The following is a 70776-nucleotide window of genomic DNA, read 5'->3' as shown; positions in this document are numbered from 1 at the left end:
GGTGGACGTGGAGAGGGGACGCACGGTGAAGGGCTGGCGACCACGCAGACTCGGTAAGCTGATCTTTCTGTGATGGGTTTGAACGGTCAGATAAGACCAAGGACTGTCCTGTCCGGAACAAAACAGGTGGGCCACCCAGAGTTATCACGCCTCGTCAGGATTAGTAAAAATAGTTTCTAGATCATTGTATAGTGAGCTAACAATCCCTTTACGGTCCGTCCACCCGATTACCTTCTTACCATAAACTTAAGAAAATAAAGCTTCAGGTTTCTTTCCACGGGAAGGAGTTCCATTTTGTTTCTATACTTTACGTAACTTTTTTTTTAATTATTCCTCCAAGTTTGATCTAACGAGATTCTCCCTTACGTTGCCTCTAGGTGGTGGTCTGGGTGGCACGCGGCGAGGTGGAGCAGATGTCAATATCAGGCACTCCGGGAGAGACGATACATCGAGATATGATGAGAGGTGAGTCACGTGTTTTCGTATCGGTGAAATGTATGGGAAAACATTTTATTCAGACTGTAGAGGTGAAATGCATCGGGTAACTGGATCCTCATGCATAGCTTTCTAAATTAGGGAGAAGGGGGCTTAATACATCTGACCTATTTGTTAAACCTCTTTAATATTAAGCGTTTTTGGGTGGTCATTTAAATGGAGTTGGTGTAGCCCCTGACCTGAAACACTGGGAGCCATCCACTTAATGTTTTTTTTTGTTTTGTTTTGTTTTTTTATAAATCAGGGATCGTGACCGAGAGAGGCAACGGGACCCCACGGAACGAAGCCGAGAGCGCGATAAGGACCGCGAGAGACGCCGGACTCGTTCCAGAGAGCGCAGGAGAAGAACCAGGAGTCGGGAAAAGGAAGAGAGAAAGCGTAGCAGGGAACGAAGCAGGGACAAGGATAAAGATAAGGACAAAGATAAAGACAAGGACAGGGAACGCAAACGTAGGAGTCGTAGTAGAGATCGCAAACGTGACCGTGATCGCGACAGAGAGAAAAAGGAGGAAAGGGTAGATGGGGAGGTTCCGGAGGCCGAAGCACCTACCGAGGATCTCCAGGCTGGCGACGCGGGTATAGATGGCATTGAAATAAAACAGGAGCCAGAAGAGAAGGGCAGAGATCGGGATAGAGAGAGGGACAGAGAAAAGGACCGGGATAAGGACAGAGATCGCGATAGGGACAGGAGGCGAAGTCACAGAGACCGGGACAGGGACAAGGACAAAGATAAGGACCGGGATAGAGAGAGGGGTGATAGAAGAAGAGACAGAGACCGGGATAGAGAGAGGGACAGGGATCACAAAAGAGATAGGGACAGAGGTGACCGCAGTGAAAAGCGAGGTGAGGAGCGGGTTCCGGATAACGGTATGGCCCCGGAGCCGGCCGAGGAGACCAGCCAGGACATGTACTTGGACCAAGAATCGATGCAGTCCGGAGATGGCTACCTATCCACGGAGAATGGCTACATGATGGAACCTCCTATGGAGTGATGATCTTGTTTATCCCGAGGAACAATCCTTCCTCATGGACTTTATCTTCCACGGCCAGACTTGTGTGTGTTCGGGAGCCACCATTCGCAAGCTCTGCTTTCATTCACGGCGTACAACTGGACATTTTTGGGGATATTTTATTTCAAACTGTCGCGTAACCAAACCAAGTTATCTCAGTTTTTTTTTTGTAGGTGGGTATATTTCCAATTTGTGTATCCATTGTCCTCTTTGAACTTGTGTAAAGTTGATTTATTTTTTTTTTTTAATCCACAAGAATAAAAAAAAATCAATGTTTCGTTTTTCCCTTAATTTTCTTAGTTTTGTCTTAAACGTAATCTTTATTTCTGTGAATTTAATTCTTACGCGTTAGTTCCAGGGGCTTTAAGATGATAGTATGCATAAGAAGACAGCGGCCAGGGAATAAAATCTTGGTCCGATACTTTGCGTCCACGTTAACAACGCAGCGCCTCACAAAAAGATTGATTTAAATATAGCTGCCGTTAGGCCAAGGAGCTTACGCTTCGCTCAAGCGCCCCTCCTCTAAAACGCAATCCGCTCGGTGACCGATTCATCTGTATGTGACAAACGGGACCCTCCAGGCCTTGTGTGTCGGAAATGGTAGGATTTTAACTCGCTTGAAACCAGGTTCTCGGGGTCGGGAGCTTAGACCTGGAATTTATTACGAACAAAACCCGTAATCGGAACATTAAAGATCGTTTCTCAAACTTTCATTCCGTTCCGTTGCATTTATATAGCGGACTCCGTCGCGCTGCTACGTGGAGGGGAATAAATAACTGGCGTTAAGGCTCACATGTTATCAGACATGGCGTACACGCGTGTGAAGGCCCTGTAACTTTAACACGCCAGCTGCATTGGGTACAAGTAGAGGCCGTGTTCTCAATCATTCACCGCTCGCCGTGCCGTTCCAACAAGAAAAGGGCGAGGATGGGGAGCGTTTTGGCGTTTGGAACACGTAGGCAGAAGAAAATGTAACCAAAGCGAGGAAAGGAGACACAATAATCCTCACCGGAGAACGCGGACTACGCCTTATTGGGACTTCTAGGGCTCGATGGAAATGACGCCTTTCGGTCCCTCCGACGCGTTAAAATTATATATTAGATGATAAATACGCAGGATTATAGCGGATGTAGTTTTCTGTGTTACAGCGACGTTCAGAAGGCGAAGCACAAAGATCCGTTTTAGTATCGGAGATAATACAAAGAAGTAAGCGGTTATCCAATGAGATACTTTGTGAGGTTTTGTTTGGCTCTTATTTGGTTTTGCTAACTTTGTTACTCTTTATGCTCCGAATTGGTGGATTATTAGGATTTTAATGTATTAAATATAAAGATGTTACTGAATGTCTTTTGGGGCAAAGCTGATGTTACTGTTACTGTCAGCTTTTGGTTTCTAAAACAGGCAACAGAAGAAATCAATGCAGGAACAGAACTCGGTTTATGTGCTGTGATAAAATCCGCAGTCCAGCAGAAGTGGTAGAGGGTAATACAGTGAGGGTATTAAACATGCATGGGATAGACATACGGCTGCTGAATCAAAGACGGGAGTGACGGCTGATTAAGGTTTAAGTCATTACAGCGGGAGAAACGGGCGACTAGACGGGGGCCGATGTGCCAGCGGATGCAGGAGGCGTATGGGGGATTCACGCAGCATCATCCCTGCATCTCCGCCGAGCGGGGGCCGAGTCCTACACTCCACCTTCTCCTGCACAGCTGGGGGGGACTCCTGGTCACATGACTGCTGCTATTAAGATGGCAGCTCTATCCGAGCCCTTAGGTCTGGAGAGAGGTAAGTGATATGATGCATGTTGCAGGGAGTGCGTCTCGTGCGATGGATCCCCGGAGTGCGGCCGGCAGGAGAAATGGTATCCCGACGCCTTTCCTTTCATGCTGATGTCCCTTCTTCCTCTCTGGCCAGCGACCACCACCCATCCATCACTTATTCATGGTCCCTCTTTTCATGGATATACCCCACTCCCACCCTTTAATCCCACTCGGCAGCCCCGGTCCTTTCACGTTCCATTTGCCCCCTCCATCCCAGACTCCCATTCATCCTGATCGTTCCTTCATTCCCTCACAGTCATTGTTCTCCATTCCCTGGCTTCATTTTGCGTGTATTTAACGTTCTGCGCCTTTTTTTCTACCCGTTAAAACGTCTTTGGCTTTTTATTCCGCAGCCGGTAGCGTTAACTCTTTCCTGGCCGTGCTATTTCACGGATGCTTTTTCTACAGAATCAGCTTTTCTTCCATTATCCTCGTCCAGCTGAGCTAGAAATGGCAATTTGTTGCATCATTAAGCCTTTTTACCTGGGGGGACGGGGGGGGGGGGGGGACCGAATGTGTTGAATGCACCAAATGTCTGTCTGGTGGAGGGGTACTTTAACCCTTCGAGAACAGAAGATTGAATAATGTCACAGTCTAGATAGAAAAGGCTCAAAAACCTTGGCGGCTAGAAAAAAAAAACATGGAATGCGAATTTGATTTAGAATTGATTATTATTATTATTATTATTAAATTGTATTTATAGAATATATATATTATAGAATATAGAATATATATATATATATATATATATATATATATATATATATAAATAAATAAAAAAACTGTAACATGAACAGACGTTAATGGAATACTGCTATAGAAAGAGAAAAGGACCCTGGTCTTGTGAGCTTACAATCTATTAGGGGGTTAAGAAGGGCTGAGAGTGAAGGGGTGGGGGCCTGTATATCGCAAGAGGTTACGTAAGTATTAAGGTGTTGGTCAAGAAAATCATTTTTTTCCACTTATTCCTGTTATACACTGTTCCTTAACATATTTAGGGCTTTATTCACTAAACCACGAGCCACGCAGTGGGCTGATGACATCACTCAGGACGTCACCATTCATTATAAAGGGTCAAGCGCAGAGAGAGCATGTCCCCAGATGAAAGGTCGTTCATTTTCTCAAGGTGAAATGATATATATATTTTTTTTTGGTGTGGCCCCGGGCCCTTTAGATGTGTCCCGCGCCATCGAGCTGCTGGAGAGGCTGCAGCGCAGCGGAGAGGTGCCACCACAGAAGCTGCAAGCTCTGCAGCGCGTCCTACAAAGCAAGTTCTGCTCGGCCATCCGAGAGGTCAGTTCCCGTTCGCAAGATACGTATGTCACCTATGCCGATGCCTGTTTTTTAGCATATATATATATATATATATAATACATTTCACTAATTTGCCAAAAATAATGTTAGATCCTCTGTTAACGCATTTCGCTTTCCAGAATAAGGCGTTTTTAGTCCTTTTTTTCCCTTTATTTTTGTTTTCTCCCCAGGTTTACGAGCAGCTGTACGATACTTTGGACATCTCAGGGAGTGCGGAAATAAGAGCTCACGCCACTGCCAGGGTAAGGCGAATGTTTCTCGCCGGCGGAATGCGTCGGCTGGCAGGTTTTGTGAGTGGCGGATCAGTAATGTTTTAAAAACGATGAAACCCCCCCAGAGGACGGAAGGATATGACGGATCTGCTAAGGTTTATCCGTTTAACACGCTAGGTAGCCGAGTTACAAACTGCATGGTGATTGGCTGGTGTAAGTCAAGAATGAAGAATTATTGCAAACCCGCAATATATAAAACAATAATAAATAAATAATAATAATAATATTGTATTTTCTGTTCAGGCTACTGTTGCTGCGTTTGCGGCCAGTGAAGGACACGCTCACCCGAGGGTCGTGGAGCTCCCGAAAACCGACGAGGGCCTGGGATTTAACATCATGGGGGGCAAAGAGCAGAACTCCCCCATTTACATTTCACGGATCATTCCGGGGGGAGTCGCGGACCGCCACGGGGGGCTGAAGCGGGGAGATCAGCTGCTCTCCGTGAACGGTGTGGTACGTCCCTTCGCTCTCGTACACGGGTCCGACGGCAAGCTGCCAATGGCGGAGCATTAAGACTTTAACCCTTAAAGGAACTAAAACGCTTATTCCGTGACGTAAGAATTCTAGTAGAGTGATGTCATGTCAAATATTAACTCTGTAGTGTCTGCAGAGCCCCCCGTAACCTTTCCAGTATATGCCTCATTTTAAACTTCAATGATACATGTATGATCTAGATTTACACGTATGATCTAGAGATTAATGTACCGCTGCTTTAGAAAGGCGAAGATCAGAAAGACCTCCGCCATAAGCCGAGACCCCCTGACGTAGGATTGCCCGGAGTGCTCGGAGTTAGCAGGCTTTCCGTTTCTCTCTCGTTCCGCAGAGCGTGGAGGGCGAGCAGCACGAGAAAGCGGTGGAGCTGCTGAAAGCCGCGCAGGGGACGGTGAAGCTGGTCGTGCGTTACACCCCCAAAGTGCTGGAGGAAATGGAAGCCAGGTTCGAGAAGATGAGGACAGCCCGCCGCCGGCAGCAGCAGAACAGCTACACGTAAGGGAGAAGAGCTTGCACTCTTTGCCGCGTCACATTGACAGACGTATACATGACTTCGATGGGTCTGACATAACTAGAACCGATACATTAGGTGAAGAGGGCTTGGTTTGCAAGCTGACAATCTAGAGACATGCTGAACATGTTTTACTTTTACGGTAAATGTTACTTTACTGAGAGGGTGGTAGATAAGAGGAACAGCCTCCCAGCAGAGGTGGTAGAGGGTAATACAGTGAGGGGACTTAAACATGCATGGGAATCTAAGACGAGACCAACGACTGATTAAGGTTCGAGTCAGCAGGAGATAACGGGGCCGACGGATTCTATGTCTCAATGTAACAAATTCTAATATAATAATAATTAACAATATTTATTATTATGATTATTATTTGTATTATTACTATTATTATGATTATTATTTTTATTATAATTATTATTATTTTTATTACAATTATTATTATGATTATTATTATTACTATTATTATGATATTTATTTTATTATAATTATTATTATAATTATTATGATTATTATTTTATGATTATTATTATGATTATTATTATGATTATTATTATTATCTTTTGGGCTAAAACAGAAAACTCTTTATGTTTGGAAACATTTTACAAATTATTAAGATGATAAAACGTTGTTACGAGGGCCCTAAAATGTTGCGTTAATCGGTTGATCACGAAAAGCTGCGCATGGATCTCAATAAATTTTTAAGAATCCATTTCTGTGAACAGACACGGATACTCGTTACCGTCTAACTTGTGCTGTTTTTGATCCGCAGATCCCTGGAGTCTCGAGGGTAAAGGATTTTCGGAAGAAGTCTAATGTTCTCCAGGCGCCTCTCTATTTATTCATACAGATCCCCCCCCCCCATCTCCTATGTACAGTATTTATTTCGTGTTCATATAGGAGTGTCTTGACGTGTGTGAACGTGCAGATCACGGTGGACTAGTCCTACGGTCATTAAGCCCAAGGGTTTCCGTCAGCCTCTAACATTCGAGCCCGAGAACGTAGAATTCCAGATGTTTGTAGACACGCCGGGCTTTTGGAATCGATGCTAAGTAGTAGTAGCTCTGGGAGGGCTACAGCTAGTGACAGCTCTCCCTGATACCCCCGTTATTGATGTTCTGGGCAGAGACAGGGTGGTAAGGGGCATGAGAGGGTATTTGGGGGTGAGTTGATGGGACAAAGGTGTCCTAGACATGCGGTCCAAAATACTGATCAGCGAAGAAATGCATTCTAAGGGTTTAATATTCAAATATAAGCAGCTAAAAGGAGTAAAGGATCCGTATCGTGCTCCGCAATCAGATAATTCCTCCCCGAAGACATAGAACTGATAATTGGTAGAATGGAGCGGTGAAACGCGTTGGGCGAGGAAGACTCAATACGGAGAGGATTACGTTCTGATACGTCTGATACGTTCGGGGAATAGGCTGAAGAGCTCACATTTCTTCCTTTATTATCATTATTCGGGATCGCTTTACTGATGTTTGGCCCTTAGAGGACTCTGTAGTTCTGGGTAGTCTTCCTTTCACATGTTTGGCCTCCTTGCGTGTATTTTGTGTCTCAGGCGTGTATCGGTTTCGCTGTGTGTTACCGACTCTGTGCCACTTACTGCCACCCTAGGCCCTGCAGCACAAGATGAGGTCCCCTAAGGGTCTTATTCTCTAAGCACAGCCGACTGTTGGTAGTAGTGATTCCAGGGATTCCTCGCCCAACTTACTCCTGGTACAAAGTTATACCGGCACCACCTGATGTCCCCTTTACACGGTGACACGTATGAAATCTACACATTCCGGGGCTGCGTTTAAATTGTTGCTGCTCTGCATGGCGTATTATAAGTGATTAAACCCCTCGATCTCCAGTTTATTAACCCACTGTGCACCATAGAGTTGAGTGATGCCCTCAAACTATACCAATAATTGAAACCGTTTAATTACTTATCTTAAAGGGACCCTGTTACCTAAACGGCGTTTCTTAGGGCATAAAAAAAATATAAATTGAGTTGACTAGCAGGCCAGGAATAAATCGGAGCTCCGTGCGTAACATACGTGAATCTACATCGCGTAAAAAAAAGTGGATAAAGAGCCGTTTGGTTAAAAATGTGAAATGTTTTGTTATTGGCGGTTTCTGAATAATTCTACTTGAAAAATATACAGAGCTTCCACTTTATTATCCAACGGGGTTCCTTTAAGAGATCAAATGCTTTCTAGGATTGAAAAGGTTAAAAGCTATGAGTGCCTCCAGCACCCAAATAGTTAAAGCACTCGTTTTCTGTATTCTGCACTGTATATGGCGATAAAGAAATAAAACGTTACCGTCCTGTAACTGAGGTCTGCGTCATCGACTGTGTATGAGAGTAATAAGAGTCCTGATCCCCGAATCGGGTGAAAAAAAAGCTGTTTTAATATCATTGCTTTTCAGCTTTATGCAGACAGATGTAATCAGTGATTTTCTAATCGCCGGCTTTAAAGGGAACAATAATAATAAATAATAAGCCATCAGGGACGCTCAGAGGCTCCTATTAACATATTATTACCGGGATCTGTAGGAAGCCATTGAACGATCAGCAGAGGGCTGGTGGCTCCGCGGCGTGGGGGGGGATACCTGCGGGATGTGGGGGATGCTGATAAACACCGAATACCTGCGGAGCGTGGGGGGACGCTGATAAACGCCGGGATAGATGAAGTGTGCCAGATTTCTCCACGGAGGAAGAATGTTCTACTACGTTACCGGAAACTCAATGGTTAAAGTGTTGAGAATCCTCATCATTGGTCTTTCGAGATGTTCTAGATCAAAAAAACCTGCCCAATAGGCCTTGCGTTCTAGAGCTTTACAGCCCTTACTGCGAGGACCGTGTCTGCGATGTGATGGGTCATACGGATTTTCGGTACATGTACGCGCAGAACGTTTCTCGTATAGTTCTACAGAGTATCTTGACAATTACTAGTTCGCCTGTAGATGGTGTCCTTCAACAGCTGTTTCGAGGACCCGTTCCCAAAGCTACTGTTTAGATAAGCTGAAGCTGAATGGAACCATCATGAGAAATACCTTCTAGATGCCCCGGAAACACACGGACTGCTGCCCCTGAATCTCTGTAGAGTTTATTTTGAAAGCCGTACCAGATGCCTACAGAAGATCCCAGAGAAATGCTATGATCGGTTCCCGAGCCCCACGGGGCAGCTCCGTCACCCCTACATTGTTTCGTTATGGGGTCTCATGGGTGAGGATAGAGCATCGGTCCCGAAGCCCCCTTACCCAGGGCCGGCCCGACAATGGAGCCGAGTGGGGCAACCGCTCCAGGCAGCACTTTTGAAGGGGGTGGCACTTCGCTGCCCCAAGCCCTTTTTTTTTTCCTTCTTAAAGCGAAAGAGAGAGAAAGGGGCGCCGAGTGGTTTTTAGCTTACCAAGCTGTCAGTACCCGCTCGGCGCCCCTCTCTCTCTCCTCTGCGGCGAGTCTCCCTGTTCGGTCTCGGTGCCGGCTTCTAATGCTGAGTGCCGGAAGATTTCCGACAGGGAGACTCGCCGCAGGAAAGTCTCTCTTACTGCTGAAAGGTAAGTACAAGGGGGGGGGGGAAGGGTAGGTAATGGGGGGGGCAGGGACAGAGGGAGAGGAAGGGTAGATAAGGGGGGGGGCGGCATTTTAAAATTCGCCCCAGGCGGCATTTTGCCTTGGGCCGGCCCTGCCCTTACCTCACATGGAACACATGGAGCCCTGGCCTCCGCTCCTTGGTGACCAGCGAGACTAGTGGTTCCGATTCCAAATTAGAACCCAGGACTCTTGCTACATTGTTGCTATGAGAGGAAAAATAGCCACCGGAACAATTCCACAGAGAACTAGATATGAAGAGGAATGATTTACTTACTTTATTTACTTAAATTTTACATTAAAATTAATGAGCACAGAATCGTGGCGTAGTCGCCACTTTGGGTCATTGAGTCATTAGAGGATTTGCAGGATCAAGCTGGGTTCTAGATCATGGCTGTCTAATGTTTCATGGGAGAACGCCGCATAGCACTCGGAACCATAGGCTGCTTACGTTATGGACCATACCATCTCATTTAGGGCTAGGGGTGGTCCTCCACACAGACAGCATTGTCTTAGAACATCCTTAAAAGGAAAGACTCGGCTCATATTCACCAAGGCGTCTCGAGTTTACGATTCGAGGTATTAAATAACATCCTCGTTCGCTTTAAAACCGAAATGGGTGTTTTGTATTTCTTGGAACCCGGCCATGCATTGTAAAACAGGGTGGAGAGGCATGTCTCCTCGTCGGCTGAACGATGGACTTAAAATTGGAGAGACGTAAACTGGTTTGGTTTGAGAACTGGGTGAACCTGATGTCAGGTGGAAGATGCCTCAGATGCCAACGGGAGATTATCTCCACCAATTACTCCAACGACTCTTCTTCGAGTTATTCCACGCTGCGGCGTCTTTGGTGTGGTCGGCTACTTAAACATCACTTGACCAAAGAATCGGCACATGTCTTGGCTAAATATTCGTCCTCAGTAACAGTGATAAACAAGAATTGTTCATCAGCACCGGGCACAGAGGTGGTACTACCCCAAAAGCAGTTCCTATGGGGGCCTCATGGATCTAGGTACCCCACCTGTGAAAATACGGGGAGCACAAACAAGCCACGTAACGTGGCAAAGCTCATGTATGGAACGTTGTTATCGGTAACGTAGCCGCCATATGCAAGGTGGCAGAAACAGGCAACAGAAGTATTGATGACGTGTCCTTCATAGATACTCAAGAGTTTCAACCCCCCCAACTTTTTTTAGATATGTAAGTTGACTTTGAAATGTGATTAAGAAAGAAAAAAGGAGTTAATCAGACATCAGACTTATTATTTTCAGAGAGAAGGTAGAGGTGGGGGCTGGGGGAACAAGACGCGGCTCTTACCTGCCAAAAGGAATATACCCTCCGGCTTCAAAAGGGGTTTGATAAATAATCCTCACATTCTTCTCGCTTTATAGAGAACAAATATTTGATTGCTGAGAATGCAGAGAGTCGTTTAAGATGAGCGGCTTAAAGACTCGAATGTTAGGGATTCCATTGTGGTGAGCGAGGCAGGAGTTATAGCTGATGTATTAATGTTTACGAGACACGCAGGGCCTGAGTAATGCGGTAAAAGCCATGTGACATTTCTATACATATATATATATATATACATATATACATATATATCATAACATAACGTATATCCCTGATTATCAAGCAAAAAAATAAACAGTAACCATCCCTTGGTGTGGCCGTTGTTGTGTTTATATGTAAGGCGATCGAGGCTCGGACTAAAACTATAGCATGCGGCGGCGCATATCCGGCCGTCAGTCACACTTACACCTTGGAGTAGCCGCTGGAATTAGAGCGCCAGGGCCTCTCCATCATCACCGGTCCGGCCCCGAGGTGATCGGCCCCCACAACACAAATGCATGGAAATGCTTCGCGGTTGAAGTGGGAAGGGACCTTTTTCGGCAACAGAGACCTCGCCCTTAATCTCTACAAAGAATGAACCAGCTTATACCAGACGGGCATTTCACGCGGGATAAGTAATGGTATAATATAAAATATAGAGAGAGAGTATTTTGGGGAGAATATTCTTTTCGACGATTACAATCATCATTATTGCTGGGAACGCTTAATTGTCTCGTGACTCGAAAGCAAATATTCAATAGGTTATTGCCATAAAACCTAGAAAAAATGCTTCTTCGACGTTTCTATGTTGTTTTTCTGCGATTAAACACTTTCTGGGGAGGGAATAAATCGACAGAGCTGCTAAGGGGTTTCTGCTTAACATACTAAAGGGTATGCGAAGGGTACATACGCCAGAAAAACGGGGGGGGGGGCATTATAAAGTTGTGTAAATATGTGCGGGGCCGATATAAAGTGCTCTCCAGGGGCCGGTTCATTAACAGAAAAGTACAAAGAACTTTCATGGACGACAAAGGAAGGGATTCTTTACAGCAAGGGCAGTAAAGGTACGGAATCCACCGCCGAGAGCGGAGGTTCTATCAGATACACCGGATGCCTCCAAAAAAAGGGTAAAAGCAGATCATACAGGGGTATAAATCATAGAATAAACAGTCAGTCATATTTTAGAGCTTCTCGATCCGAGGAGAAATCCTTTTGGAGTCAAGTATCAAAAAACCAAAAAAATAGCTTAATTGTTAAGGGGGTTTTGCCTTTTTTTTTGGATCAAAAGCAGTAAGGATCGGTAGACGGGGGGGGGATTGTGATGGACTTTGGTATTTTTTTCCACCTAAATTACTATGTTACTATGTGTGATGAATGTTTTCTCTCAGTGGAACCGCAGTTTTAAGGGTAAAAAGCTGAAGCCCCCCCCCAAAGTGGACCTCGGGAGGTTGTCATGGCGATCAGGTCCGATACTGTTGTTTCTGCTTCCCTTTGTGTTCCTTCCACGCATCCATCCTGTACCTCAGACGCTTCCTACCCACGGCCCTTATCTACACCGGCCACGGCCCGCCGCTTCCCTTCAGCGTTCGTTGTCTTCATCCGCCTTCCTCTCTCGCGCCGCTCGCTGATGGATCCCGCGATCAGAAAAAAATCGACTTCCGCTGGAATATTTTATTATTGGCCCAAGGCAAACGATCCGAAATATAAGCGGGAACCATTAAACGCCAGGCGGCAACGCTCCGGTGACCGTAAATTCTATCAATGCAGCCAAACCCGGCTTCATCGAGATATTTATCACAAGAAAGGATAATAACTTGACTTTGGTAGAAACTGCAGCTGTGGAGTCTCCTCCGTCGTCCGGCCATTCTGATTGGCAGCCTGAAGCAGCCAATCAGTGACAGGAAAGAACTCCCGTTGCAATCAATGGCAGTGCTTTCCAGGTACGCGCCCGATGGGTTCTCGGCCGAGGCGTCCGCCAGCGCTGGAGCTGACTGGTAAATCTGTTTACCCCAAATCCGGGCAAATATAATAAGGTGGGGTGTGCTATGAAACGAGAGGAGCTACAATAACAAACAAATGCCCTGGAGTTGGTGGGGAATGTAACGTTAAGGACTACTCTTACAGAATGATTTGTAGATGCATGGTAGAGCCCTCCAGCTGAGGTGGTAGGGTTTAGTACAGTGAATGAGTGAAGAGGAGAAAATCCAATCTGTCCAGCATATACTGTACACCAACGGCCCATTAATCCACATTAAAATGATTAACCGCGCTAACGCACGACGCAGCGTCACGTCTCTGATCCGTGATAATAATCTCCCTCGCTTTCAATCCAAGAATTTAATGGGAAAGACCTGCTTAACATTCTAATAGCTCATAATAACGAGCAGTATTATGATTATTAATTAATACTATTGCTTTATTTTCTTTTTTTACCCCAGTTTGTAGTTTTTCCCCCATAATATAATATTTTCAGGCAGCTGCATATCAGCCATTTGTATGATTCTCGCTCTGTTATCTGATCCCCGATCTACTAAACCCCCCGACTCCTTATCATACTGCCTGTGGGGAACAATAGAATGGCTCAGTCTTAATCACCCAGCTGGACTCTTTGACTAATAAAAGTCTATGGAGGGACGGACTTCATTAGCATTGCCATAAAGCATCAGCTCAGTGTGGTGTTTGAACCGGGAAACTAACCTAAAATATCACATGACTGACAGCACTGGGGGGGTTATTATTACTGTATACAGCGCTGGGGGGTTATATTACTGTATACAGCGCTGGGGGTTATTACTGTATACAGTGCTGGGGGGGTTATATTACTGTATACAGCACTGGGGGTTATATTATTGTATACAGTGCTGGGGGTTATATTACTGTATACAGTGCTGGGGGATATATTACTGTATACAGCGCTGGGGGTTATATTACTGTATACAGTGCTGGGGGTTATATTACTGTATACAGTGCTGGGGGTTATATTACTGTATACAGTGCTGGGGGTATATTACTGTATATAGCGCTGGGGGTTATTACTGTATACAGCGGTGGGGGTTATATTACTGTATACAGTGCTGGGGGTTATATTACTGTATACAGCGCTGGGGGGTTATATTACTGTATACAGCGCTGGGGGGTTATATTACTGTATACAGCACTGGGGGTTATATTACTGCATACAGCGCTGGGGGTTATATTACTGTATACAGTGCTGGGGGTTATATTACTGTATACAGCGCTGGGGGAGTTATATTACTGTATACAGCGCTGGGGGGTTATATTACTGTATACAGCGCTGGGGGTTATATTACTGTATACAGCGCTGGGGGGTTATATTACTGTATACAGCGCTGGGGGGTTATATTACTGTATACAGCGCTGGGGGATATTACTGTAGGGATATCACTGTTGATATAGTGAATAAATACACCTCTCTTTCCCTCTCTCTTAGCTTCTTTTCTTGTCTTCTCTCTTACTCTTCCCTCCTTTCCAGTACCCTCTCCGCTCCCCCCTCTCTCCCCGCCTCGCGCATGCACTTGCTGTTGTGTGGGAGGATTACAGACAGGTGTGACTTCGTGTCGCTGCACGCCGCCTCCCCCATCACCTTGAGAAACTTGTAAAAGCTCGAGGGTCCAGGTGGAGACGAGACGCGTGAACGCACACCCATCAACCAGCAGAACTGATCCGCCGACCAGTCAATCCGAGCAAATGACACAAATTCAGTTATAAATAGAATTTTACAATTTATGACGCTTGCCGAGGTCACTGTGAAAAAGAGTACGTTTCCATACCTTCTTCTTCAAGCTAAATGATGTCATTAGGCGTTTTTCTTAAAATACAAAATAAAAAAATGACAATACGGACACCAGGTGCTCAAATGAGAAATTTGACATTTGCTATAAAAAAAAATAAAAATGCGTAATTCCCCCAAATTTAAAATAAAAGAAAGCGAAATATCCTATATTTGGAAATACAAACCAAATTCTACATTTTTTGCCAAAAAATAATTAAGTAACTAAGGTCCATCACACATTGTACAGCTCTACAGAATATGATAAAAAACAGATTAAATTATAATAAAGTTATTAAAAAAATAAATAAAATAAATAAATAAATAATAAAAATAAATAATAAAAACAATAACAATAATATATAAAAAATATAATATTTTCCCTTATATTTTTAGGAATAAAAGTTCAATGATCCTTCTGTACCCGGCGTATAAATTTCGAAATGTTCCTAAATTTAGGGGATTTGTTCTGGAATTCTTCTGTATGTTGGGTTGAAGGTTGAAGTCATTCTACTTTTCTCACTAAAATAAAATATCTGAGGAATTGACTGTTTTTTGAAAATCAGACTCTTGAAGAGAAATATATATATATTCTGAAAAGGTGAGGAGAATGGCCAACCTCGAAACTCTCAACAAATCGCGGGAAGTAGAAAGGAAGTGGAAAAATCAGCTTGTTTTTGGAACAAAGTGAAACTTTATGAAAAGTTAGAAAAAAAAAATGAACGGAAAATTGATTACAGGAATCACGAAATACAGGAAAATATATAATTTAATGTTTGAAACCACATACTAGAGACCTGGGAGAAGAAAAAATGTATCTCCCCAACCCACTTTTAACCCCTTAATGACAAAGCCCGTACTAGACTGTAAGCTCTTTTGAGCAGGGCCCTCCTCACCTGTTGTCTCTGTAAGTCAATTTGTTATGTTACATACTACTTGTTATGTCCTGTCTAGAGCCCTGCGCGGGACTACTTTTTTAATCCCGCTCCCGCGGTTTTTAATCCCGCTCCCGCAATGTGGGTGTGCCGCTCCCGCCCGCTCCCGCCACATTTGTGGCCAATCCCGCCCGCTCCCGCCACATTTGTGGCCAATCACGCCCGCCTCCTTACCTGATTTCCCGCACAGTCCCGCACGGCTGCCCTCGAGTTGTTCCCTCACGGCGTCTCTTCTCTTGCTCCGCCCAGGAACAAGGCAGTGAAAGTGATGTCACATCACGTGACTCCGTTATGTTCCTGGGCGGAGCAAGATAGGAGACACTGTAAGGGAGCAGCAAGAAGGCAGCCTTGCGGGACTGCGCGGGATTACCGGGACCCGCAGGTACAGTGCCTGACCGCCCGCTCCCGCCCGCAGCCCCAGCAAGACCACCCGCGCCCGCAAGTTTTTTGGCGGGTCCCGCAGGACCCACGGGACCCGCCTCCCAGTGCAGTCCTCTAGTCCTGTCTACCCACTGTACAGCGCTATGGAATTTGATGGCGCTATATAAAACAATAAATAATAAGAATAATAATAATAAAATGCATTGTTTTTAATGGGCTTTAGGTACCGCCCATTGTCCTTAAGGGGTTAAAGATTCCTCGGTGGAACCGGAGCCATCAGAGTTGTAAATAAAGCTGTTTTCACCGTTGCCGAAGCGTTTCGCCACTTAACTTTTCCAGGTTACGGTATACAAGCAGAGGCTCCAGTACCGGGCTATTATTTGAGTTTTGTGGGCTTTTGACATTTTTAACAATTTACTTTTTTTATTATATTACAAAAAAATGTTTTATTATATTTCTTGGTAGAAGTTTACTTTTTTTTGGCTCTTTACTATTTAACAAGTATTCTAAATAAACTCTATGTGTGAAAACAGACATTTTATGGATTTTGTGGACTTTAATTCTTTTTAATGACAGCGAGCATACGTTTTGTTTTCTTGTCTTTGGCCTCCAAGATATTTTTTTTCTTAAATTTTCTTTTAAAAATCTTCAAAATGAGATCTAAGACTGTTGGTAGCTTTGAGAGGAGAAAGTCCGCGTAGTAAAAAGGTTGATGAGATTTCTCGCCGTCCGTCCGCATTCCATGCGCTGAGTGGCAGGAGTTCCGTGCCGTACGGCAGGTGTCTTCACGCGTTCTTTTATTGCGAAAGCTGTAAGGTTTTTATGTAGATAACAAGTCGTCGGTGGTTAAGGGGAGGAAGCAGAACCCCCTCTTCTCACTGGTCGCATCATCGCGTGTGTTCAATCACATTAAGCCGGGACGGAAGCTATCAAACGAAGAAGCAGTCACTTGGGGCATTTAGTTGCCATTGGGTCCTACGGTGAGGTTGACCAAAAAGATCTTTCATAGATAACACAATAGAGCCTTGAGGTGCTAGAATTCCGAGAAGAATAAAGATAATACACAAATAAATATAAATATTCATACTTCTGTATCTTTATGAGGCTCACTTGAATTTCACGAAAAGGCGCACCAATGATTTTCACAATGATTGTTAGATAAAACAAAACAAAGGAGCTCTGCGAAGAATAATAGCCATGGTGGAGGAAAGGTGACAGCGGAACGTGGGGTTCCTTTAGGTTTTGGTTGATGTTTTGCAAGTCCTATGACGGTAGAGATCACATTGTCACCATTTATCCAGAAGAAAGATAGCTCACAGGCACATAGAATATGGAGGCAGATGAGAACCATTTGTTCATCTAGAGAGTACAGGTTGGATCCGGAAAACCAGGTCTACTGTTTTGAAGAAGCGCCAAGAGTTGTGAAAGAGGCTTCGTAGCCTCAGCCTTCAGAGAGCAAAGGACCGCAAACAAAAAAAAAAGGTCCAGTTTCCAAGGTCATCGAACTCCTGGTGGAGCGCAAACCGCTGCTTCCCCGTCCATGTTCACCGAGGTCCTTCTTGACATTGCGCAATATCCATGATTAGTACTTGCTTGCTGTATTGTGACACCGAGCAGATTTAATTTACTGCAGGGTCAACACTACAATAACAAATTATACAGGTCATATCCGCGTGGAGGTGAACGTGAATAGAGGCCGGCCTCCGAAAGGGCCTGAAGTGGGTGGGATTGGGATGGTTTCTCAGTTTGGATTGGCTGAGCCCAAATGCCATTTCCCCACCCAGATCCTCAACACCAGCCTGATTTTGAACAGAATAAAAAAATTCAGAGCCTTACTATTTATAATTAACTGCTTTTTATTTATCTGAAGAATGAAGGTGAAGAATTGAGTTTTTTTACACAATAAACTCATATCAGGTCATTGCCTGCTATAAAATTATAGCGCTAAAATCATCCAAGCACTACCCAGAAATGATTCTATAAGGCGAGGTGCCGTCGTCAAGGCTTTGCTGTCCCTTTAAAGACGCCACGGATCCGCTTGCTTCCATATTTATGTATTCGCGGGAAGGATCGCACCCCATGGCTTTCCTCTTTTTGTTAAATCTAATTGGTTATTCAGCAGAGATGAGAAAAATAAATATTTAATGATCTGAACGTTAAATTAAATCCGTGGAAGTGTTAGCGCTTAATGAGCCGGAAAAAGACGCAGCACCGGAGAGTTTGTTCGTAACGGTTACCTTATTCCCCCGAGCAGGGGCCACAACGCGAAGAAAAAAAACCTAGAAAAAAATAGAAACTGACTCAATGTTTAGTAAAGTGGAAGCAGACAGGTCCCCTAGATTGACTTGGGGGGAACTACCACCCCTGCGGTGCAGCTGCTCAACCCAGGTAGGTACAAAGTAGATCTCTGCACCCCCCAGGCCAGTCCATATATACCATAGAGGCTCCACAGACCACTCTACCCGGCGAATCGGGATGGCAGGGGGCGGAGCTTGGGAGTAGCGTGTCAGCGCGTGCGCAATATCCTGCGCATGCGAATCCCACTGTCCTGCCGAGCTCTACCTCGGTGCGGACTCGTCGGGACAGCGGAATAAAGTGGGTAAACATACGACAACGTCAGGGCCAGGACCCATGAATTAAAAGCATATGGAGGGAGTTTCTTGGTAGTAAATGAGGGTCCGTCCATCATGTTCCCAACCAGCAAGCACTCGTGGATAATATTTAACACTCCCTTGTTTAATTCGGTCAGAATGCGAGCCAAATGCGTTTATCCTCCGCGGGAGTTCCACGTGTATAAACAAACGCGATCATTTCGTTTATTCTCCACGTAGGAGGTTTCCTGCGGTTAGACACTTATCACAAACAAGGGAGGATTGTCACGTTCTATCCTAATCCTTAAAGTGCTGGAATTGGGTTTTATGTTACTGTGTGACAATTTTACAGGCATGGATCGAGAAGATGGTTTGGTTTTACCGTGTTCTGGACTGCCGGAGATGTGGACAGCCCGGAGTTAAAAGTCCTACAACCTGAAGACAAGATGGAAACCCACCATGAGTTGGTATCTAGGAAACCTTCCCTATCTGAAAAGAGGGGGGGTCTAGAAAAATCTAGTCCCATTCAGGAAGGTATAAGCCTCAGGGGCATCGCTCAGACCTCAGGTGCTGAAGAAGTTAATATCGTTTCTTAATTCTCTCCTGGCGATGACATAGACAACACCCAAGAGCAGATACCGAGGCGTTTCTCCATCACAGATGGAGCAATTCTGAATTGTTTAATAGAGATAAATTCAATCCGGACGTATTGGGAAATTCCTTATAGTCAGCTGTATATTTTCGCCCCAGTGACACAGTCAGATACCACCAGTTACTCCGACACTCTTCCTTTTTAGACAAAAAAGGATTAAAATTTATTCAAAAACACCGTATGCTTGTGCGCCAGAAAAACCCCAAAGTTTGTAGAAGTTTTGGAGGACGCAAAGGTTTAGCTGCTGACTTTCACCAATTTACGTGCGATTATGTCTGAATTTAAACACAGAGGACGCTGATAATCCCAGGACCTTCACTACTGGTGATGATGATGCTCTGAAGGCATCACAATAACCTTTAAGCCCACTTGAGAACATACTAAAACGTTCTCCATCTCCCCAATGGTACATCTAATAATTATTCTACTGCAGGAGTAAATCATTCCTAACATATATATTTTGTAGGATTATTGCACGCCCTATGCAATTTACAAGTACATTTTGACCAAATGCGTAGGTTCCTGCAAGGTAAGTCCAATGGGTAATCTGGTTTTTGGAGAAAAGGTAGCCATTATACGAAGGCTTTAATTCCGTACATTAAAAACATTCTCTGATTCCTCAGCGGGAGACAAAAACATGCTAAATAAACACAGAAACTCAAGAAAATGTAAATCTAAATATATTCTTTTTTTATGACGAGACATCGACCAGCTCGTTGGTTTGGTGGCCATTGTGATACAAAGTATTGGAGGTAAAAGAGTTGGGATTTCATGAGACAAGCCAAGTTCCTGCGTTATTATGAGGATTGGTTTCTTGAAACAGGTCAAGGTTAAGTTTGGAACCAAGGCGAACCAAGGAACGATGGGCGAACCAAGGAACGGGGGGGTGAACCAAGGAACGGTGGGCGAACCAAGGAACGATGGGCGAACCAAGGAACAGTGGGCGAACTTAGGAACGGTGGGAGAACCAAGGAACGATGGGCGAACCAAGGAACGGTGGGCGAACCAAGGAACGATGGGCGAACCAAGGAACGGTGGGCGAACCAAGGAACGGTGGGCGAACCAAGGAACGGTGGGCGAACCAAAGAACGGTGGGCGAACCAAGGAACGGTGGGCGAACCAAGGAACGGTGGGCGAACCAAGGAACGGTGGGCGAACCTAGGAACGGTGGGCGAACCAAGGAACGGTGGGCGAACCAAAGAACGGTGGGCGAACCAAGGAACGATGAGCGAACCAAGGAACGGTGAGCGAACCAAAGAACGGTGGGTCAACCAAGGAACAAGGGGGTGAACCAAGGAACGGTGGGCGAACCAAGGAATAGTGGGCGAACCTAGGAACTGTGGGCAAACCAAGGAACGGTGGGTGAACCAAGGAACGGCGGGTATGGCTTGACTCTCTGTGGAGGATTTCTAACCAAGACTCTGCCGATGAGACAGCTTTGAGGTCATAAGGTTGGGCAGGCAGTAGAACTTTGATTATATCCAATATTTACTTAGATTATAGATAGGTGGGAGTGGAGCTATTGTGCCCCAGGTGCCCCGAGGTCTCCGCCAGAGTGTCCATTTTGCCCTAAATGCTACATGCACCAAAATGGAACTTGGGAGGCTTAGTAATGAAGACATTTGTTCAGAATTTAGAATTTCCACAGATATAATCATGGTGTTAAAATCTAATACCCCCTTCCAAGCTGATGGGGCAATATCACGGCGAGAAGCGAGATCTGTCACACACACCGGAATTCATTGCGCAATCGATATTTCTTCCTTTAAGAGGCGCATTTATTTATCAATTTTATCTCTATCATAAACTTTGCTGTCAAACTTTAAACTTCAGATAAATATTGGTATAAAACGGAGACACTTTAAAGTACATTCCTTCCTCGTTTCAAAGTGATCTAGGAGCGGGGACGTGTTTATGGCGTCTTATCACGATGATTGACGGCTTTTTAGAACCGATCTGATTGTATAAATCATTTATAGCAACGTTGTCTCTTTTTTTGTTGTTGTTGAAGATTTTTTATTTTAAGATGACATCATCAGTGGGGATTGCCTAAAATAAAAGGTACCAGCCATGTCCCCCCCCGAGGAGACCTTGTTGAGACGATGGACTAGCCGAATGCCGGAGCCTGATTCATAATTCTTACTGGCAACGCTTTATTGTCATGTGACACAAAATCAGACGCTGATAAGCTGTTGCCATATAATATGAAAAATAACTCTTCAATGTTTCTGGGTTTATTTGCTTCGATACTGTAATTAATGTTGTGTTTAAGCGGGACCGAAGATTTAAATGAGTAATGAAGGACAGGAATTTCCAGGTATGTTCCCCATGGGCTCTCGGAACTAGGTCAGGAGTGGTGGGGCCAACTAGGTAATGAGAAGGTAGACACAGGTGGAGTGTGGGTCCTCGTAAAAGTTACCCTCCTCATCCATGATATGAAGATACTGCCCTGAGCAGTCGTACCGACACCACCAGGGCAAGAGAGGTTCAACGTATGACCATCAGGCTGATGGATGGGGAAGGACCACCCTAAATGGGTAGGGAATGGGGGCATGACTGCTGGTCTACACCAGGTCAATTACGGTGATGGGGCACCATCGGTCTTTGGGTCTACAACTTTGTGGCAGCTGGTTGTGTGCAGCTACAGGTGAGAGGGACAGGGTTCTCCAGTTTTGCCCCCCACCCCATTCGTCATCATTTGCTGTTCCTGAAGTCCCAGTGAGAAGCTTCTGGCAAGCGCTCCTCAATGAGACATCGCTTGAAGGTTCAGCAAGAAGATGACTTCGGGAACCAAGTTCTGGTGACGTCTGAAGGCATCTCAAGATGTGGGCACCTCACAAATGCTGGTTGAGTTTAAATGGCTAAATGAAAGGTTTGGGTTCTGTTCTGTTAAATCTCCGTGTAGCCTCTTTTTTTATAACCCCCCCTCCCCCCAGGGCTTGCCTAATGACGAAGTCTGAGCACTTTGTGGACTCATTGAATATTCTGGTGATTCAGTGTGATTCTGATGCTATGTCTCAGTCACACGCTTTCCATTTTACAGTCTGTTACTTCGGACTAAATAAAGAAAAAGTCACACGGCACGTTAACACGTTCCTCGCCGTGCGGCTACCACGCTAGACTACAGACACGGGGGCAGAGAGGGGGTCCGTACCTCCATCACAGCAATCCCCACCACTCAGACTCATCAGAGCTAATCTGAGATCCAGAGGGTGCGACTTACTGTATGTTACTGTATGTGCGACCCCACTTATTGGTAAATGCATTGTGGTGACGTATAGTAATATCCCCCCCCCCCGCATGCTGCATACAGTAATACCACCCTCCGCGCTGTATACAGTAATAACCCCAGTGCTGTATACAGTAATAACCCCCAGCGCTGTATACAGTAATATAACCTCCAGCGCTGTATACAATAAACTCCCTTTATCTGCAGACCTGGAGCCGCCGTTGCTGTCAGTCATGTGATATTTTGGGTGACTTTCCTGCTCAAACCCCACACTGAGCTGATGCTTTATGGCGATGCTAAAGAAGTCCATTTCTCCATCGACCTTCATTCGTCAGAGAGTCCAACTGGGTAATTAAGATTGAGCCATTCTATTGTTTATCACAGGCCATATGATAAGGATTCGGGGTGTTTACGATCAAGTATTAAAAGGGACTTGCAGTTTTATTCTCTCGCTGGTAAAATGCGGAAGACGTCAAATGCTGTATTTTGAGTATCTTCTGGCTTTATTTTCCTTTCCCCGGAGTTTGTAAAACGTGGCATTAGAGTCGTTCTTTTTAATATGTTATAAAGTAGCTGTAAAAATAAAAACATAGCATTATGGTCTTATGGAAAAACATTATATGTTTATTGCGCCCATAGAGAAGACGCTAAAACGCGTCGCCATCATCAACAGCGCTAATGTAACTCTAACGTCTGCAGCCGGAGAAAGAGGGTCCATGGGAAAGATTTCCGGCTGATTTACTCTTCTGCAAGCCGCGCTTCCAAGGAACGTTAAACCGGCAGGGGTATAACTTCCTCATGACTCCCCGATCGCTATAGACTACGATTCCCAGCATCCCCGGCTAGTCCGCGGCATCCCAGAGTTTATGAGGCCGGCCTGCGGAAGATACCGGTGATGATATGCGGTTATTATAGGGTTATTATCGGCCATGACTACAAGGCATATCATATGGACTCCAATACATCCTATTGGCTGTTAATGGTGCATGTATCTTTTTTCTATAATTGAGGTTTATTTCTCATCGTTTTCTCCGCCTCCTGGCTTCTTCTACTAAAAACAGGAAGCATACTTCAGTACACTTCCTGCACGTGTGCCAGCTGGGCATAAATATATAATGGGCCCCCACAGAGTTCAATTTATTTGCGGGCAGCGTTGTGACCTCACTAGACGCGGCTGTCCCGGTTTCACAGGCCCTCGCATGTACGGTCTGTTCTGCTGAGGTCGAGGACAAATTCTGGTGGACCTGGAAGGTCGAGCTAGACCACCATAAAAAGAGGCAGCCCCCCCTTTGACCCTCGTGGTTACCCCACCGCTTTTACATTCAATTCGGTGTAAATAGGGCGGCAGAAGACGAGTCGGCATGGTGGGAACGCGTCTTCGGTTTCATCGCGCGAGCCGTGCCAGGGTAGCACACCGTGCCAAGATAAGTACACATTGTTATAGAGACTCATTCCCTCACCCACGCCGCCGCGCCAACATCTACTACATACCCCCGAAGAACCCCCCCCACGGTCACAACGCCAGAGCAGAGCTTATTAACCTTCACTCCTGAAAGCAAATATACTTTTGTTTCTTTCATTAAAGGCCAATATTTTGTTTATCCGATTATATTAGATGTCTACATACTCTTCAGATACTTCCGAGCGCATTAACAGAGACTGTTACAGGTGCAGCCTCATAACCCCCGCACTGTATACAGTAATATAACCCCCAGCGCTGTATACAGTAATATTACCCCCAGCACTGTATACAGTAAGGTTGGTCAGTGTCAAAAACCTGGTTTTATCCCATTTTGTTCCAATAAACTCCCTTTATCTGCAGACCTAGAGCCGCCGTTGCTGTCAGTCATGTGATATTTTGGGTGAGTTTCCCGGCTCAAACACCACACTGAGCTGATGCTTTATGGCGATGCTAATGAAGTCTGCACCTTTCTAGACTCTAATTAGTCAGATAGTCCAACTGACTGAATAAGACTGAGCCATTCTATTGTCCCCCACAGGCAGTATGATAAGGAGTCAGGGGGTTTAGTAGATCGGGGATCAGATAACAGAGTGAGAATCATACAAACGGCTGATATGCAGCTGCCTGAAAATATTATATTATGGGGCAATTACTACGACTGGTTTAAAAACCGTCGTTTTTTTCTCCGTACACTTTATATTTTTGTTGTCGGTCCATCTGGCGGGGAAGATATTAAGGATAATCAGTCCTTGAGAAAAAACTAAGAATTACACTGTTATTCAGTGGTTTGTTGCCATGGAAACCAAGAAACGATTGTGATACATTAAAAGCATTTAAATTAAGTGAAGAATAGTTGAATGACAGCGTCCGTGATAATAAAAAATAATGTCATCGATTTGCATGTGTTTACAGCTTCAAACTAATTTGGGCTAAACCCATTGAAAACAATGCATTATGAGCCCGTACATGTACGGGCTTTGTCATTAAGGGGTTAATGGCCAGAGAAGACCCATATTTCCTGCTTCAAAACTGACTTACTTAACGCATATTTAGATACAAAGAATGTAATCGGCATGTCGAGGGTGCAGAAAAATCCCAGAACCACTTATGTTCTAGATTATGAAATAACTTATCCTCTAGATTGTAAGCTCACGCGACGGGCCTTCTTCACCTATTATATCGTCATATATCCATACACGATAATACAAATAATATTAAAATACCCTTACAGCTGTGCGCAGTGGAAGCCCACATAGCCAGCCTCACATCTTGAATATTTCATAATAATAATAATAATAATAATATTAATAATAATAATAAATAACAATAGTAATAATACATCTCCAGTGGCTGAGCAACTTGGCCTGGAGAACCCGGAGCAACTTGGCCTGAGAGACATGCGTGGGGAAGGGAATATAATAATAATAATAATAATAATAAATCTGAATATCTGCGAATTTTGCGATCATTTTTCTAACATTTTTTTGACTCCAGTACCGGTTTTTCCATCCAGCCCCATCATGCATGAACTCCTAACAAAAAGCCTGCCAGCCAATCAACACCAAGAGCTGGGGAATTCTGCAGCTGGTGGATCCTTATCATATGATATACCCCCCAAGGGGGCTTTTACTAAAAACCTGCCCTCAAACCACCCTAGGGTTGGTTTTAAAGAACCAATTATTTTTCTTGCACTTAACACTCACCTGCTGGGCTGTCCAGTGCAATAACTGCCACCTGCCACTGACCGGGGCAAACTCTGCCCCCGTCTAGGGCAATCCCTGCCCACTGTCTCCGGCAGTCCCTGCCCACTGCCACTCTCCATCTCCATCCCTTTAAACATCCTCACCATACGAAGGATGACATCACCCCTTCCATTCAAGCCCGCCCTCCTCGGGCACTGATTGGCAGAATGACACTCCCTGCAAGCCTGCTTTGTTAATGGCTGGAGTGAACGCCGCTCAAGCTAAGAAGCCACACCTCTAAAGGTACCCAAGTAGGCGTTGGATTGTGTTATAGGCTGGCTAAGATGTCTGTCTGTCTTTCTGTAGGCGGGGTTAGAGGAAATGGGTGGTGCTGACTCCGGGTTGGCTTTATGGGTTTTTTTTGTTTTTTTTTTGCGCTGGCACTGGCAGGAGCTGGGGTCCGGGTGCTGGGATGCTGAGGGGATGATGGGGATCACGGGCACCGGCTTTCCTTCCCCAATCACCGACTGCGGAAAGGCGGCAACATCCCCGGCCTACAGTCTGCAGCTCTGAGGCAGAAGAGAGAAACAGGCAGGCAGACAGAGGAGAAAAGAGACAGCTAGGATCTGAGGTGAGGGCGCGACTACCAGGGGCTGAGGGAGAGCGCTGAGGGAAAGAAGAGACAGGAGGTGAGGCGAAGGAGAGACAGCTAGGGGCTGAGGTGGAGGAGAGACAGCTAAAAGCTCGGGTGGGGGAGACAGGTACTAGGGTGGGGAGAGAGAAGAGACAGCTAGAGACTGGGGTACTTGGGTATGAGTGAGGAGAGACAGCTGGTACTGGGTTAGGGGAGAGGGGCAGCTGGGTACTGTGGGAGAGACAGCTGGCACTGGATTGGGAGGAAGGAGACAGATGGGTACAGAGGTGGGAGAGAAAAGAGACAGCTAAATGCTACAGAGAGGGAGAGGCAGGAAAAGAGATTACTGAGGAGCTGAGATAAGGGTAGGGAGAGAAAAGAGACAGACACTAGAGAAGGGGTGAAAGGAGACAGCAGGGATTGGGGGTACACGAGACAGTCAGCAGGGGACGGAGGGCTGCTGAATGACGAGACATTAGGACTGTCAAGTTCAAGGGGAGCAGAGACCGGCGGGAGTGGGGAGGGAGAGAGACGTCCATCCGAGGGGGTTTGATATGGATGGCTGACGGGTGACAGCACAGACTGCTCGAGACTGCTCAGGGAGAGAAGGGAGGTACCAAGGAATAAATACCCCGATACCCTCCACCGCAACCCTGCCAGGGGTGTCACGAGACGTCTACAGAGCCAGAACCCCACTGTCACCAGAGGCCCCCCCCCCGAGCAGGTAAGGGGCATTATTGACATTAGGGGGGTTTTTCATCCTTATCCCCCCCCCCCATGCCCCAGCGCGTGGAGACGGTTACTTCACCTTATGGCCGTATTAACCCACTATTTCCTCTTAACCTTTTCAGTGCCAGAGGTGTTAACCAATACCTTGCCCCCCCCCTCACCCGTGTTGATGATCAGGTGTACACTACCTCGTTTAATTCTATAACCCGATGAGAATCCTGCGTTCCCGTCTGGCTTCCAGCGCACGCTCACCGTGGAGGGGGTCTGGCTTCATTTTTTGGGGTATCTTTCTATTGCTTGGCTCTATAACCCCGGCATAGCTACATGCTGTCCTGTTTTATTAACCCCGTCCGTGCCCCGTCTGCATTGTGTCCTCTCCACTGGGGGAGATTAATGGAAAATCATCGCCCTTTGCTGGCCACACCGCATGCTTTCCTTCTCCGCTTTCCCACCATCCCCCCCATTTATGCCTCCATCGTCTCCGGCTCCTCGCTATCCTTCAGCCAATTCCATCCTATTACGACCTTCCTAATCACTAGTGGAGCCTTGAGTGTGTGTGAGGCCTGTCACCATCATCTCATCTGCAATACATGATCTATATGGGTACATAATATATATGTACATAATATATACCATATATATATATATATACTGTACTATAGTGTGTGTATGTACTGTATTATAGTGTGTGTGTGTGTGTGTATATATATATGTACATTAATGCTTTTGTTTAGAAATGTACACATGTATAATTTTGTGTCATATATGTATATATTGATATCATTCATTTGACATGCACATTCACACACATGTACATGTATTCGTAATGTAAGCGTGTGAGCATGAACGTATCGGCCTCTCTACCCCTGTGTACTGTATTTTCTCAGTTTTGCTGTTTTTTGGCCCGTTTTCCTGCCTTGATACGCTTTATAGCGCCCACATCCCATGATTCCAGGCACCGGAGCCAAGAGACCCTCCCTTCTCTCCCCGCTCCGCCACGGCCGCTGCTTCTCTCCCCGCTCCGCCACGGCCGCTGCTTCTCTCCCCGCTCCGCCACGGCCGCTGCTTCTCCCCCTGATGTCACCCAAGGCCCTGCTGTGATATATATAATATATAATATAAATGATATATGTCTGGCACTCAGAGGGTTAAAGAGGCATAATGCCATTTCCGGTCCGGTGTTCCGGTACTTTACCGCTCGTATATCCTGGTAACCAACCGGCCACGTGCGAGCCCCGCTTCCCTGCCTGTGCATTATATATTATATATGTAATGTGATAATGTATACGTGTATATGTTGGCGATACCTGCGCAGGAGCCTCCCGGACTGTGACCGCCCATCGTCCCCGCGCGCTCGGCGGCGGCCGCTCCTTTCAGCGTGTAAGATACACTACACCGCATTTCCAAATTAATAGTGCCGAGTGGTTTATGCAGGTTACCGGGTTGCGTTCGATGCATGCGCTTTAAATCCCGTTCATGACTTCACGCCGAAGCCCCGATACTTTGTGTCTCTAAAATGCTTGAACTGATACAGTGTGTCAAACCGGGCAAGTGTCCGGTGGGCCGGGGGAGACGGCGCCCCCCCATCTACCTTTATTACCACTTGTGGGGCAGACGCTGTAGTGTGTGCAAGAGCGTAACGCGTGGCCGCGTGTATCCAGCAGGTCGCCGCACCTACGTCATGTGATCGCCCGCTGGCCTTAAAGTGACAGGACCGATGTCCCCACACTGGTGTACCCCCCAACCTTAAAGACCGACACGTTTTTGGGACGTGGGGTCCGCGGTAGGGCTTACATGCCGGGGATCTGGGGGAAGAGGAGGGGGCTTTTTTAAACATGGACGTCACCTTGGGAGGGGGGTTAATATGATGGGCTGTGAGGGTGGAGGGGCCCTAAGATGATACAGGACCCAAAGGTGTCCGAGGAAGGCCCCGAGTGCCGAACAATTTACTGCCTGTCTCTCAATACATTTGGTACCCTAACCAAGACTGCCGGTAACTGTCAGCGGCCTCTTTTGCGCAGGTGTTATCCGGTAGGGTGGGTCGAACGTAGGGTTGGGGTACGTGATCCGATGGTCTCCAGAACATATGGCTTTTAGGTCAAGCTGTTTAGAAGATGTGACCCTCCGTGCTCTGCGCCACGGGGGAGGGGGGGTTTAAAGCGATGAAGCGGCTGCCTCGTACCTCTTTCCGTGATTTCAGCGCAGTGTGCATTACTGGCAATTCCCACAAGGTCTCCCCCACCCCCACCGGAGACCCTGGTGAAGCGCCGCTCCTCGCTGATCTATGGGTGGAAACGGAGGGGGGATGGGAGAGAAACCGCTTCCCTTTATAGTGCATCACACTTCAGATGCTCAGGAGGGTCCGGGGCCCCTGGCTCCGCGTACGCGTCTCCGCCTGGGGGGCATCGCCTTACCCCCTGCCGCAACGCAACGTCGGGTTTGCTCGATGCGTTTAACCCCTCGCCTGCTGGTGGCTCTCCGCAGCCTGCGTCTGATCGTTCATGGAAGGGCTATTCTTACATAAACGCGATGCTGTGATGTCATCGTTAGAGTCGTATCGGGGAATTCTGGTGAGCGGCCAAGAACTCATCATATCTGCAGGTTGAATATTAATGACATATATGTTTATAGGTCTATACATACATATACACACCGTGCTAACGCCCGTATACGTTCTCGGGGGGGCCGTAGGCACGAAACCAAATGTGAGACCCTCCTGTGTGCCTGTTATACTTGGCCCGAAGCCCAAACCTCTGTCTGCCCAGGCTTAATTGCCCCCAGCAGCACGCTATAGCGCCTCGTGGATAATCTGCACGCGGTGACGTATACGCTCTCTATATGTGTATCTATACGTCACGGAGATGTACGAGTGTCGGCAGTGTAAACATTGCAGTGACGCTCGGCGCTTTCTAAGCTGTGTATTAACGCTTTGATGTGTTTACGGGCAGAAGCCACGTATTTCACTATTTATACGCTTGTTGGGTGTTTTATAGACACCCTCGTATACGTTTACTGGCCGGACGCTTCCTCCTATATATATTCTAATGTTTTCTTATAGTATTTGCCCAGCCCGGGTTTTTCCTGTAAAAAAAAATAAAAAAAAATACATTCTGGGCGACGTTAAAATAATGAAGAATGTTAGCTATATGAACAACAACGGGGTGGGGTGGGGGGGCTATAATCCCAGGGCCCGTATAATAGTTGCATAGGGAGCCTTTTGATGAGAGTCAGGATTGGCGTGGCCCATATCGGTCGCGCATGTCTGCCTCGCATATATATATATTTATTTCTATAGCACCTCTTCTGCTGTATGGATGATCATTATGGAAGCCGTAGGAAGGTCTACAAGAGAATTGTAGTATAATTATAATAAAAAGAGAATTCCTCTGTAAGAATCACCAAGCCGGTCCTGCATAATGTATAGTTCAAACAGCGATGTGACTTCCGAGAAACCTCTGTGATTTAAATATGCTTTATACAGGGCCGTCCAAGCTCCTCTACGGTGAGGATGGCCCCTTGTAATGTAAAGCGAAGCCAGGGAGATGAAACTTCAGCTCTCCCGCCAACTCCTCCTTTAGTGAATAAGTCGGGCACACCCGCAAGCATCCAAAGTGACGATAATGTATCTACGACGAGAACATGGCTAAACCAACTGGCCCCGGGCTAATGCCCAGTGGGCCGCTGGCTGATGGCACCCCATACCCACGCGATAGGCTGCGCCGGTGCTGTGCCGTGTGTATGTCCGGCTGCACGCTACATGAGCATAAAAGTGTGCCGCGCGTGTCCAGCTGCGTATCGCATCATGTGATAGGTGAGAGGTCCCTTTTAAATGTCCGTGGTGTCTCTCTTGCAAGAGGGTGATTCTGCAGGATTCCCCCACTTGTATTTGCCCCTTTGCCCCCCGCCCGCTACCTGGCGTGCAGTCGTGTTGTAGGTTAGACGCTATAGCAGCGCAGAAAAATATCCGCAATAATAGAAACCCCGGGAAACCCAAAATCCCCAGACATTTCCTGGCGTTTTTCCTCGAGGACGCGGGCACCTTTAATACCAGATAAACAGGTGTAGGTGCTGCATTGGGCACCCTATAGAATGCTGTCTGTAGGTGCTGTATTGGATATCCTATAGAGTGTTGGATTGGGTATACTAAAGATTGCTGTATGTAGGCGCTGTGTTGGGTATCGTATAGAATGCTGTATGTAGGTGTTGGGCATCGTATAGATTGCTGTGTGTAGGTGCTGTGTTTGGTATCGTATAGATTGCTGTATGTAGGTGCTGTGTTTGGTATCGTATAGAATGCTGTATGTAGGTGTTGGGCATCGTATAGATTGCTGTGTGTAGGCGCTGTGTTGGGCATCGTATAGATTGCTGTATGTAGGTGCTGTGTTGGGTATCGTATAGATTGCTGTGTGTAGGTGCTGTGTTGGGTATCGTATAGATTGCTGTCTGTAGGGGCTGTGTTGGGTATCGTATAGAATGCTGTATGTAGGTGTTGGGCATCGTATAGATTGCTGTATGTAGGTGCTGTGTTGGGTATCGTATAGATTGCTGTCTGTAGGGGCTGTGTTGGGTATCGTATAGATTGCTGTCTGTAGGTGTTGGGTATCGTATAGATTGCTGTCTGTAGGTGTTGGGCATCGTATAGATTGCTGTATGTAGGTGCTGTGTTGGGCATCGTATAGATTGCTGTCTGTAGGTGCTGTGTTGGGCATCGTATAGATTGCTGTATGTAGGCGCTGTGTTGGGTATCGTATAGATTGCTGTATGTAGGTGCTGTGTTGGGCATCGTATAGATTGCTGTATGTAGGTGTTGGGCATCGTATAGATTGCTGTATGTAGGTGCTGTGTTGGGTATCGTATAGATTGCTGTCTGTAGGGGCTGTGTTGGGTATCGTATAGATTGCTGTCTGTAGGTGTTGGGCATCGTATAGATTGCTGTATGTAGGTGCTGTGTTGGGCATCGTATAGATTGCTGTCTGTAGGTGCTGTGTTGGGCATCGTATAGATTGCTGTATGTAGGCGCTGTGTTGGGTATCGTATAGATTGCTGTATGTAGGTGCTGTGTTGGGCATCGTATAGATTGCTGTCTGTAGGTGTTGGGCATCGTATAGATTGCTGTATGTAGGTGCTGTGTTGGGTATCGTATAGATTGCTGTATTGGGCATCATATAGAATGCTGTATGTAGGTGCTGTGTTGGGTATCGTATAGAATGCTGTATGTAGGGGCTGTGTTGGGTATCGTATAGATTGCTGTATGTAGGTGCTGTGTTGGGTATCGTATAGATTGCTGTATTGGGCATCGTATAGAATGCTGTATGTAGGGGCTGTGTTGGGCATCGTATAGATTGCTGTCTGTAGGCGTTGTGTTTGGTATCGTATAGAATGCTGTATGTAGGAGCTGTGTTGGGTATCGTATAGATTGCTGTATGTAGGAGCTGTGTTGGGTATCGTATAGATTGCTGTATGTAGGTGCTGTGTTTGGTATCGTATAGAATGCTGTATGTAGGGGCTGTGTTGGGTATCGTATAGATTGCTGTATGTAGGTGCTGTGTTGGGTATCGTATAGAATGCTGTATGTAGGTGCTGTATTGGGCATCGTATAGATTGCTGTCTGTAGGTGTTGGGCATCGTATAGATTGCTGTATGTAGGTGCTGTGTTGGGCATCGTATAGAATGCTGTATGTAGGTGCTGTGTTGGGTATCGTATAGAATGCTGTATGTAGGGGCTGTGTTGGGTATCGTATAGAATGCTGTATGTAGGTGTTGGGTATCGTATAGATTGCTGTATGTAGGTGCTGTGTTGGGTATCGTATAGATTGCTGTATGTAGGTGCTGTGTTGGGTATCGTATAGAATGCTGTATGTAGGGGCTGTGTTGGGTATCGTATAGATTGCTGTATGTAGGCGCTGTGTTGGGTATCGTATAGATTGCTGTATGTAGGTGCTGTGTTGGGCATCGTATAGATTGCTGTATGTAGGTGCTGTGTTGGGTATCGTATAGATTGCTGTCTGTAGGGGCTGTGTTGGGTATCGTATAGAATGCTATATGTAGGTGTTGGGCATCGTATAGATTGCTGTATGTAGGTGCTCTGTTTGGTATCGTATAGATTGCTGTGTGTAGGTGCTGTGTTGGTTATCGTATAGATTGCTGTCTGTAGGTGCTGTGTTGGGCATCGTATAGATTGCTGTATGTAGGTGTTGGGTATCGTATAGATTGCTGTATGTAGGTGCTGTGTTGGGTATCGTATAGAATGCTGTATGTAGGTGTTGGGCATCGTATAGATTGCTGTATGTAGGTGCTGTGTTTGGTATCGTATAGATTGCTGTCTGTAGGTGCTGTGTTGGGCATCGTATAGATTGCTGTATGTAGGTGTTGGGTATCGTATAGATTGCTGTATGTAGGTGCTGTATTGGGCATCGTATAGATTGCTGTATGTAGGTGTTGGGCATCGTATAGATTGCTGTGTGTAGGTGCTGTGTTGGTTATCGTATAGATTGCTGTCTGTAGGGGCTGTGTTGGGTATCGTATAGAATGCTATATGTAGGTGTTGGGCATCGTATAGATTGCTGTATGTAGGTGCTCTGTTTGGTATCGTATAGATTGCTGTATGTAGGTGCTGTGTTGGGCATCGTATAGATTGCTGTATGTAGGTGCTGTGTTTGGTATCGTATAGATTGCTGTGTGTAGGTGCTGTGTTGGGTATCGTATAGATTGCTGTATGTAGGTGCTGTATTGGGCATCGTATAGATTGCTGTATGTAGGTGTTGGGCATCGTATAGATTGCTGTGTGTAGGTGCTGTGTTGGTTATCGTATAGATTGCTGTCTGTAGGTGCTGTGTTGGGTATCGTATAGATTGCTGTATGTAGGTGCTGTGTTGGGCATCGTATAGATTGCTGTATGTAGGTGCTGTGTTGGGTATCGTATAGATTGCTGTATGTAGGTGCTGTGTTGGGCATCGTATAGATTGCTGTATGTAGGTGCTGTGTTTGGTATCGTATAGATTGCTGTGTGTAGGTGCTGTGTTGGTTATCGTATAGATTGCTGTATGTAGGTGCTGTGTTTGGTATCGTATAGATTGCTGTATGTAGGTGCTGTGTTGGGCATCGTATAGATTGCTGTGTGTAGGTGCTGTGTTTGGTATCGTATAGAATGCTGTGTGTAGGTGCTGTGTTGGGTATCGTATAGATTGCTGTATGTAGGTGCTGTGTTGGGCATCGTATAGATTGCTGTATGTAGGTGCTGTGTTTGGTATCGTATAGATTGCTGTGTGTAGGTGCTGTGTTGGTTATCGTATAGATTGCTGTCTGTAGGTGCTGTGTTGGGCATCGTATAGATTGCTGTATGTAGGTGCTGTGTTGGGTATCGTATAGATTGCTGTATGTAGGTGCTGTGTTGGGCATCGTATAGATTGCTGTATGTAGGTGCTGTGTTGGTTATCGTATAGATTGCTGTATGTAGGCGCTGTGTTGGGTATCGTATAGATTGCTGTATGTAGGTGCTGTGTTGGGCATCGTATAGATTGCTGTATGTAGGTGCTGTGTTTGGTATCGTATAGATTGCTGTGTGTAGGTGCTGTGTTGGTTATCGTATAGATTGCTGTATGTAGGTGCTGTGTTGGGTATCGTATAGATTGCTGTATGTAGGTGCTGTGTTGGGTATCGTATAGATTGCTGTGTGTAGGTGCTGTGTTTGGTATCGTATAGAATGCTGTGTGTAGGTGCTGTGTTGGGTATCGTATAGATTGCTGTATGTAGGTGCTGTGTTGGGCATCGTATAGATTGCTGTATGTAGGTGCTGTGTTTGGTATCGTATAGATTGCTGTGTGTAGGTGCTGTGTTGGTTATCGTATAGATTGCTGTCTGTAGGTGCTGTGTTGGGCATCGTATAGATTGCTGTATGTAGGTGCTGTGTTGGGTATCGTATAGATTGCTGTATGTAGGTGCTGTGTTGGGCATCGTATAGATTGCTGTATGTAGGTGCTGTGTTGGGTATCGTATAGATTGCTGTATGTAGGTGCTGTGTTGGGCATCGTATAGATTGCTGTGTGTAGGTGCTGTGTTGGTTATCGTATAGATTGCTGTCTGTAGGTGCTGTGTTGGGCATCGTATAGATTGCTGTATGTAGGTGCTGTGTTGGGTATCGTATAGATTGCTGTATGTAGGTGCTGTGTTGGGTATCGTATAGATTGCTGTATGTAGGTGCTGTGTTGGGCATCGTATAGATTGCTGTATGTAGGTGCTGTGTTGGGTATCGTATAGATTGCTGTATGTAGGTGCTGTGTTGGGCATCGTATAGATTGCTGTATGTAGGTGCTGTGTTGGGTATCGTATAGATTGCTGTATGTAGGTGCTGTGTTTGGTATCGTATAGATTGCTGTATGTAGGTGCTGTGTTTGGTATCGTATAGAATGCTGTCTGTAGGTGCTGTGTTGGGTATCGTATAGAATGCTGTCTGTAGGCGCTGGCTGCGTTGGGGATTCTATAGAATGTGGAGTTCCGATGCAGTTTTTAGAGCTCCTATGGATTGTTTAGTTTCCCGTGTTCTCTTTTCGCGTACAGGTGAGGCAGGTGCAGGGACGGGGCTGATATCACCGGGAGTTTCCTGCGCGTGAAATTCATTCCGTCACACCGAGAGCTTTCTATATAAACTCCGAGAATATATATATATATTCCGAGAATATCCAGATAACTAACGGCGCGGCCCGCCAGGCTCTGCGCTCTTTTAACGCAACCCAGATATCCCCCCGCTGCCGTTCTTGCGAATCCCCCCGCTGCCGTTCTTGCGAATCCCCCCGCTGCCGTTCTTGCGAATCCCCCCGCTGCCGTTCTTGCGACGTACTGCCGGCCCTGTTAATGGTCCGAGAAAATTCCGACCTTAAGGGCAAAAAGGCAACTCTGCATCGATACGGCCCCCCATGGACATTTCACAAGAGCCTCTGTAGAAGCTACGGACATGACGGCCTCCGACGCTTCCAACGAGCGTTAGGGAGTAGTGGATACAGGCGCCGTACCTCCGGACTCTGCAGTTTCCATTCTTTCGAGGTAACGCCATCGTTTTTTTCTTTTCTGGTGAGACGTGGCAGGTGGGATCTTCTTCCCGGCCAGGAAGACACGAAGAAGAGGTTGACTTCCGGCAGCTTTCTCCGAGGGCGTTTAACAATCCTGCCCCGATTCCCTCTGTGGAAGATCTCTAATGAGTAATTACAGTAATTAGCGGGGCTGCAGCGGTGGGGAGTTAATTATATCGCGTTACCATTATTATTATTATTATTATTATTATTTTTTGTATGGAAAAGCCGATCTGTCCCGATTTGTACTCTGATATCAGCCACAGTCACAATGTTTTGACATAAAGGGCAAGTTTGGTTTAATCGAGCCGGGGGGGAACGCCTTGCTGGCAGCTTACGGGGGGGCCCGGGATTCGTTCGGAAGACTAATGAGGTCTGTTCGCTGCCGCCGCTATAAAGTCATATCCTATACGCAGAACGTAAATATGCAGGTCCTTCCAGGGTGCGTCCGGACTTCTCGGTAGAAAGGGTTAATGATTGACCCGGCTGCCGTTAATATTTGGACTCGTATTCACATTACTAAGGTATCGGGTAAGAGGAAACCCTTTAGAACCTAGAAACATAGAATCTGCCGGCAGATCGGCCCCATTCGGCCCGTCTAGTCTGCCCATCAGAGCTTAATCAGCCGTTGGTCTCGTCTTAGATTCAGGAGCCGGATGTCTACCCCATGCGTGTTTAAATCCCCTCGCTGTATTGCCCTCTACCGCTTCTGCTGGGGGACTGTTCTGCTTAACAACCACCCCCACTGGGCCATCATGTTTGCATAAATTCTCTTAGAAGCCAGGAAGGGATCTAGTCTTACAGATGTAAAAACTACACAAAAAGTTTGTTTAGTCCATCATGTATGACATCACTGTTGTTGTTATTATAACTAATAATATAATAATATTAAATATTTTATTTTTTTTATATAAATAATATAATATTTTGCCAACAATCTCCGCAGCGCTTCTTACCCTCCGCACAGTCAAAGGGTCTGACAAAACTAGAAGTGACCGACTAAGACGAAACGGTACAGAGGGCTCGGCTCGCAGGCTTACAATCTAGAGGATGTAAATAAATTTCCTTAGACGTTGCTAATTTGCATATGATGCAGTTGCGATCAAATCAATTTTTTTTTTTTTTTTCTGTTAATATTTCATTTTAATTTTCTACTCCCTAAGTAAGACTTTTTCTTTTCTCAATACATAATTCTTAAAATTCATCAAAATTCCAAAATTGCTGTATCTGGATTTTCTGATTTTACGATTGCTTTCCGTTCGAAGCGGCTGATCCTGTCTCGCTGCTTTTTCTGCCAAAACCAAACCTATACAACGTTTCAATCGTTTAAACCCACCGGGTGAGTATTAAGGGAACCAAAGTTGTGAAATTCTTTCTATATTATATACAGGGAGACAAATTGGGGTGAGGCAAGGAGGATCCCGCTCCGCAGCCTTCCGAACGGCATCTGGGTGAGGCCCCGGCTGTAAAAGTTCCCAGGCCGGGCTGTCACGCTGACTCTCGTGTTGAAATACACGCCAAAAAAATAATTTCTGCCAAAAATGAATCTCTTGTCGCACCGGAAAGTTGTTTTTTTTTGTTTTTTGTTTTTTCCTTCAATTCTTTGTATCTACCACATGATTTTGGAACATGAGTGGAATCTCTAGAGAATCTTCTCACAGTCCTTCAAAAGAAAAGCCTTATTTCTTGGTTTTTTTTTTATTTTTTTTTCTTATTTTATGCATTTTAATGGGGAAAAAATAAAGTTTTTAGAAATAGAATGTTTGGTATTCTGTTCTCCGATGGTAATATTTGTTCCTTTTTTAATCTCTTTTAGGTGGAATTTAGTTCTTGATGGTTCTTGGCTGCCAAGTCTGGAGTATCGTTCTGAGGTCCTCACCAAGTCCTAGTTCTTCGTGGTTGGGGACTCGATTAGCGCCGAGGACATGCACAGCACTGGACATTACGCTCGGCTCTCGTATCATTGATTGGCTCAGAATTTTCATCTTGTTGACCTAAGCGAGTAGATCAGCCCCTTAGAGAACTCAAACTCCCCACTTCTCGTTTTCCTTGGGTGGATATCTGGTGGGTTTCTCTCTTCGCTGCCCCTGGTGCCTTCTCTTCTGGTGAACTTGCCCCTGGAACGCAGCCGTCAAGATGATGTGCGAAGTGATGCCGACCATCAACGAGGACAACCGCCGGGGCTCCACCTACAGCTCCGACGATGCGAACTTTGAACAGCTGATGGTGAACATGCTCAACGAGCGGGAAAGATTGTTAGAGACGCTCAGAGAGACGCAGGAGAGCCTTGCAACGGCCCAACTGCGCTTGCGGGAGCTCGGACACGAGAAAGAATCCCTTCAGAGGCAGCTGAACATCGCGCTTCCACAGGTGAGAAACACGTAACCGACAACCCTGATATAACCTCATAACACTGTGCTGTGTAGTATCCCCCCCAACACCACCTTCCTTGGTTTTGGGAGAGACGTCATTGGCGATGATGTCATCTGTTCCAGAGTAACTGGAATATGATGTCATAGTGATCTTCCCAATACCCCAGTGTGTTCCTGGAGCCTCTGAGTAAGTGTGAAAAGCATAAGGGGGTCTTTAATCTATTCTATTGAGCCTGAAAAAACATGGGGCCCCTAGGCAGATTGCCCTCCTTATCCGTAATCCGACTCTGATTACAGCCCATACTCTGCCCCCAAGCAAACGCCTTTAGATGCATTTATGAAGCCCTCGTGCGTTTCTTGACTCATTATCACCCTTTCCATGACGTCTTCCTCGCCTCTCTCTCTCGGCTGTGAGTGGTGCCTGTGCCGGCACGTGATCCCCATCATCTGTCTTGTTGGATCCTCTGACGCTCTATTGCAAGGGAGGATTTTTATCTAAAGACATCTGACTGGCATCTCTTCCATTCCCAAGTCAAGGGTCCCTTAAAAGGGGGCTCTAGGAAACAAAGCCAATTCAAAAATAAATATATTTGGCAATAAAACTGTTGATTTCAATGTTTTTTGGACTTTCTGCTTACCCTTTTTTGCGCATTTTATTCATAATCACATTTTTATTTATTCATAATTAAATGGTAAATTGTACAGAAAAAAAAAAAAAAGACTCATTACCGGTACATTTACTCGTTTCTTCAAAGCTTATGTATAAATACTGACGCACACGGTATACGATTATGCTATTATAGAAAATACGCCATGGGGCTCCGCGGGACTGAGACTACTCAGGGGTGGGGTTTTAAAATGTGACATCATCAAGGTGAAGGAGGCATTTTTTTCTGTCATAGCCAGAAAAAGCCATTAAGTGATACCGTAGAACCACTCGGTGCGTCGGATGTTGGGATAACCTCTTTAACAGGTGGGATTTGCCCCTTTTGGTTAGCGTCGCCGCGCACGTCCGGCCGAATCCTGATATTTAGTATCTGCAGCTTGCCGACGGAGACCCGATTGGCCTCAGGGTTCTAGAACGCGGCTTTAATCTTCGGCACGGATGCGTTTGGCCGTCGGCCACTCGTTGGGTTCTCTGCATCCCAGGTACGCGGCCGACTAAAAATAGCAGTCAAGGCGCGCGCTCGCTTCTGTATCCTCGCCGGACCCGATTGTGGAGTACGTGGGTAGATTAGATTAGCCGAATGTGCGCTGAATAGTAATCGGCTCGCTTTTCCATCCCCGGCAGGAGTCTGAAATGCCCCGTGCAAAAAAAAAAAAAAGATTTATTCCATTGGCTGCTGGGAGAAGGGTTTCAGGCTCAACTCGCTCTCCAGGACTTAAGGGGTTAAAATAAATAAAGGAATAAATGAGACAAAATGTAACAAGAAGGCTCTTTTATGTTAGTTTTTTTTTTAGGTAGATTACACATTTTGCAACATTTTTAGATCTTGCTACATTCTATATCTTCTATAGAGAGGCTTCGTTTAAAGGGAAACCGTCCTCGAATGTTTAAAAAGGGTTAAAAGAGAAATTATACGTATTTCGGTGTGAAAAGGGACATGCGCAGGTGACTTCCGCTGTGTGAAACCCCCCCCGGAGGTCTCAATGAGAAACCTTTTCGTACAATTGTTTAGAATATCGCATTTTGTGCGGGCAGCCTGCTAATATTTTTATTATTAATATTTATTTCATTATATTTCTTGGCTTAATTTTGGTCCCAATAATGTTGGTTTTAATAAAATACAAAGTTTTTGGCTTTTATATATTTTATGTTGATGCCTTTTGGTAAATAATATATAATTATTGGGTATAAAAGTGTAAAGATACCAGTTTATGGCACGTCTGAGCTTTTTCACAGAGATTTTGCCTATGTACAATATATACATATATATATATTTAGGGGTCTCGGATATTAAATGTGTTGTTAAAGAGAGATTTGTGATGTCATGATTTTCTTTTTGCAGCGTGATAGAAGGTGAGAAGCGTAAGTATAACGCAGGCAGGATAGACAAGCGGTTGAGGCTCATACGGTTAGGGAATTTAAGAATTCCCGGGTTGGACCCCCAACACTATGAATTGCCAAAAGGGATGGTTTTGTTTTATGGCATTTAGTTAGAGGTGTAACTAAGGAGCTTTGCTAACACCTTTATGTCTTTATGAAAAATAATGTATTTTATTTACACATTTTCGTTATTAAACCCATTCCTAATGTTTCTAAGCTTATAATTGTAGCTTTTAGGGCAGTAGAACCCTGCGATACCCTCATACCCAGCAAAGAGGGGGCATCAGGGGTTTGGGTCCAACAAAGGACTGCCTCTCCTTACCAGGGACACATAGGAGGTATGACCTCATAAAGTTTAGTCGAGTTGATTACCCCGTGACATCACATGGACATCGGGCCTTGAGCTGCGGGATACGACAAGGTTTTGGACGATATTTTCACCTGTTACTACCTTAAGCCGGTCCCTGCTGGGTTACTTACCCTCTGGCGCTCAAACAGTTAACCTGTCACTGCTGAAACAAATGAGTTAATGGGCAGTAGGGGTAGTCTGGTCCCCCCCCCCCAAACTCACACACATTGCATGCAAAGAAAACACGGCATTAACATGAAGTCTCGGCGAGGTCCCAGGTTATACAAAGCAGGCAGTGTGCTCGTAGGGGTCTGCGTAAAGCCTTTCACACAGTCCCCCGGGGGGCTGCGGGGACCCGGACCATACACAATGCAGGCAGTGTGCTCAGCACCGCGCAACGCTTCCTCTCCTTTCAATGGACAGAAAATCCACTTTTTCCCCCCTCTCTTGACGCCTTTTTTTTTCAGTCTGGGGTAAACCACTTTTTTATACACTTTTAATTGGAAATATAACGGGGCTTGCTTGTATATCGTTAGTTCTGGAGGAGACGGTGTCCAGGTGGGAGTAAGATGGGGGTCCCTGACATCTATACCTGTGTAAGCCCTTTTTGTCATTAGATCTTCTCTTGATAATTGTTCTTGTTCCGTCGCTTGCAATCTGACACTTTATTTTTTTTTCTTTTTTCACTTTTCAGGAGTTTGCGGCGCTCACCAAGGAATTAAATCTTTGTCGGGAACAGTTATTGGAGAGGGAAGAAGAAATTGCCGAGCTCAAAGCAGAACGGAACAACACTCGGGTGAGTAGAGGGATTGCAGTAGGATCTCCGTCCAGAGATGGTGGTCCTTTCTTATCTTCCTCTCTCGGCCAAAGATAAGTGAACTCTGCCAAGCTCGCTGCTGCTGATGACCGCATAGTGGGAGTTGTAGTTAAAGCACCCAGATTGCCAAAGGAAGGCGTCCATTGTCTAGATTTATAAAGATCCGCGTGATATTCATCTTTAACACACGGTTCTCTGTTGTTTTACTGATAAATTTACAATGAAACATCCTCCAAACTGGTTAACAAAACCATAAAATTCAGCGCTGTTAATGCTGCTGTACAGTAAATCTTGTTTCTAACTTTTTTTTTTGATGACTTCACTCTCATCGAGCTGCCAGTGGAACTCTGATACATAGCTTTAACTCTGCCTAAATTATTTGAGCTGCCGCGCTGCCCCATCCTTAGTCTCTCTCAAGGTCAGTTCTCAAATACCCCAGACAGGGCATATTTTCCCTTTTTTTTTTTTTTGCTTTTTTTTTTCCTCCTATGAGCACAGATCAGGAACACAAACCTGGATTGGTCCACCTCGGCTTGTCTGAGATGATCCTGAACATGCACTGCTAGTGGGTCCTTGAGGACGAAGGTTAAAAGACCCTGGTGTTAGCATATTCCGTCAATAAAATATCTTCCATGTTGTTTTTCCTTGGGAGCTCCCCCCCCCGTTCCCCCGTGGTAGACGTAAAATAGTTAAGATACAGCCGCTGTAGGACGTAAGGTTTCTGTTCTTGTCAGAAGAACCAGATCCTGAATGATGGGAGAAGATTAGCGAAGAATTCCAAACAATGTCAGCGGCATTCCTTTTTCTACGCTTAGTGGAACTTCGCAAATTCTTTTCAAGGCAGCAAAGGGATTTATTTCCAGTCTAAGACCTTATAGGAGAAATTCCAGCTTTGGAGCCACAAGCAGATCTGTCACCAAAATCTCACCGGAAGTTCTCTATCGATCTGATACCGGTCGGTTTGAAGTCTATCGGTTGTCTACAAATTATCGACGTTTTTTATTGCTGTTTAATTTCATCTTAACTTTAGTAAGGCATGTCAATATAAAATAGGGGTTCTGTAGACTGGTGAATCTTCTGTAAAGTAGGGGTTCTGTAGACTGGCGGATCTTCTGTAAAGTAGGGGTTCTGTAGACTGGTGCATCTTCTGTAAAGTAGGGGTTCTGTAGACTGGTGGATCTTCTGTAAAGTAGGGGTTCTGTAGACTGGCGGATCTTCTGTAAAGTAGGGGTTCTGTAGACCGGTGAATCTTCTGTAAAGTAGGGGTTCTGTAGACTGGCGGATCTTCTGTAAAGTAGGGGTTCTGTAGACTGGGGGATCTTCTGTAAAGTAGAGGTTCTGTAGACTGGTGAATCTTCTGTAAAGTAGAGGTTCTGTAGACTGGTGCATCTTCTGTAAAGTAGAGGTTCTGTAGACTGGGGGATCTTCTGTAAAGTAGAGGTTCTGTAGACTGGTGAATCTTCTGTAAAGTAGGGGTTCTGTAGACTGGTGCATCTTCTGTAAAGTAGGGGTTCTGTAGACCGGTGCATCTTCTGTAAAGTAGAGGTTCTGTAGACCGGCGGATCTTCTGTAAAGTAGGGGTTTTGTAGACTGGCGAATCTTCTGTAAAGTAGGGGTTCTGTAGACTGGCGGATCTTCTGTAAAGTAGGGGTTCTGTAGACCGGTGCATCTTCTGTAAAGTAGGGGTTCTGTAGACTGGCGGATCTTCTGTAAAGTAGGGGTTCTGTAGACTGGCGGATCTTCTGTAAAGTAGGGGTTCTGTAGACTGGCGGATCTTCTGTAAAGTAGGGGTTCTGTAGACCGGCGGATCTTCTGTAAAGTAGGGGTTCTGTAGACCGGTGCATCTTCTGTAAAGTAGGGGTTCTGTAGACTGGTGAATCTTCTGTAAAGTAGGGGTTCTGTAGACCGGTGAATCTTCTGTAAAGTAGGGGTTCTGTAGACTGGTGAATCTTCTGTAAAGTAGGGGTTCTGTAGACTGGCGGATCTTCTGTAAAGTAGGGGTTCTGTAGACCGGCGGATCTTCTGTAAAGTAGGGGTTCTGTAGACCGGCGGATCTTCTGTAAAGTAGGGGTTCTGTAGACTGGTGGATCTTCTGTAAAGTAGGGGTTCTGTAGACTGGCGCATCTTCTGTCCAGTCAACAGAAAATGGATTCTACATCCATTTGATCTCATGTGTATGAAGGATTCCATCTGAGGTCCTGAATATGACCTTTAAACACCTTTTGGCTATATTTTTGAAACATGATGGTGTAACCTGTGCTTTCTGGCTCTGACGCTGCCGGCGTACGCCTCACCTGGTCAGCTAATGGAGTGAGGAACTTGATCTTCTCCCACCGCCATTGTATTTCCATGCTTCAGATCATCTTCTCTCACTGTTCCTGCGGTTTAAAAAAATTGATTATATGCCAACTGGGTACAGAGCGTGTGGCTAGGATTCCCTCTTGGCTAAGATCTAGGTTTAAAATCGAGGTGCGACATTGACAGTCAGTGACCGCATCGTTGTCTGCAAGCAAGCGGTGTTGGTCGCGTAGAGGAAGCAGCCCGCACCCTTTAATGCACGCGCTGCTTTTCAAAATCCATTGATCACACTTGAATTTATGAAGCCATTTTTGATTCTTTAATCCTTCTTTTGGTAAACTGGTCATTATGTTAGAACGAGGAGGGTTTTCACCTGTTGTGTAAATCTTAATGAATGTAAAAAACTTGTATGGCTGGTTCGTTTTTGAGATTTAGTTGAATAACGATGATTCCGTCGATCCTGTCACTGTAACGAAACCTGTCATTTTTAATCACATTACGCGGGGGCGCAACCTCAAGGCAGAGAGGTGCCCCATGTTATCTGTATAACGCACCCTGCTTCGTTTCTTCTATAAACGAGCAGGCATGGAGCTTTTACTCATTCCGCGATGTAGCACAACATCGGAGTTACATGCGTGTAGGGCGTGCTCGTCATGGTTAACGTGGCAAAATGAGGGACCTGGATGTGCTGTGTGCGTTGTCACCGTAAGATTACCTTGGTGAAGACCGATCGGGGAACTAGATGGGAGATTATTCTGAATTATAAAAAAAAAAAGGAACGCCAGAGGTGACAAATGTTAATGTATAGGGGTCCTGCTGTCTGAACGCTTTAACCGGGAGATCCTGCTTTTATTGTCCGCCCTTTGTCTGAAGGAGCATTGTAAGGGTTAACCCTTGGAAGCTTCCCCCCGTCTGACATTCAGTTTCGTGGCTCTTGGTATGTGTGGCCCTTAGGGCGTTAGCAAAGTTTGTGGGCGTTAAAAGCATAGGAACGTCTTTAGTCACAACCCACCGGCATGAAAGCCTGTAAAGTGGGCTCAGGTAGAGGGGGATCATTGATGAGAGGAGGAAACGGAGCGGGGCACCTTTTTAAAGGGTCAGAGACCCTACGCGAGTTCCCAGCTGTTTCCGCTTCAATCGGTCGGTGACCTGAGAGTCCCCATTGGCTGCTCCTGATGCTCCTCTTGGAAGCAGCCAATCGGAACGTCTTTTTCCCGTCTCGAGTGAGAGAGAAGATTGGAGTTTTTCCTACAGCTGCTTCTCCCAGAGGAACGCGGAGCGGCACTCCGCTCGTAGAATAATTCACACTAAAACATAATAATAATGATTTTTAAGAATGACTATTTTTTCCGTTTACCTATCGGTTCTACTGACATTATTCCCCCCCCCCCCCAATCAAACCCAAATATTTAGCGTGAACAATGTTGACTACGACGTGTTATTATAGGCAGCCGTCAGAACGTTCATTTCATACCAGGGCCGTGGCAGGATATATTCGACACGGCAACACCTTTCCGTGCCCCCCCCCCCCCCCCCCGTTTCTCTTTTTTTAACTCTCGCTCCCCCCCCCCTCCATCTAGCTGCTGTTGGAGCACTTGGAGTGTTTGGTGTCCCGGCACGAGAGATCACTGAGGATGACCGTGGTGAAGCGCCAGGCGCAGTCACCGGCCGGGGTCTCCAGCGAGGTCGAGGTCTTGAAAGCTCTGAAGTCCCTCTTTGAACATCACAAGGCCCTGGATGAAAAGGTAAAAAACGGGACCCTTTTGGGACAGCGGGTGTGAATTTAAATGATTTTTAATGATTAGTAAGGGGCACATTATTATTTCATGTATGGGCAAGACAAGCACGCTTTACTGCCTTGCTGTAAAGGCAGGTTGTATTCGGATTCTGTTAACCAGTTCTTTTTTAATGGCAGGTGCGAGAGCGCCTTCGTGTGGCCCTTGAAAGAGTGGCTGTGTTGGAAGAGGAGCTTGAGATGTCAAGTCAAGAGGTAAGCCTGCTCGGGCCCGTATGTTGGCGCCATATTTTTATACCTATAATGATTCATATTGTCTTATAGTAATACTCTGCGTTATTTTTTGGAAAGGGGGCAGGTTTTTATTTAAGTTCAGAGCCTAGGTTTTCTGTGGAGAGCCGGGTCTAAATCACCTCCCTCTTCCACAGTCTCTCTCACTTCGAGAACAGCTCGCGAGGAGAAGGTCAGGAATCGAAGACAGCAGTAAGGATGGAGACTCCCAAAGCTCTGTAAGTGGATATCCCTGGTACACGTCGGACATATCGGGGGGCACTCAGGGGAATGAGCAACACTTAAATCCGGAGTTGAAAGGCTGATTTTGAACAGAGCCAACAGCAGACGAACGTATTTTAGGAGACGGATTCCCCGGATCGCTCTGCTGCATTATGTTAGGCTCAAGATGACCAAGTCTGCCCAATTGCTTTATTTCAGTCCCTCCACAATGGCTCCTCTCACCTGGAGCTGCGCGGCAGCCGTGAATCTGAGCTGGAGGAGATGGTGGAGAAGCAGAGGCTGGAGTTGTGCCAGCTTAAGGAGCGACTGACCATGATGTGCCGACAAATGGCTGAACTGGAAGAGGAGCTTAACACGGCGCAGAAGGACCTCATCAAATCAGAAGAAGTCAGCTCCAAATTACAGCGCGACGTGAAGGAGGTGAGTCTGCGATAAGTACCGGAGTCCACTCAGATACCTTCAGGGCTCCTCAGATACCTAGAGCACCTCAAGGAACCATTTTTAGATGGCCCGTAGCATCGTGACATGGCCCAGCCATATGATGAGCGTCTGTAGGATCTTTGAGTAATGGAAAGTTTCCCCAGGGAAGTTCCTCTTACATCTCCCAGACCTAAAACTCATTTTGCTTACAACCAAATCTTCCTCTTTTTTTTTTTTTCTTTTTAGGCTCTGGCACAAAGGGAAGACATGGAGGAACGCATAACCACCCTAGAGAAGCGTTATTTGAGTGCACAGAGAGAAGCCACGTCCCTTCATGATGTCAACGACAAGTTGGAGAATGAGCTGGCAAGCAAAGATTCCCTCTACAGACAGGTAAAGGATCTAAAATATAAGATATAAGCAATCTATAGGCTCTGGTGAATAGATTTGGTATTGCCGCTATAGCACTAGAACATGCCCAGAGTTCTGCACCGAGTCAAAAGGGTTATGTGAATAATACCCCATGTTTTGGATGTCAAACCCAACCCTACGTAATAGATGGTGGACCCCAAGGTGGAGCGTCTAGCCTTTTTATGTATAAAACATTGAAATGAACCAAAATGATGGGAGTTGTAGTCCAAGGACAGCTTTAGGGATGCAGTTGGAGAACCATATTGTACAATAAATGGAATCCATGTATAATAAGGCTTTTACGGATGGGAGGAGACATTTTGGGTGAAACAACGTTGCAGCAGAGTCTTTACTGTGCTTCTTTTCATAGCGATTGGACTTTTTAATAGGTGCGTTGGAGTGTGACCTTAAACGGTGGTTTCCGGTTCATTGGCCTTAGATTGTGGCCTTTAAGTGATTGCCTCTGTGCTGCGTGTTATCGATCAGTACCTGTCCGCTGAAAGGAAAATAATAGCCCTTTCACATTAGAACGAATTGCAAAAGGCCTCTGGATTTATGGTCCGAGCGCCCTCGGGGTTGGGTCTCTGCCGGTTATCGAGCGCTTTATCTTTAGCTGGCTTGTGTATCCCAACGCAGAGCGAGGAGAAGAACCGGCAGCTACAGGAGTGGCTGGAAGACGCCAAGCAGAAACTGCAGCAGACCCTGCAGAAGGCAGAGACGCTCCCAGAGATCGAAGCTCAGTTGGCCCAGCGAGTGGCCGCTCTCAGCAAGGTACTTCAGACTTACAAGTTACTTAATCAGAGCGCTCTGCAGGGGAGGACCGGCGGGGGGTCCTTCGTTACACGGCCCGCATCAACGCTGTGCCGGTTCTTCCCTTTCAGACCGCCAGAGGGTGAGAATCCAAATCAAACCATAAATCTAGATACTGAGAGAGGCGGCCATCCTCAACCTAAACTTGGATCTGTGGTTAATAAGTAGTTTGGGATAACGTATAGATTTAAAGATGTAGGAGAGTTTGGATAGGTGTCTTCTAAAGTATTTACAGGTTTTAAAAATATAATTTATACAAGGGGTGGGAATAAACAGACATATTCAGTAAAATGACAAAAAGTGTGCCTCAGTCTCCATGGTCAGGATTTTCTGTAGAATAGTAGAAAATCACGCCGCCGGTAATGTATAATTATAAAATTGTCCCGTTCGGTTGTGTCGGCTTCAGATTACAGGTTAAATTTTAGGGTGTCCAAGTTTCCTGGTGTAATTTGGACCTTGACTTAACTCTCATCCATCTCCTTGCCGATGTCCAACCTTTTTGGATTGTTTGTTTGGAGAGATGTTATTTCTGTGGCTCCTCAAACATTCGCCCGTGTTGGGACCGATGCCGTAAGGGTGCTTTTCAATGGCGTTCTTCTGCGGCTTTGTCTTCATTGTGTCCTCGTGTGTCCAGGCGGAGGAACGACATGGAAACTTTGAAGAGCGTCTCCGGCAGCTCGAAGCTCAACTGGAAGAAAAGAACCAGGAGCTGCAACGGGTGAGTCCAAAAAGGCCTCCAGTTTGACAAACGATAGTAGAAGGCGGCTTTGCTCAGTCCAGTGGCATGGCTCATGGGCCACCTCCCCATGGTCTATAGCTGTTACTGGACTGACGCTCTGATATCCATGACATGGTTACTGTAGACCAGCGATGTCCACTTTCTGATGGGGAGGACTTTGTATCCTTGAAAAGTAGCCTCAGAGTCCAGACCTGAAGTTGGGGGTTCTACAAAAACCCTTGAGGGTCACATCCAGAAACTTCCAGTTAAAGGCTTCACTTACCTTCACCTCAACTGGGAAATGGCAGCTTGTCAGACCACCAGCTTATCCAAAATGGAGTTATCCAGTCCCAAATACAGTAGAGTTATGGTCTTTATTGCAAATTCATATAATTATAAGTATGGCTCAGAGTGAACAATGTGCTTCTGGAAACTATTTATGTACAGAAGGCTGTAAGTAGGTTTTCTTCTTCTGTATTAATACATTTGTCCCAATGTGGCCCACACATGGTCTCTTGTACAGGCTCGTCAGAGGGAGAAGATGAACGATGAACACAACAAGCGCCTCTCGGAGACCGTCGATAAACTACTTTCCGAGTCGAACGAGAGGTTACAACTTCACCTCAAGGAGCGGATGGGTGCTTTGGAGGAAAAGGTAGGCGTCCAAGCCGGCCAAAATGTAGACGCTGGGCAAACCATCCAGTATCTTCAATACTCTCCACCCAGCGCTTTCTCTCCCTAGCCTTCTAGACAAATACGGGAAACGGGAAAGGTTCACTATTTAGTTCCTGGAAACATGTTTTCAGAATTCCATTTATAATATTAGCTAACCTGGGTTCTCGGTGGGCTTGGAACAGCTCTGTTGGTCATTAAGTCGTCAAAATAATCCGACTCCTCTTCTGACCCTGTCTTCTTCTCCACCTGCGCTGTCGCCGCCACCTTTGTGAATTCGCCCACCCCGAAGCTCCTGAAGTGCCTGTCCTATTCTCATGTTCTTCTCTCTTCCCTTTGCCTGCCTTCCTTCTCTTAGAACACTCTCTCCGAGGAGATAGCTAACATGAAAAAACTGCAGGATGAGCTTCTTCTCAACAAGGTTTGTACGGGAACTTGCCTTCTTTTATTAGCTAAGTTCGGGTTTCACACACGCCCTCATTCTTCCTTCATACAGTGTTAGGGGTATGTCATCTATATAAGAGATCGGAAGGATATTAGGCAGCTATCTTATGAAGCGCTACGTTGTATCCCAGCCAACTCCTTCCATTTTGATCTTCCAGGAGCAACTGGTGACTGAAATTGAAAGGATGCAGTTGGAGATTGACCAGCTGCGGGGAAGACCTTCGTCCACGTACTCCAGGTGAATTCTTTTCTCTCTCGGAGACTATGTAAAAGGGTTCAAGGTAACGGCCCCTGGGCCATGTCCCAAAAAAATCCTTCATTCTCATTTCTTTAGGTCTCTACCTGGCAGTGCCTTAGAGTTGCGTTACTCTCAGGCACCAACTCTACCCATGGGAAGCCATATGGACCACTATAGCGGCTCATCGGTGATCCGCCGGCCCAAGAAAGGACGCTGGGCCTCCTTGAAGGATGATCCCACCAAGGTAATGAGCTCCTTTGGAGGCAGCGGTTTGGATAGGAGAAATGTGCGTTATGGTTAACCAATTTCTAAAACTCCAATTATTTTTCCGCTACAACTTTCTTTTCTTCTGTTCTTTCTTTCTGCTTCCTTTCTGGAATTCATCTTAACGTAAGTATTTATTTTTATATTATGATTTATTATTGGGTTTTTGGAGCTCATGTACTCTTAAAATTCTGATAGCGACTAGGTGATAACGGAGGCCTTCATCAAGTGTTTGGCTTGCCTCTCAAGGTAATAAATGGCGTATCACCCCTCCTCTTGTTATTACCGGGATGTTTTATTTTCATCTCAGATCCAAACTTTGGACGAGCAGGAGTGGGAGCGAGCGCAGCAGGCCAACGTGCTGGCAAACGTCGCCCAGGCGTTCGAAGGTGACTTAGACGGCTCCGATGAAGACGACAGAGATACCATCTTCAGCTCGGCCGATCTGCTGTCTCCCAGCGGCCAGACCGACGTGCAGACGCTGGCTATCATGTTGCAGGAGCAACTAGAGGCCATTAACAAAGAGATCAAGTTAGTAGACAAAGCCCTACCATGGGCATCCCAGAGCTCCAAATGATTTAGGCACCAGCACCTATCACCACGTGCTATTAAATGTATTAAACAATTAAGAAAAAGCCCCACATGTTTATATTTTAACATGGAAGTGAAGCAGGAATAGATGAGCTCCATCTCTGACGGCCGTCTTTACACATTTTTGGGTTGCCGGAATTTTAACCCGACCGGTCGACCTCTTTACACGTTAAGCCCACCAAAGGTCCTATTAAAATCTTGAATTTCTATTTTTGCCTGTTCTGTTTTCTCGTTTCTAAACCTCAATCTCACCCCTCGCTCCCCGCCCTCTGCCAGGTTGATCCAGGAGGAGAAGGAGACGACGGAACTGCGTGCCGAGGAAATCGAGAGCAGGGTCACCAGCGGGACTCTCGACGGGTCGCTCGGACGCTATCGATCAGCCAGCTCCATCCCGACCTCCGTGACCACCTCCACCCTGGCCAGCCCTTCGCCCCCCAGCAGCGGCCACTCCACCCCGCGGATCACCCCCCACAGCCCCGCCAGAGAGGGAGAGAAATTTGTACGTCTAAAAATCCATCTCTTTCCAGTTCTTTTTCAGCTGAAACCAAATGTTTTACTTAACGTTGTGCCAAAGGAATTTAGAGGCAATTATTCATTTCTATTTAAAGTTTAAATATCTTTTGGCTAATTTACCCATTTTTGCATTTGTTTTAGCTAATGTTAAAAATAGAAGGTTTTACCCCAAGTGTACAAAGATACAAAGTATTTAATTTCTTTAAAGAAACAACATGGTTACATTTTCCTGGGGTAATAACATTGATATTATTATTATTATAATAAAAAAATATAATAAATATATTATTTTTTATTAATATTATTATCATTTTTGGATGGAATATTCTGTAACACGGAGTATAAGATGAACTTCACCTGGAGCCGTTTACCTTTTAAACGTTGATCTTTTTAACTCTCCTAACCTGATTATGAATTAATGGTTTCTGGGGCTGGAATAATGAGCACCGGTAATTAGACGCCATGCGCCGACTTGGCGTGTTCAGGTGATATTGATTTAAGTGGAATCTCTAATTTATCTTGATAAATGAACCCCGCGGACCTCCATTATTCTCCAAGCAGCAGGAACCTGCCATACGGATAGCGTCAGACAGCGTGAGGCCTGTTAGCGTAGCGCCACCTCGTGTTCCTAAAGAGAACTGCAGGATATAAGCTCACGTTTCATTGTTTTAAGAAGATCGCGATACCCTTTCATTAGGCCGTTGCTTAAGGCTGGTTTAAAATTCAACTTTTGCCACTTTGTGCCTAAAAGAAACCAAATTTGTCTGTTAAAGGAACTTGAGGAGCCCATCATGATCCTTTAGTAAATCCACCCTACCGACATTCACAGAGTACGATGCCCACTCATGCTTTCACGATCTTAGAGGTCTCGTCTTCAGATGTAAAGATTCCAAACCTCTAAGGTCTTGAAAGCTCAGCGACTCTTTATCTTACTCTGTCTAAATGATTGCAAGCTTCTCCAACCGGTCCTCCTACCACCATTCCCATCACTGAAAAGGACAGGTCATGACCGTGGCGTCGGATTGCATGGCTTCAGTTGGCCGTTTTTTGACTTCCAGCTGTCCTCGAATATCTTTCTAGCAGATCGTTTAATAAAATATAACATTATGGGTTGGTAGATCTGCATCTTTGGTGGGGATTTGGTGTTACGCACCTGAGTAATAAGGCTTGGATTTTGCTTCATTGTTAATGCAGAATCACGTTCCCAAGGAAGATGGGCGAGATGAAAAGGCTTTGATGCAGTGCGAGACGACCCCACCGCTCACGCCCCGCGCGGTGCGGCTGGAACGCATGACGCAAGCCCTTGCTCTCCAAGCCAGCTCGTTGGAGGACGGGAGAGAGTCGCGGGCCAGGTATGGGTCACCGGCAGAGTCTCTGAACGTTGGGTTTGGAAGAGGTGGTGAGAAGACGCCATATCTCGCCATGCTGCGGTTTCACCAACAATCCCGCTTCGTTATACATAAAGCATGTTTTGGCAGGGTCCGCGTATGCACATCACCTTATTTCTAGAGGCTGTGGGTAAACGCCTGAGGGTTAATCCTTCTACGGCCAAATCCTGGCCATTCTCACCTTAACCTTTGCCGTTGTATGACGACTTAAATCTCCGATGACTCAAATTCTCACACATTATGGATTTTTAAGGGTTTTTTTTTCCACCATGATGACTGTTTTTTTTGTTTTTTTTTATCTGTTAGCCTGGGAGCTGACGGACTTGGAGGGACCAACAGCACCAGTCAAGATTCCCTGCACAAAGCTGCCAAAAAGAAGAGCATCAAGTCATCCATCGGCCGTCTGTTTGGCAAGAAAGAGAAAGGCCGTATGGGGCAGATGGGGCGGGAATCCTCCTCCCTGGGTGAGCATTTATTCCCTTCCTAGCCATCTTAATTTTAAATGTCTTACTGCCCATTGTAAACCTTCAGTGTCCCAGACACCCATGGGTGAGCACGTGGCCCAATCGCATATCAAATTGGTAAATTTAAAGAAGGGTAAAGCTGTCAGATTTCATCCGTCAATTTTTGTTTTAATGACGGATTGGTTACAAAAAGTATGGCATGAGCCTGGGGTTCTAACGCCATGCTGCCTCCTTCCGTTGCTCTCCGCCAGTTGCTTTTAATGGCAGATCTGGTGAGCTTTGCTTTTGGCCGATACCTTGTGCCCTGTCCTGTATTACGTATTCCCTGAGTTGACTTTTTTTCTTCTCTGATTTTATTCAGCTGGAACGCCATCAGAGGAAATGTCTCCTTCTGACCCAATGGGTCTCTCCAAGCTGGCAGGACCTGTGGACAAGGACCGTCGGAACAAGAAGAAGTGAGTGGCGGAATTCTTCCCGAGAACGTGCGATTTGTTGATACATCAATTAAACCTGTGTTTAGAATTCTCTTAGTGTCCAATCTAGAACTGTCTCGGGACCACCAACAGTATTACACTTAAATATAATACGCATGGGCGAGGAGGAACCCCAATGAAACAAACAAAAACGAACTAGAGTGCTCCTCGATCATCCTTGTTTGTGTATGTGTAGAAAAAAATAAATAAATAATTAAATATATACATATATATAATATTAAATATTTGAAGATATTACAAGGGGAAAGGGGGAAAATGAAGGAATATATGTTGTATACTCTAACAGAGTAAAGCTGCTTCTGACCACAAGAATTCTGATGCACATAGTCGTAAGCTATCTGTATCTGGCTCCATCTTTCAATGTCTTCGTGACTGTTTCTCACTTTATTTTGGCATATTTAGTTATTGGTATTCCCCCCTGTTTCTCCTCTAGACACGAGCTCCTGGAAGAAGCCTGTCGGCAGGGGCTCCCGTTTGCGGCCTGGGATGGACCCACTGTTGTTTCGTGGCTTGAGGTGTTTATTTTATTAATTAATTTGATTTATTAAATTTTATTGTAAATCACCCCGCAAGAACCACCTGTTTCTTTTAAAAAGCGAAAAATGGACTGTTGTGGATTAGGATACCCAGAAAAAAATACATTTTATCTGTGTGAACCTCATCAGGGTCCAAATAACATTTATATGTGTTGGACAAAAAATATTGCGAATGAAGTATCGCCGCACGGTATCCCAGGTTAAACGGCACATGGAGAGCAGCTGCTGTGGACTCCGATTCCCACGGCGTTCTCCATCTGTCTGCGGCTGCTATTGTTTCTGTAACTGTATATAAAATCTTCAGTACTAGGCCTTGGAGGAAGGCCCTTTAAAGGGTAAAAAAATTATATTTTTAAGTGTTTTAGCATATTTGATAGATTAAAAGACGACCCCCCCCCCCCCAATCTTCCGATCTTAATCAAAGAAAAAATAAAGGCCTGAATATTAGGCGACATTATTGCAAAAAAAAAATCAAAACCACTGTTTTTGCTTTCGTTGCTCTCCTTTCCCTCTGCTTCTTCTATTGCCCATTTTTGTTGTTTCTTCTGTCTTCTTTCTTCTTCCTCTTCTGTCCATTATGAGTTCTGTTATCCAGGTACTCCCGCGGAGCCTCCACGCTCTCCCTTTCCTCAGATTCGGAGGAACAGAATATTGCAGACAGATCTGCGGAGAAAGAGAGGTGCAGAAACTGTACATTTCTCACACGAACAACTGTCTCTTTGTCTCTTTTCCAGCTGTGGGTTGGGATGCCAGCCTGGTACGTAGCTGCCTGCCGCGCCAACGTTAAAAGTGGAGCCATAATGGCCAACCTTTCCGACACCGAAATACAGAGAGAGATCGGCATCAGCAATCCACTCCACCGCCTGAAACTACGTCTCGCCATCCAGGAGATGGTGTCCCTCACGAGCCCCTCTGCTCCAGCAACCTCCCGTACGGTAAGACGATGCGTGGGTAACGGGTGCCATATTGCTTTTGATTGTCAGCTGATGGAGCCATTGGTTCATAAGCAGCGCATTCTGGGGGCGTCAGCTGCAAATGTTTATTGCTTTGTTGCCATCTCTGTCTCTTTATTCTTGACGTATTTGTTTTATTCTTCTACAGTCAACGAGCAACGTGTGGATGACCCACGAAGAGATGGAAACCTTAACGGTGACCACTAAACCCGTAAGTCCACGTTCTACCCAACATTTCGCCTCCTCACCACTACGGTTATGCGTGGGATAGGATGACCAAGCCCAGGTTATGCGGTTAAAGCTCCGTTGTGTATGTTTCACATGTTCCGAGCTCAAGAGGAGCTTCACCAGGTCCCGCCAGGTCGATACCCAACTTGAAGGACGTCAATGACGTTCCGCGATTGTCCCGTCCCCAACCTCACGCATGGGGCTTCGGTAACGTCACACGTTAACCAAGTTGATGCATTGAGTTAATAATTGCCAAGGGCAATGCTGAGCGCTGTGAGCCGCAGATTGAGTGATAAATCCCCTGGATGTAATGTGAAATGAACACATTTTCAGCACAGCTGCATTGGAAGGGGATGGAACGCATGCGCACTTTCTATATTAACCCAAATATTCACATGTTACTAATAACTCCACTCTTGACTTTCTTCTTTTATCCTTTTTTAAACACTTTAACCTCTGCCAGGAGACTAAGGAGATCAGCTGGGAGCAGGTAGGCTGCGGTTTAGGAGGGACAGATTTCTATCGAGCATGCACGGAGTTAATATATTATCCATTTTATTCTCGAAAATATTTGGTGTTACCTAAGACTTTTAGTTTTTGCATGTGTGTATATATTTTATTTTATTATGTATATATATTTTATTATGTGTATGTCTTCATATTGAGTTTATCGACCTTTTATTTTCTTATTTTAATTGATATTCCTTTACATTATTTGACCTACGCTAAACATGCCAACTGCTGTAGTATCTTTGTTGAACTATACGTCTAGCAAATGTATAGCTCAACTGATACACTACAGCAGTTTCTTTGTGCACCACGAACCCAAAAGTATTTGCCGGCCACAAACTCATCGGGAGGCAGGCAGATGTCTTACGGTGCGGAGGTCTTATGGTTGGCCGAATCGTTGCGTGGGGCCCCCCGATATCACCCTCCGTTTCCTTCATCAGATCCTTGCGTATGGTGACATGAATCACGAGTGGGTGGGAAATGATTGGCTGCCAAGCCTCGGTTTGCCCCAGTATCGTAGCTACTTCATGGAGTCGTTGGTGGATGCCCGAATGTTGGATCACCTGAACAAGAAGGAGCTTCGCGGCCAACTGAAAATGGTGGACAGCTTCCACAGGTTCGCCCAAAATTAATATATACCCGTCCATCTATAAACTGCTCTGTGGTATTTTTTTCACCCTTGGTGTGTCCTGGTTTTCAGAGTGAGTCTCCATTATGGTATCATGTGCCTAAAGAGACTGAACTACGATAGGAAGGAACTGGAGAGGAGGCGAGAAGAAAGTCAGAACCAACTCAAAGGTAGGTGGAATAATTAGGACAATTAATGTGCGATAATCCCACACAAAGTGCTAATTAACATGCGGGGACTTTAATATTTAAAGGGAAGTCTCAGTAAAGAATTGGGAAAAGTCCTGTGATGGACTTGATTATCCAACATCCCACAAACGCGCCCCCTTGCATTAGTTAATGTCGTAACAAAGGGGGCAATATCAGGAATGGAAGGGAAGACAAAATAATTTCATATACCAAGAGCAGAGTAAACGGGAAGAAGCATTGCCTTTGTTCGGTTTGGGTTCCAATGAGAGGGGTCTCTGTGTCCCCCTGTAGATGTCATGGTATGGTCCAATGAGAGGGTCATGTGCTGGGTGCAGTCCCTGGGGCTGAAGGAATATGCCAACAACCTACATGAGAGCGGGGTACATGGAGCCCTCATCGCCTTGGATGACACCTTTGACTGCAACGACCTGGCTCTTTTACTACAGATCCCGACACAGAACACCCAGGTAAGAGGTGGGAGTGCGGCAATAACACAAAGTAACCCCGAAAACACTCGTTCCTAGTGAAAGGAGTTGGCTCGGAGACAGAGGGAAAGATTGTTAATTTTCGATCTCGCTTTACTGCCTTTGACTTCTGATATGTTGTCTTTTCACGTCAGGCTCGCCAAGTATTGGAGAAGGAATTTAGCAATCTCATAACCATGGCGACGGAGCGGCGACTTGATGAGGTCAGCAGTTTAAGAATGTTTGTGTGCACCCTGCATTACAACCCACGCCGGTTACTCGGTTATTCTCGTATAGCAAGTGCATGCAATCTATTACTCCCCCCCCCCCCCCCGCTGCGGCTGTCCCACTAATACACTAGAATTCCACCCCTGATCAGGGCCGGCCCTGGCCACCTGCCTCCGGCACTCGCACTTACTTGCTAGCTTAGGACAGAAGCCATATAATCTGCTGGAAATGTTTCTAGTGGAAAAATAACCTAGCGTATTGTTTAACGTTAAGTCGGAGATTATCAGCATTGTGGAAAACCATAGAAAACCTTTGTATAAACAACAGCATCGCCGTGGTATCTGCTGCCGCTATATACATATATGCGTAAATTGTTGGCGCTATATAAATAAAAGAATAATAATAATAATAATTTGAGATTCCTCTCTGCCTGAAACCTCTGCAGCCAAATAAGTTGTTTTTGAATTAAGAGGAAGGGGACGCAGGTCACATGGTCTTACATTCGATGACCAAAAGACGTGAATAATATGAGCTCCCTCTGTGTTAAAGGATGCCGCCAAGACTTTCAGCCGCTCTCCCTCGTGGCGGAAGATGTTCCGGGAGAAAGACTTGCGAGGAGTTAGTCCGGATTCAGCTGAGATGTTGCCGGCTAATTTCAGGACCGCGGCCGTCTCCTCCATTACCTCACCGGCTGTACAGCTCCGCAAGATGCAGTCTGAAGGTGAGCAAGAGCTGGACGCCGCCATATCAATGGGACCTTGTAGCTGGCCACTTTTGGCCTGGACCCTGGGGTGGGAAGGGCAGGACCATCTAGATGGGTATGCCAATGCCAACATTCTATATGTGAAAGTCTATCCCTATCCAGCGCATAGAGAAAGCACGGAAAGGACCATTCATGGTGGGGTGTCAATGGTGAGTGGTGGGGTGGCAATGTCCCAGTGCAGGACATTTTAAGAAATACTGCTATTTGTGGTCCAAGATGGTGCCCCTGGTCGAACCGGCCTCTGTGTCCGGTTGGAGAGAGAGACACAATGTAACAAAGTCTAAGCGAAGTCGCTTTCTTGTCTGCTTGTAACCGGATGCTGATTCTTCAGCACTTTCGTCTTTGTGTCTTTTCAGGAAGCACTTCCAGCAGCCAGCGCCCCGACAATGTCTCAGTCAGAACCTATTCCTGTTAATGCCGTCCAGACGCGGTAAGTGCGAGGTGGATGACGTTATGTGTGCAGGGCATAGCACAATAGCGCTTATTTGCCTCCAAAATGAAATATTTACCTTTTTTAAGTGCGGAGCCATCGAAAGGATGGTTTTAGATACAACTCCAAATACGTGACTCATAATGGCGGGAGAGAATCGTCGGACATGATGATAATTGACCCTTTTCTTTGTCTTCCATACTCTTATGTCCGCAGGCAACGTTATTGGGGCAATAAGGTCACTGAGCGCACTTTTATTTTTTCATTCAGTCGCTTCGCCAGACGGGCTTGGCATGTATGATTTTTTTCCCTACAATGGCACATTATCGCTGGGCCGGTCTGGACACAGCTCTGTCAACGCTAAAGGAATTGCGGAGCCAACAAGACTCTGAGACGTTCTATAAAACTTTTTTTTTTTGTGTTTGCTACTTGAAGTTGTCCACATGGACCCAGGGTGATACGTTTTATTACGTAAAAAACAAAACGAGCGACGCATGCTGGGAAAATCCACCTCCTTCCCCCTCGTACCCGTCTTCTCCAAAACTTTTTGTTGGATGGATGGACCTCTTTCAGCACTGAGTGGTGTTGAAGACCAAGAAGTATCTGATTGTGGGGGGTAACGATGGAAACAATGTTGATCTCCTATAACACGCTTAGAATTATGAGCTCTAGTTTCTGTTCAGTTCTTCTTGAGCTATGCAGATGGCCGCCATCCCCAACCAACCAACTGGAGCTTCAACACAAAGCCATGTTTCAGATGGTCCAGTAGACTTTTTAAATAGGGACTTGATGGCTTAAGATCGGTGTCAACATTGCTTTAGAATTGGATGAAGCTCGATACTCCAGAGCCCATGTTCCGTCTTCTACATTCTCTCTTTCCGTTCAGTAAGCTTTGATGGAAAATACGGCTACATTGACAGCAAAGGCATGGCAGGGAAATGATATGACCATCAAACCATATTATTTATTTATTATTTATTAAGTATTTTATTTTCACTGCCAAGCCGAGCGTCATTGCACAACGTATCACAATGCACACGTGGCCGGCTTCTTCTCTGAAGAACTTGCTGTTTCATTCGGTACTGATGGAGCAGGGTGGGCCGAGGGACTGGCCAAAACCAACACGCGTCCCGCCAATCAGTCTAACATTAGTAATCTGGTCGTGAAATGTTTTGTAGGGTTTACGGTTTCTTGTTTACAGATGAAAAGGAGGCTGTTACATTAAGTGTTTCGTATGCTGTTTCCGTGTGTCTTTTTAGGTGCTCGATATATCGACGACATTACAGGTTGCGTGCAGCTCGCACCCTTATTCTCTGTGCCATTCTCAAAGAGGGCCGACACAAATCTTACTGCTAAGAATACCCATTTGCCCTGGAGGCTTAGAATTGTGCAATACAGATAGAGAGAGGAAATTATACCCCAAAAATAGCCCCACAGCAATCAGAATCAAAGGTTACTGATGGTAAATGCCTCCTTTTATTTTTACAGCTGTAGTACTTAATAACGGCACCTCTCGCTACAAGCCATGTGGAAGAGCCAGTTGGCCACGTCCAACGATGGCGTTATATGTAATGGCCGGTGGTGGACAGAAGCAAATGGGGTTAGAGCCCCATCCCCTTGATTTTGTGGATTTTTTGGGTCATATGTGTCTTTTGATATTGTTTTCCGTGACAGTGCCAAATATGGGTTAAGTTAATGATGTCAAAGTATGGTAGAGGTGTATATTAATATATTGGAACATGGCTTTGAATTATTTATAAGCAACAATCAGCCCCTCCAGCCTGCTTATAATTAGGAGCATACCCCAGAGAGGGGGTATTGAATTAACACTTTGAACACCAGAGGGGAGAGCAGTACTCACACCTCTGTCCCGTGAAAGGTTAACTGGAACGAGATGGTGTGAAAGTGTCCAGTGTCTTGCGCTGCTTGCTATAGGCCCCGGAGGGCCGCGTTTAACAAACAGATATCTATATACAGAAAAGGATATATTTTATTGGGAAGTGCCTTGCTGACCCATGAAATGTATTAGAGAGACCTTTTGGTTGCGGGCGAATCTCACTATAACGTTTGCTCTGGTAAGGTCATTTTATTTTTATTTTATTTTTGTTTGTTTTTTTTCCTTCTTCTATTGCACTGCAGACCTCCGCTGGCGGTGAAATGGATCCAACCTCATAATGATTTTAAACGTTTCTAGTAACTATACTTGTTATCTGTTCACATCAGAAGCATATACATTTCTCCTGATTACGGTCCAACATGCGGGCCGGTCGGGAGACTTGTCTGATTATGTCAGACCTGAGCAATCTATCGCTTGGATTTCAGAGTAATGGATTGCTGGTGCATACAGTTTAGTAGCTTATTACGCCTTTAATTGGCGGGGTCTAGACACCTGGGAACACTATAGCGTATTATAGTACCTAACCTGCTTTCCTAGGGTTATTCTCCCTTATAGAACATATAAGCTGTCGATAATAAAGTCAATAAAAGGAAATTAATAGAAATAAAAGAACGTTGAATTGCATGGTGGATGACGCCAACCCAACGCGTTTCGCCTGCAAAAAAAAAAAAAAAGGCTGCATTGGCTTGGCATAGTTAACGCCATGGAATTATTTACTTCACCTTCTCACAGTTTAGGGAATATTCCCCAAACCTCAATGCCAGTTTATTTTCAAGTTTTAAGCTACCGCTTCTTTTTTTTTTTTTTTACTTTTTTATTTTCTGCTTAGCACGCGCTTCGCTTATTGTACAGAATCGGCATAACTCGTTGAATTTACACGCCGCTCCGCTTCTGCTGTAAGCTGCTTTTCCGTTTGGGAACCGTAGGGTTAACCTCATCCTCATCCGCGTCTCTTTAGCAGTTATTTTAAGTTTTTTATTAAGAAAAGGGAAGAAAGAGTCAAAAGCCATAAAGATGTATTATATTTATTTTTTAATTTAAAGTTTTTCTTGAATGTGGGTATATAGAACTTTATTTTTATTACTCTCAACGGGATATTTTTAATGTTTATTGTGCAAGTTCTTACATGTGTATTTTTTTTCTTGTATTTTAAGCTGATATGGCGTTTCATTTGCACTATTTTATTTGTATTTTCTTTTAAGTAAATAGGCTTGTTTTTTTTGATGGAGAAGCCACCCGCCACCACTGAAGGGGCCCCTCTGTCTTCATTTGGATTATCCACCTGGGTAATTTAGCCTATGTATAGGTCAACTTTCTAAATAAGCAGACCCTGGGCTACCACTTTAATATCGCAAAGATCCCATTGTAGTGACTGATTAACTAAATGGTTCTCATAACAGTCTTTATAAAAGAAGAGAAGATATTCGGAATGACTGATTCCCATTCTTTGCAATGTATTCCAATATAGTTCTTAAGCATAAGCTGCATGCAAATTAAATATACGTTATGTATAGACATCTAGGGTATCGCAGGGTTCTACAGCCCTAAAATGCCAATAATGTTTATAAAAACTGCAGGAAATGTGTTAATATATAAGAAAAAAAAACAAAAAAACATCTTTTTCTTGCTCAATTATATGAATATGCCGCGAAGCCACATAAAACGTGTCTGTTAAAGGCCACCGCCGTAAAACTGATGAGTCCCAAACCTGACATTTATTCACAGAGCAAAAAAATCTGCCTATAAGATGTGTTAGCATCATATGGTATATTTGGATTACATTTTTTTAATTCTGTATCCCCCTTCCTGATTGGCTGCCAGCTTTAAATAATTTTTAGACCTTCGTAACGCGTTTTATTATTGGTTATGGAAATGGGGAAAAGGAGAAGACTCATGCCAGTTCCCTCTGGGGCATCCTCAAATATTTAACCAAAAATGTGGACTGTTAAAAAAAAAAAAAAATACAGACTTTATTCATGTTCTGTTTAACATCATTTTTTTTATTTTTGTTTTGTTTTGTATAACAAATTTCCGAGCAAAATTTCCGAGCAAAATAGAAAAAATTAATTATTGTAGAAAAAAAAATGTTTTAGGTAGTAAATTCGTAAGTGACAGTGAAATCCTATTGCAGTAAGCTGTGAATTGTCTCGAAGTGCTCTGAGCTGTCTCTTTGTGCGTTTGGCTGTGTTTCCGTTGACTGTGAGTCTGCGCGAGCGTTTCATATGCTTTCTCTTTGTGTGCGTTCCTCTTCCCCCTCTCCACCCGTATCATTGTCGCTCTCGGATATTGTCGCTCTCTCTCTCTCTCTCATTGCGTTTTTAAGTCAAAAGAGAGTGCTCATTGTGTTTCTAATGCTCCCAGCTGTCTCTGTTAACAGGAGTGATGCTATTAAGGACTGCGTTGGCCTAAGGGGCCCCTGAATTGATGAAAGGGAGAGACCTATAGAATGGTCACAGAATCCTCTTGTTTGTCATCAAAATGTATTTTTTCGTTAATGTAAATATATTGCATTTTTCCACGAATTAATTTTATTTCTAGAAGTGGCTCCAATAAATGTCTTCTCTTAGGGCCCGTTGAAAAAGATTCTCCATTGTCTGTTTAAACTTTCCAAGCGGCGGCTTCTCCAAGCAGCTATGATGTCATTAATATGTCATTACCGAAATCGTCCCCCTTTTTAACACATCAGGATATTGCAAATTAAAAATATTCAGTGTTACAATTTTTAAAATCTTGTCTTAGTTTATATTTATGTTTTATCTGATTTCTTTATACCCATACCGGTGATGGGTGATTAGGGGGAAATAATGGTAAAACCCGTACTTCGCTTCTGTCATTATATATTTTAAGATATGTTTTATTTTTTTAACTGTTTTTGTATAAATTCGGCTTTTTCATCAAAATTCGTGTCTGAAGCAATAGCACAGGTGGCCATGCCTTCTCAAAATTGAAGGGTGGAAGAGAAAGTGTGTCGAACGCCAGTGCTCAAGAGCTCTGTGGATACCAGACTCATAATAAGTATTTTTTTGGAGAAGTCTTAAAACAAAAAAATATACATCAACACCTTAGGAGAACTAAATTGTCTACTTAAAGTCTGCGTAGAGTCCGTTGTCCATGTGACGATAGAGGAATGACCCACAACTATCCACACTTTATTTGTTAATGATGAAGGTTGTTGTGAGCTGAAATATGGAACTTCTGGACAATGTCCGCATAACCTTACCCCAAAACGCTGCATTTTCCTTTAAAGCAGAGTAGGTAGCCGCGTAGGAAGCCATATTGTTGGTGGAACGCTAAGAGTCAAAGTCACCTTGAAAAGCCGTCTTGGGTTCTTCCACCTTACTCCTGTCCAGCCCCGATGTCTAAAATATTTCTTGTTTTTTTGTTTTTCGAGGGAAAGAAGAGACATAAACCTAGAGCTTAGGGCTTGGCAGTGACTTTTTGTTTTAGTCTTCTTACAGAATGTGAAATCTTCTTTACTGGTCAACAGATTGACGCTGAAATGTTGGTCGGTCAGATCGTTCCGCTAATCCAGAGTTCATAAAATCAATAAATACCCGAATGAAAATGTTATTTAAGATACAGATTTCTCCAACGGCAGAAAGAAGTCGATGTAATAATAGATAAGGAACTGAAATAGTCATTACTTGTGTCCTTATCTGCATGTCCTCGCCTCTAACCCTTAAAACATATTGGACACTTTCCGTGTTTTTGAATTCATAGAAAGTGTGTTGCCTATAACAAAATAATTGTACTTTGTATCGTTTGAAGTTATTATTTGCTTTATGTCGGGTTTAGAAGCAAGACTTGACAACAGTCGAAACATTTTTGAAGTCCTTTGACGATTCCAATCCGTAGAAACACAGGCTGATCCACAACCCCTTGCCGTACAAATGCCAAATCGACTATTTCCGCTGTTCTCTCTCTATATTTTGTACATGGAATTTGCAATAACTGTTAGCACAGTGATACCCTGCTACGCTGTTGTGTATATGCTGGCTTTTTAACCCCTCTTTCATGCTGTCGTGTTGCCCCTAAAACTCGTAGGCCATGTGTCGCTACAGGAACGTGGCCAATGTGACAGCTGCTGAAGACGAGTGCCTGGTTAATTCATTTTTCTCATAGACTGACATGAACAATATGGTGGGAATAACAGAAATAATTAAAGTCCATATAGATATAGATTTTTTTTAATTTTTTTTTTGTGGAATGTTGCCCCTGAACCGCTGGGCTTAGGGGTGCCGCCAATTGTACGATAAAACGCTGTATTTATATGTATATCTTATGTCGTGTTGATCTGTGTAAATGATCTTTGGAATGTTTTTTTTTTTTATTATTATTATTATTATTTTTTTTGTGCATGGTTAAAAAAAGGATATTTCTCAAAAAAAAAAAGTGAAAACCTGTTGCAAGATGAGATTGTGACAAAAATGTTTCATTAATTTATTTTTCCACATGGGGTGGATGAAAGGGATTTTATTTCCTATATTTTTTCATTTTTATTTAATTTTTTTTTTCTCGGTCTTGCAAAAATAGAATATTGAACTCTGTATGAATGATGTACTTCAAAAAAAAACAAACTTTGAAAATGTGACAAATTGTCTTGTTCAATTTTTTTTCTTTTTTTTTTATCTCACGTAATTTTTCTGTTCAGTTGCAATAAAGCATTCTCAGTGGAATAAGACATTCTAAACATTGGCTTCTATTTCATCGTTCTAACGGATAAAATATAAATACTAACTAAAAAAGAAATTAAATTTAACGGATTGGATAATTTATTATAGCTTAATTATTATATTTTTTTCCTTACTTTTTAACACTTTTCATTACTACACAATTAATATATACCATATTTGCTCGATTATAAGACGAGGTTTTTTCCAGAGCAAATGCTCAGAAAAATACCCCTCGTCTTATAATCGAGGTCGTCTTCTAATCAGACCTCTTTCTGCTGGGGCCAGGCTGCTTACCGGGCTTTGTTTCATTGGTTTATATAGAGTCATCAGATTCTTCATAATGGTTAACGTTTATTAAATTATCCAGAATGACCTTTTTCTCAAGTCTACCAGAAGTATGGAGAGGGTATCTGAATTAAAAAAAAAAAACAAAAAAACCCCGTTTCGTTACGGATGACAAAGACACCATTTTCTTCCAAAATCTTTATTTATAAAACAGTTTTCACACCAATCTGAAGAAAATAGACTAAGACAATTTTTTTTCCCATCGTATAAAGTGCAATTTGTAAAGAACGTTCACTCGGTTATATTTTTAACTACCCAACAGATCGGAAATGGAGAAGTACAGCAATTACTGTACGCCAAACCCAAAATAAGATACAAACATTCCACCTGCAAATAAAATCCAGATAATTACACAAAATTCTTAAATAAAAATGAATGTCGGATTTACCGCACATTTAAATAACGAGATAAGGGATTATGGATCTCTCACCATAGGATGTTTCGACGGACTGCACTTCGTTGATGTGGGCATAGCAGGATTACTTAGCACCTTGTTAATTATCAACTATGGGCTACCTTGGCTCGTTGGAGGAATGCTGCCATTTTCATGTCCCGTGTTGACCCAGAGACCCAACCCCAACCCCAAGCTCTGCTGTGTCAGAACTCAATGGATACAAGAGTTGGATCGCCAAACTCAACGGAGGGGCTTGAGTTATCAGAAAATAGAAACTTCTGTTATTAAAACTCCAAAGTTACAGTTTTCTGAATAGTTTAGGTTAACCCAGCCCTCTTGCCAACAACCAAATTTCATTTTTGGTGATCCTTCAAGTAGATGTTCGGCCACCAGTTATGAGAGGCCAAAGCGAAGTTTGATTTTGGTAAATAGGACCACTTTCAAGTCCCCGGGAGGTAGAAACTTTTAGCGTTTAACTTTTAAATTCAGGTCACCTGAGTTCCAATCAGAGATTGCACGATTCCACTCGTTACGGAGGTTAATGAAGTCGGAGTCAAATGTTCTCAACGTCCAAGCAGTAGAGGACTTCTTTCCTACATCGTCAATATTTATATACCTCCCTTTACAGCCAAAGAGAACGTCCGTGCAGTACAGCTCCCGCAAATAATAACTTACAGAAATAATTAAAAAACAATATTATGCGTACTCGTTGCATTAAGAAAACTTAAATAACAAATAAATAAACAAATAAATACATGATGATAATAATAATAAAATAAATTAAGAAAAAAACAATTGGAAATGTGTTTGCATCTGTTGGTTTCCGAATATTTCACAGCCGATGTTCTAAACCCGGTGAAAGAATTCTAGAACAGCTTTCGATCGACGCACCTTTTTGTGTAGCCATCTCGTAAGGTCCACATAAAAGTGCTTTTGTATCGTAACATCTTGAAGCGGTGATGCGTTCTAGACGACGAAAATCGAACAACCTGGTTTGGCGGGAAGTTGGACAGCCTGTCTCTTAAACCATCGTGTGTTGGTCTCCAGCAGGAGATGACGATAAAGGGTATTCTTGCGTTGGCTACAGGTCGATATCCAGAACGTCGGTTGGCGTGCTAGATCTCTCAATCTCCTCCACAGACTTTGCATCGGATAGCCTGCTTCTTTGAGCTCGTCGAAGACTTTCTTCAAGAGAGACTTCAATTTCTTGCTGACAAATTCTCAGCACGTTCTAAAAGAATGGTTGGGGGGGGGACACGTTATTAGATCTACGAAAACGAGAGTTCTTGGGTTTATTCAACATAGTTTGTGAGTTTCCAAGCTATAGTCGGCCTTCTTTAATACGGTATACAGAAGGCAACCTTGGCTTGCTCAGCCTTGTAAATGTAAAACTAGGTGGTCTTACCGGGTCGCAATGTATGGCGTGCGCGAGGTAGTTGGTGGATGCTGTGCTGGAGAGAGTCATTCCCAAATTCTCGGGTCGTAGCCCCGTTACCGCCGCGGCTATGCTGGCCGCCGCTACCATAGAGGGTGGAAGTGCAATATACTTGCCGTCTGTGGATAAAGAGTAACAGAGACATCAGAAAGCAGAAAATAAAAACGAGGGTGAGGTCAGGTTAGTGTATTTTTTGGGGGGGGGTTCAAAATGGCTGACCGACTAAGCTGTGGGTTTTAGCAAGTGAGTTAAGTGGTAAACTAGGTTTACTTAACTGCTGAAATTTGTGTTCCAAACCTCTTTACCTTCAACAGTCTAGGGCAGCAGAGGACAATTCTACTGCTCAAAGAATGAAGGATCTCCAGATGAAATGGGACTATTCAGATGAGCGATGGGCTCTCCAGTGTGGAAGTAGGACTGCCTTCAAATCATTAGTTTTGAGTAAGCCCTCATGTCTACGGCTGCCAACTTAGCCAACTGCTAAGCTAAACATCTATAGTTGTGCAGATAAAGCCACTCGGTTTAGACGTTTTATAACAATTACTGTTTGGGTTGAAGCCTACGAGAGGAACTCACCGGTGGCGCAGAGCGCAATGAAGGTCTCCGTGTGCTTCCTGACCTGCTCAACTTTCTCCGCAGGGACACCTAGAAGGTCCACGAAGTGGGAGAGGAAATCCCTCGGGGTTACGGCTTCTACGTCCCATTTCAGTTGGTTCAAAACCAACAACTCCATGGCCTACAACGCAAGACCAAGGTGGTGAGATGCAAAACACGTTCTTAATGCCGCTAAGGAGTATAAAACAGAATTATTTATCTTCTTTAGAACTTTACATTTCTTAAAAACTAACAAACAAAAATCAGTAGTTATTAATTTTCTGAATCCGAAGAGTTATTCTACATATTAATTTTCTACGTTTAAATTCATATTTTATTTTCTGTTGTCCGGTGTTGTAGGGTTTGGTGGCGTTTAACGTGAGCGAGCGATCTGTACTCACCCTCAGCTCCTTGTCGGTGAAGCAGTAATCGGAGTACATGCACAGGGTCTCGGTGGTCATCGGCTTGCATTCCCTCAGTTTGGAAGCCAGCAGGAGGCACGCCGAGCCTAAAAGCTGAAGCCGCCGCTTTTCAACCGGCACGAGGGACAAGAATCTGTCCAAAGAGTTAACAGCCAGCGGGAAGACGTCCTCTCCGCACCTCTGGTCCTCGCACACCTGTTAACGAAACCAAAAAAAGGTCAGACACCACTTTTTAGCCAAATAAATCATATTTACAAATTAAAATAAACAATATATGTGTGTGAATTATAAGCTCATCCCATGTGCTGCATGGGGGCAGCCATCTTAACTTCCTGTTCTCAGGGTCTGCACTTCCTGTTAAGTTGCTGATTGTTGTTGATTGGTTGGGGCAGCCTTGGTAAGGGTGGGGTTAGGAGAAACAATGTAAATTTTTATTGAAATCATACTGAAATTGATAAGTTTGCCACCCAAGAAGTAGAGAAGTAACTTTTTCTTTAAAATTGTTTCATTTATTCACTTTAAATAATAAATCCTGTTTTAAATATATTTCTTCTGAACAATCATTATTTTGTAATGTAGAATAAAGTTTTCTGTCTCTGGAGAGAGTATTGCTTTATAAAAGAATGGCTGGTGCGCTAGGATTAATCACCTTTTGGGACCCTGTAAGTTCATGGATCGTGTAGCAGATCTAAGCTGTACTCTGAAAGCCACGGAAGTCTGTTTTTCAGATCTTGACAGCCATAAAATGAGTGCATTGAAGCCTAATGAGGCGCTAAACTTTGTCAATGTGCAAACACATTACCCGGGGTTCTCGCCCCATTAGGGGGCAACCATGGCTTGGCTATTACAGACAACTTCACAACAAAGTTACACTTGAATGTCAGCTTCATGTGCTATGCAAGAAAAACCAGAGAGGTGCATTAAGGGTTAAGCCATTTACTAGCGTCTTCTAGTAATATGAAGATAATTTCTTTTCCAGAATTTTTATTTTGTATGGTTTTTTTTGCACATAGAAATATTTGTTTGACAAATTCAGTAACAAGCATTAAATGGATTTTGGGTAATTTTACAAAATATTTTTTTTTTAAATTAACCCTTTAATGGCATGGGAGTAATTTGGTGTCAGAGATGTGGCACTACAATTTGCATTACTGCATTATGTCACAAGAAACCAAGTACACTTTTGGCAGGTATTAGGAATGTTAATTTAATGGGGGGGTTTTTATTTAAAGAAAATAATGATTACATAATAAATGTTGACTTTTTTCTTTTGCAAGAATGTTTTTTTTGGTTTTTTTTTGCCTAGATTCCGTAATATAATTAAAATTAATGTCAACATCACCCCATATAGGAATTACTAGTACTCCATAGGTGCATGTCCAGAATTTTTGTAAAAAATTATATATATATATATATAAACATATATTTACTAGGTTTGGTATTGTAAGGACCAACATTAGCTAACCAGAATCTGTGGTCAACCACTCCCATCACGCTCATCCAGCAAGGGACATTATATAGAAAGTTCCTGTTGTTATGATTTCTCAACGTCTTAGGGCTTAACTGCCCATAGATGAGATAAGATTTCCTAATTTAAATCCAAACCTGGTTCAACCTAGTGCTGACATCAGGCAATAAATATATTTATAAAAATATATATAAATGGTTTTCTTATTCTAGTTTCAAAACATTCATTTTGCTTTTCAGCTTCTTGAGAAAATAACTTAATTTGAGTAATCACGGTTTATACGTTAGACATGTCATGGTTGCAAATGTATATCTTGTATGCCACCGTCTTAATATCGCCTTCTGTAATGTCCCTTTAAAGGGTTAATGGCGTTTGCCGGGGTTAACGTGAGGGTCCTCACCTCTAGCATCCAGTTGGTGAGCATGCTCCTCATGTACGGATGAAGTTCCTTCTGGACGCGCTGGAAGTATCCGGCACCCGGGATGTATCTGAGCTCTGCCTCCAGCAGGTTTAGCAGCACCTGGTTCTGGAGAAGGACCGGGTCATCGTGGGCTCGGAGTTCTGCCTCCGCTTCCCAGCACACCAGACTGTTTTCCATCCCTGGGTCTTTGCTGCGATGCGGAGTATATTCGCCGGGGATAGATGACCCTTTAAACTTTGTTGCTGTGTCCCTTTAAATTCCTCCCTTATATACTCGCAGAGGTCCCCTCCAAGCCTAGACCCTCCCTCCTCTCTTCATTCATTGGACTGTTCGGCCAATCGCATCTGCTCTTTGCATTAATTAAGGGGTCTTTGAGGGGATACATGCATCACTGGAACCTTGGAGATGTCAATTTTATTAGAATTAAAAAACAGACACGTTCATTTGTATAAACCCCAAAACATAGAATCTGCCGGCAGATCGGCCCCATCCGGCCCCCGTCTAGTCGCCCGTTTTTCCTCCTATAACCTTAATCAGTCGTTGGTCTGGTCTTAGATTCAGGAGCCGTATGTCTATCCCATTCATGTTTAATACCCTCACTGTATTAGCCTCTACCACTTCTGCTGGGAGGCTGCTCCATTTACCTACCACCCTCTCAGTAAATT

The 70776-nt window shown here is 44.6% G+C and overlaps 4 protein-coding genes across 10 annotated transcripts in view; 3 read left to right on the top strand and 1 right to left on the bottom strand.

The window, feature by feature from the left end:
- The window catches only part of LOC149273424 (U1 small nuclear ribonucleoprotein 70 kDa-like), a 6579-nt gene extending 4959 nt beyond the window's left edge, over window positions 1–1620 (top strand). Inside the window, exons 7-9 of the mRNA XM_089506351.1 lie at window positions 1–53; window positions 378–465; window positions 740–1620. The exon at window positions 1–53 is cut by the window's left edge and continues 49 nt beyond it. Of these exons, the coding sequence (XP_089362477.1) occupies window positions 1–53; window positions 378–465; window positions 740–1487 (889 nt within the window). The 3' untranslated portion in view covers window positions 1488–1620. The remainder of the gene's footprint in view (window positions 54–377; window positions 466–739) is intronic.
- A 1636-nt stretch (window positions 1621–3256) lies between these two features.
- On the top strand, window positions 3257–6711 carry LOC149273423 (protein lin-7 homolog B-like). 2 transcript variants are annotated; one of them, XM_089506346.1, is made up of 6 exons: window positions 3257–3293; window positions 4503–4621; window positions 4813–4884; window positions 5158–5367; window positions 5738–5901; window positions 6690–6711. In XM_089506346.1, the coding sequence occupies exons 1-6, from the start codon at window positions 3257–3259 to the stop codon at window positions 6709–6711; spliced, it is 624 nt and encodes a 207-aa protein (XP_089362472.1). The 2 variants fall into 2 exon arrangements, with proteins under 2 accessions (XP_089362472.1, XP_089362473.1); XM_089506347.1 differs by lacking the exon at window positions 5158–5367.
- A 31401-nt stretch (window positions 6712–38112) lies between these two features.
- Window positions 38113–58447, top strand: LOC149273422 (liprin-alpha-3-like). Of its 6 annotated transcripts, none has more exons than XM_089506357.1 (28): window positions 38113–38346; window positions 41439–41540; window positions 45440–45604; window positions 45775–45849; window positions 46023–46098; window positions 46283–46527; window positions 46774–46920; window positions 47575–47709; window positions 48383–48466; window positions 48990–49121; window positions 49497–49559; window positions 49741–49820; window positions 49998–50064; window positions 50416–50615; window positions 50952–51170; window positions 52376–52540; window positions 52883–53040; window positions 53402–53495; window positions 53968–54049; window positions 54805–55005; window positions 55172–55234; window positions 55715–55741; window positions 56202–56377; window positions 56462–56559; window positions 56869–57044; window positions 57197–57265; window positions 57819–57990; window positions 58389–58447. In XM_089506357.1, the coding sequence occupies exons 1-28, from the start codon at window positions 38113–38115 to the stop codon at window positions 58445–58447; spliced, it is 3564 nt and encodes a 1187-aa protein (XP_089362483.1). The 6 variants fall into 6 exon arrangements, with proteins under 6 accessions (XP_089362483.1, XP_089362481.1, XP_089362479.1 ...); XM_089506355.1 differs by having other exon boundaries at window positions 49917–50064; window positions 50952–51174; window positions 52383–52540; XM_089506353.1 differs by having other exon boundaries at window positions 49917–50064; window positions 50395–50615; window positions 50952–51174; window positions 52383–52540.
- Window positions 58448–66852: 8405 nt separating this feature from the next.
- Window positions 66853–70288, bottom strand: LOC149273421 (G1/S-specific cyclin-D1-like). Its single transcript, XM_089506348.1, has 5 exons — window positions 70091–70288; window positions 68202–68417; window positions 67783–67942; window positions 67177–67325; window positions 66853–67002 (listed from the first exon to the last, which is right to left on the bottom strand). The coding sequence occupies exons 1-5, from the start codon at window positions 70286–70288 to the stop codon at window positions 66853–66855; spliced, it is 873 nt and encodes a 290-aa protein (XP_089362474.1).
- Between the last annotated feature and the right edge of the window lie 488 nt (window positions 70289–70776).

The sequence above is a fragment of the Sceloporus occidentalis genome, unplaced genomic scaffold (assembly GCF_023333645.1).
Source record: "Sceloporus occidentalis isolate IW3139 unplaced genomic scaffold, rSceOcc1.0.p SCAF_377, whole genome shotgun sequence".
Lineage (NCBI taxonomy): Eukaryota > Metazoa > Chordata > Lepidosauria > Squamata > Phrynosomatidae > Sceloporus > Sceloporus occidentalis.
The sequence above is the reverse complement of the archived record's forward strand: the minus strand, read 5'-3'. Positions and strand labels throughout refer to the sequence as shown.

Coding starts and splice junctions, on each gene's coding strand:
- LOC149273423 (XM_089506346.1), top strand. CDS start 3,257: ATGGCAGCTCTATCCGAGCCCTTAGGTCTGGAGAGAG. Junction 4,885..5,157: donor GAGCTCACGCCACTGCCAGG/GTAAGGCGAATG, acceptor TTTTCTGTTCAG/GCTACTGTTGCTGCGTTTGC. Junction 5,368..5,737: donor TGCTCTCCGTGAACGGTGTG/GTACGTCCCTTC, acceptor CTCGTTCCGCAG/AGCGTGGAGGGCGAGCAGCA.
- LOC149273421 (XM_089506348.1), bottom strand. CDS start 70,288: ATGGAAAACAGTCTGGTGTGCTGGGAAGCGGAGGCAGAACTCCGAGCC. Junction 68,418..70,090: donor TCACCAACTGGATGCTAGAG/GTGAGGACCCTC, acceptor TTTCGTTAACAG/GTGTGCGAGGACCAGAGGTG. Junction 67,943..68,201: donor TCACCGACAAGGAGCTGAGG/GTGAGTACAGAT, acceptor CTTGCGTTGTAG/GCCATGGAGTTGTTGGTTTT.
- LOC149273422 (XM_089506352.1), top strand. CDS start 38,113: ATGATGTGCGAAGTGATGCCGACCATCAACGAGGACAACCGCCGGGGC. Junction 46,921..47,574: donor AAGATTCCCTCTACAGACAG/GTAAAGGATCTA, acceptor ATCCCAACGCAG/AGCGAGGAGAAGAACCGGCA. Junction 54,050..54,804: donor CTGTTGTTTCGTGGCTTGAG/GTGTTTATTTTA, acceptor TCTCTTTTCCAG/CTGTGGGTTGGGATGCCAGC.